This window comes from Miscanthus floridulus, chromosome 4 (genome assembly GCF_019320115.1).
Source record: "Miscanthus floridulus cultivar M001 chromosome 4, ASM1932011v1, whole genome shotgun sequence".
Lineage (NCBI taxonomy): Eukaryota > Viridiplantae > Streptophyta > Magnoliopsida > Poales > Poaceae > Miscanthus > Miscanthus floridulus.
In genome coordinates this window covers 110,558,251-110,628,513 of record NC_089583.1, presented here as the reverse complement: position 1 = coordinate 110,628,513, position 70,263 = coordinate 110,558,251, and the positions used below count along the sequence as shown (strand labels likewise).

Below are 70,263 nucleotides of genomic sequence, written 5' to 3'. Positions count from 1 at the left end.
AGCGAAACGCTTGGGACGCCCTGTGTCGTGTCCGAGACCGGCAGGGAGGTCTCCGAATAGGATCCCACCGTAGGGAGGCACCGAGCCACCGAGGCCCAGCGAACGGCCTCGACACCCACTAGAGAAACCCTCCGGTACTCTTGGAGCGTGTCTCCGGACCGCTAGCCGACCCCCAGCGAACGGGGTACGGGCCTCCACTCGGACTTACCCGATAACAGCTCACCAGAAATGCCATCGCTCGCGCCCACCGAGGGTAGCGCGGCATGTTCCATCCCTCCTTCCAAGCGAAAAGGAAGCGCGAGGGTCGAATAAAAAGTCAGGGGAATCCCCGACGGCCCTCTTGCTCCACGCAGAGGCTAAGGGACTCTACCTGCAAACCATTGCCGAGGCCCAGCGACTTGGGCTCGCACACGAGGGGGCTCGGCAAAACAAACCCTCCTTCCGAGCGAAAGGAAGCGCGAGGGTCATTCAAAAAGCCAGAAGATCTCCTGATGGCCCTCTTGCTCCGTGCAGAGGCTAGGGAGCTCCTTCTGCAAAAGACGCTGAGACCCCGCGACCTAGGCTCGCACCCGAGGGGGGCTCAGCGGACAGACCCTCACGCGCGAGGGGCGAACTGAAAGCCAGGAGGACCTCTGACCGCTCTCTTGCTCCGTGCGAGAGACTCGGGGGCTCCTCCTGCAACTTTGCCGAGACCCAGCGGCTCAGGCTCGCACGCGAGTGGGCTCGGCAAACAGCCCCCCGTCCGAGCAAAAAGGACGTGCGAGAGACGGACAAAAAAGTCGGGAGGACCCCCGACCGCCCTCTCGCTCCGTGCGGAGGCTCGGGGGCTCTTCCTGCACCCAAGATAAAGACAAGCGACCTGAGTCCGTTACAGTCTAGGGGTTCGAAGGCTGGGCCCCTAGGGGTTTCGACAGCCACCCTAGGGCAAAAGAGTCAGGGACGACTACGGGCGAGCCTGTACGAGCGCGCCCTGTGTCGTGTCCGAGACCGGCAGGGAGGTCTCCGAATGGGATCCCACCATAGGGAGGCACCGAGCCACCGAGGCCCAGCGAACGGCCTCGGCACCCACTGGAGAAACCCGCCGGTACTCTTGGAGCGCGTCTCTGGACCACTAGCCGACCCCCAGCGAATGGGGTACGGGCCTCCACTCGGACTTACCCGATAACAGCTCACCGGAAATGCCGTCGCTCGCGCCCACCGAGGGTAGCATGGCATCTTCCACCCCTCCTTCCGAGCGAAAAGGAAGCATGAGGGTCGTACAAAAAGCCAGGGAAACCCCTGACGGCCCTCTCGCTCCAGGCGGAGGCTAAGGGGCTCTTTCCGCAGCATCGTCGAAGCCCCGCGATCCGAACTCGCGCCCATGGGCCCAGCAAACACAAATGAAAACCCCTCACTTGAAAGAAAAAAAAGCCCCTGAAGAAGTGAAATCACTCCTCCAGGGCCTCAGGGGCTACACCCGGCAGGTGCGCTCGCGCGCACCCACCGAAACCTCAAGTACAAAACACCATCCCAACAGGAACTATCAAGAGCCAATTCTCGTCAGAACCTCAGGGGGAGTGCCTCCACTCCCCCCAAGGCTCGGGGGCTACTGTCGGATACAGTGAGAAGGGGTACCCTAAGCACGAATCAAAAAACGGCCGCTTAGACTTCAAAAAAGTCAAAACCAGCTAAACACCGCTGGCCTCGGCCGATCCTCCGACTCGCCCGAGGCCCCCTCACCGCTGGCCTCGAGCGACCCCCCACCAAGGGCCTCGGCCGGGCCGCCGACTCTCTGTCTCGCGCAAGGCAGGCTCAGCAGCACTCCGCTGCCTCTTCCTCCTCCCGCCCCTCTGACAAAACGTCGTGTCACATTAACTCAGCCAACTGCTGCCCCTGACATCGGCCGCATGCTCGGCACAGTATAGCAGAATGGCCGACGGGACAGGAGGCAGGACTGGGCAGAAGTTACCCGCCACTGTGCTAACCACTAAAGCACATAGTTGATGCCCATGCCTCACTATGCTACCAACCCCTGCTCCGAGAACAACGCAGCGTGGGAGCCACATCGGAGATACTGTGGCCTCGGAATCAGCACCTAGGATCAATAATTCCCCCCAAGGCCTCGGCGGTATGCTTCAGGGGCTCGGCAGCCTGAGGATCCATGTCCGCCGAACCCCCCCACGATGGCTCGGCCTTGCCGTCTGTGGAGCCACAGCTCCCTACGATGTCATCACACGATGACCAGCACGACGCCTGCCATGCCCTGCATCAAGCTATACTGGAGCCCCACGACGCACAAGATCAAGTACGACCGACGCGTCACTTCTACATGGCAAGGACGGGGCCACTCCATCAACCATACCACAACAGTGGCCGGCTATAGGGCTCGGACACACCGCCCCTGTTTATAGAGCAGGAGGTCTCGGCATCTCGACGCCAACTCCGCTTCGTGCGAGGCACCCCAGAGGAGGCCTCGGCAAGGGGCCTAGTCTCCGTCTCGCGCGAGGCCTCATTCTCTATGTCGCTCGGGGCCGGCTTGTCCATGGTCCGTCGGCCCCCACCTCGACAGCACGTCACGTCTCATTAATACTTTCAACCACTCCCGCAATCTCCACCGGACCGCGGCTCAACGTCACAGAATGGTCGATGCAACCCAAAGTCGCATCAACGCCATACCAGCTGGGACAAGGCACGACGGGGGTTACCGACAACTGTGTCCCAGCACTGTGTCCACGATCAGCACCTGGGATAGAGCGTGACGAGGGTTACCAGCCACTGTGTCCTAACGCTGCACCCGCGACTCGCCGCCCACTCAAGGCCTCGGCACTGTGCACCGGGGCCTCGACAATCTCGGGGTTCGTGCCCGCCGAGACCCCCACCGCAGCGTGAGCCTCGGCACCAACCAGGCCTCGGCCTCACGCACAATCTGTCCACCTGGGCTTGCACGTTCGCCATCATATCCGCTCCGAGACATTCCTGGGGCTCCCATGACGCACAGGACCTGATGGGACAACCACGCCGCTCCAGTACTCCAAGGACAGATCGCTCCTACGGCCACGCTGCCACCAGAACGGGCCACAGGGTTCGGATGTGCCACTTCTATTGACACTACATCGCATAGTGATACATGTACTACCTTCGTTCTCCCTTCAACTATAAAAGGAGAGGACTTGGGCCTCGTAGGGGGGGACGGACACACCAATAGAACGACACACTTCTACGCTACTTGAGAACAACGCCTCAAGCAGCCTGCACCACCCTCGCCGAGACCTGGGGCTAGCTCCCTCTCTCACCTAGCTTGTAACCCCCTACTACGAGCACTCCGATGCAAAGAACATAAGATCGATCTCTCAGACTGGACGTAGGGCCTCGATTGCCTGAACCAGCATAAACCTTATGTCTCTTCGCATTACCATCCAGGATTAGGGGCACGCAGCACAAATTCACTTGTCGGTAGAGGGACCCCCGGTTCCAAAACACCGACACATTGCCATCGCACGCATGCGGGGTCCCAACTCCGATCCGTCTGCATCATGCTCTAATAACTTGGTCAGTCACCTCAATGCAAACAAGTGTACACTACAACAGAAGCTGATGTTGGCAATGTGTCGGGTTCATAAACCCAGGGTCCCCGATGGGCCCGCTTTCTAGCAAAAGCTCAGCCCAGCAGACGGCATTACAAACAATGCGCGACTCCTGGGTCGGCCCAGATACCTAACGACAGGCCAGAAAAGCAATCTAGTCTCCGACCGGAAAGGCTGGTCAAGGAGGGGTGATGCTCGCTTCCGACTCTGACCCGCTTTTCTAACCGGAAGGCCTGGCCAAGGAGGGGACAACGCTTGCTTCCGACTCCGACCCGCTTTTTCCGACCCAGAATACGTCGAACCTCTGCTACAGCTCTTCTCCGATCGATGCGGTCGGAGCCGACTGGGAACTACCGGCCAGGGGCGCCTGCTCAGTGAGGACCCAAGAATCAGGCAGATCAGATAAGGCAAGGCGCTCAAGTCAACTGCAATACCGAGGACCGTACCCTACACACCTACAGGACAGTGCCACCAGGCCATACTAGAAAGGGTGCTTTGCAACCTTCCAGGCATGTCAGAACTCGAACAGTGTTGTGGGCATCGGCGTCGGCATCGGCATTTGCCTTATAGTGTTGTGGGCGTCGTCATTTGCCATACCATGCGAATACGGTAAAGCCTGCCACACGCGTTTGACATAAACAGTATTATGGGCGTCGACGACCGTCTTGTACCCGACAGCGTGGGCAACAAGACTTAGTAAAATACGAGCACACACACACACACACTCTCTCTCTCTCTCTTGTAAGACCATCCCCTTCATCTATAAAAGGGGATGCGCTCTTTTCCAACAGGGGACGGTCATTCCGACTCTCTTTCTGCTAAGCTTTATACATTCTGAGCACTCGAACAGCTCTACAGCTCTAGAACTCTAAAGCTACACATAGCATATGTTCCAATACTTAGCGCAAGTTGGAGCTCCCGTCACTCTTGGCCCTTTGGTTCAGAGTCTGACCAGACCTTCGACATCCCTTTCTTATTCCTATTCGTTTGTAACCCCACAGCAAACTTCGAGCACTTGGGCGCAAGAATAAAGTCTTCGACCGACTGGAACTGGACGTAGGGCATATTGCCTGAATCAGTATAAACCATGTGTCATTGAGTGCTAGGCCACATCCAATCACAACGTATGACAAAACTACAAATATTTATTTGTTGGTCACTTTTCGCACCGACAGTTGGCGACGTCCGTGGGGAAGACGTCGTACGTTCACGCTTTTGGTCATCGAATGGCCCACCTTTCCACCATCTTCGGCATGACGGGCTCAAGCGATACAATTCACTTCGGGTCACTGGAGTTTCCCACGCTCCCCCTTATTGGGATGTGGGTTCCTCCCATCTTCGAGCCATTCCAGACCTTCCTCTTCGGAAGCCTAGACTTCATCGGTGACCAGCTTGGCGTGCTTCGCCTCTAGGAGGAGGCACTTGTCCTAGCACCCATCGGAGGAGGAGCGCCCTCCGTCGGCTCTGGGCCACCCAACGACTTCAACGACGAGGCACCTGCGCTTCACTCTGAGCCCACGCTGGGCTCAAACCTCACTGTGAGTAACATACATATTGTTCTTTACTCGCTATTTAATATCTTTCGGTGACTCTCCGGAGGGACCCTGTTGCCCCTGTCGTGATCATCGTGCAATCGGTTCCCCTATGGCCTCGCGTGCCCACGGACGCGTACGCACGGGGGCTCTGAAAGATGCTGACGTCGCCCCCTCTCACATCTGACTTCATGGGGATGGCAGACTATGCTCCCGCCTCTTTCCATGACCTCGTGGATGACAAGGTTGAAAGCGACGGCTCCAGCATCAGCGATGTCATGGCACCTAGCCACCCTCTGTCCCAGGAGTGCGCTATGGCGGACACTCCAAGACAGTCGCTGATGGTAGTGGAGTCTCTATAGACTCACACCCCTCTGGACCCTCGTGTGGAAGCCCTCACTCGTGCATAGGAGCACGGTGAAGAGTTATGACAAAGGCGACAAAGCCAATTGCCACCTGCGCTGGCGCGCTTGGCGCAGCACGCTGCGCCACACGCGTGTAACCCAGCGAGTGGCACTCGGGGTCATGCCTGTTAGGTCTAGCGCAACATCATGGATGGAGAAAACGATCCCCCACAGTTTGCTCAGGCAGGCCAAAACATTACCGCTGCGGCGATGCTTCTGCGCGGCCTTCCTGAGCCTGTCGACCCCTAGGAGCAGGCGATCCACCGGAACCTCCGGACGCTGGTAGAAATCATCGTCGTTCAATAGGCTCGTGGCCTCTTTCCCTACTAGGGAAATGGGGGCGCACTAGTCGACTCGCTCCATCCGCTCACCACTACAGTTGCCGGCGCATGGAACAGGAGGCCGCAGCTACACCATGACCTGACCCCGCGCCCACTCCACACCGACCACATGTGCTCGAATGGCTCGGGCTGAACCATGACATTTGCAGCGTCATCAACAATCGGCGTCAAGCCTAGTGTGATGATGACATCCATCAAGGGGCGATGAGAGCAGGCGGCATGGGCCCCCGCCGAACCATCGAGGGGAGCGGGGACACACACCCTAGGCATGGTCACCGAATAGATGACCGGAGTCCCAGCCTAGATGGCTCGAGACCATGGGCCTTTGGCCGTCACATCCAGAAAGCGTCGTTCCCTCAGTGTTTCCGACCACCCACCAACATCACCAAATACACTAGGGGAACGAATCCCGGTATATGACTCGAAGACTTTCGGCTCACCTGTTGAGCTGGAGGAGTGGATGATGACCACTTCATCATTCAATACCTCCCCATCTACGTGGGAGAGCATATTCGAGCATGGCTCAAATTCCTCCTGTCTGACAGCATCCGCGACTAGGCGAATCTCAAAAGGATCTTCATTGGGAATTTCCAGGGGACGTATGTCCATCCTAGGAATTCTAGGACCTCAAGAGCTACCAGCAGGAGCCCAACAAGTCCCTGCGGGATTACATCCATAGGTTCTTAAAATGATACAACTCCCTTCCTAATGTGGTTGACACGGAGCGCGTTCCTCTCTGGGACAACCTATGAGTCTTTGATCCACAAGCTCGGCTGTCTAAAGCCCCATACCACCCACGACCTGCTCGATGTCGCCATGAACCATGCCTCTAGCGAGGAGGCAATTGGAGCGGTCTTTAGTGGAGACCGAGACAAGGGCAAGGCCAAGTGTGGGGATCAAGACGAGGGCCCATCCACGCAAAGGGGCAAAAAGAATAAGGAGGATAGTCGTCGACCAACCAACTCCGCTTTGGTCATCACGGCCGATCATGTGGGCAAGCAGCCCCAGCAGGGCCAGCTCAACCACTTCAACAAGCTCATAGAGATCCCATGCACCATTCATGCCTACCCCATCAAGCACCTCTATAAGGACTGCGAACTCCTCAAGCGCTTTCTGTGACAGGTCGGCGGACCGAAAGAAGGAAAGGGCAAGGAGGCAGCGACCAAGAAAGGAGGCGCGACGAGCAAGGATGGGGACGACTTTCCTAATCCTGAGGAATGCCTCATGATCTTTGGGGGATCCGATGCCATCTACTCCAAGCGCCAGCACAAAGTGCGCTATAGAGAGCATGCGTCGCCAAAATAGCCATCCCCTCTTTCATTAGCTGGTCAGAATCTCTGATCACTTTTGATCAGAGGGACCATCCTTCCCACGTTGCCAGACCAGGTCGCTACCCGCTCATCGTCGACCCAATTGTCCGCAAGAAGTGCCTCACTAAGGTGCTGATGGACGGAGACAGTGGCCTCAACATTCTCTACGTCGACACCTTCGATGCCATGCGCATCCCCCAGTTAGAGCTCTGCTCAGTGAGCTCTCCCTTCCACGACATGATCCCAGGGATGCAGGCATACCTACATAGGCAGATCGACCTGCCCATCATGTTTGGCGACCGAGCCAACTTCCGCTCGGAGGTCCTCACCTTCGAGGTGGACTTCCCAGGGTCCTACCACGCCATCTTAGGGTGGCCATGCTACGCTAAGTTCATGGCGATCCCCAACTACACCTACCTTAAGTTGAAGATGCCAGGGACAAATGACGTCATCACTGTGGGTAGCACCTTTTCGCATGCCTACACGTGCGACCGCGAGCATTTTGAGCTCACCACTACCATCATCAACTCAGCCGAGCTCCCTCAGCTCGGAAATTCATTGACTTCGGTAGTCCCAGACTGCAACAAGCCAACCTTCTTGACTGCCTTCCACCCGATTGAGGAAACTAAGATGGTGGGGATTGACCCCACCGACCCAACCAAGATGGTGCGGATCGAGGCCAAGCTCTCGGCCAAATAGGAATGCGTGCTCACCGACTTTCTATGTGTTAATCATGATGTCTTCGCATGGAAACCTTTTGACATGCCAGGCATACTGTGGGAGGTCACCGAGCACGCATTATGCCTTTCCCCGGGCTCAAAGTCCGCCAAGCAATGTCTGCGTCGCTTTGACGACGAGAGGCGTAGGGCCATAGGCGAGGAGATCGCCAAACTCCTGGCAGCTAGATTCATCAAGGAGGTATACCACTCCAACTAGCTAGCCAATCTTGTTCTTGTTAAAAAGAAGACCAGGAAATGGAGAATGTGTGTTGATTATACTGGCCTCGACAAGGCATGCCTGAAGGACCATTTTCCTTTGCCGCGCATAAACCAGATAGTCGACTCCACCTCAGGATGCGAAATCTTCTCCTTTCTGGATGCCTACTCAGGCTATCATAAGATCACAATGAAAGAATCCGACCAGCTTGCAACTTCATTCATGATCCCGTATGGTTCGTACTGCTACGTAACCATGCCTTTCGGTCTGAGGAACGTTGGCGCCACCTATCAACGGTGCATGCAGCAATGCTTCGCCGACCAAATCAACCCACTCGACTAGCCTAACCAAGTTGAATGGCCAAAACCAACAATCACCATCTATGTAGATGACATAGTGGTCAAAATAGCTCAAGCTTGTGACCTGGTCGCAAACTTGGCCGCAATGTTTACGAACCTCTGAAGGTTTAGCATCAAATTGAATCCTAAAAAATGTGTTTTCAGGGTTTTGAAGGGGAAGCTGCTTGGATACATCGTGTCCGAATGCGACATCGAGGCCAACCCCAAAAAAATCATAGCCATCTCCAACATGGGCCCTATATGCAACATCAAAGGCGTATAGAGGCTCACCAGCTATTTGGCCGCCCTAAGCTGGTTCATCTCCTCGCTAAGCGAGCGGGGGATGCCTCTCTACAAACTTCTCAAAAAAATGGACATGTTCGTCTAGACTGAGGGAGCACAATAGGCTTTGGAAAGCCTCAAAGCATCACTGACGTTGGCCCCAATCCTTGTCGCTCCCAAACGGGGAGAACCCCTCCTCCTCTATGTCACGGCAAGCAACCACGTGGTGAGCGCCGCCCTAGTCATCGAAAGGGAGGAGCCGGGACACCACCTGAAGGTTTAGCAACCCATATACTTCGTTGATGAGGTACTCACCAACGCCAAGGTTTGGTACCCCTAGGTGTAGAAACTTCTATATGCCATGCCGATGGCGACCCGAAAGCTCTTGCACTACTTCACCGACTATGAAGTCATGGTCATCACTTCATTCCCGTTAGGAGACATCGTCCGCAACCACGACACTGCGGGGACAGATCTCCAAGTGGGCACTCAAACTAATGGGCCATGACATCAGGTATATCCCCCGCACCGCTATTAAGTCTCAGGCTCTCATGGACTTTGTCGCCGAATGGACGGAGGTCCAGCTCCTGACCCCAGACGTCACCCATGAGTACTGGACAATGTACTTCAACAAGTCCATAATGGCACCTAGCTCGGGAGCTAGAGTGGTTTTGATCTCCCCAGATGGGAGCAAGCTCTGTTACGCGATCCATCTCCATTTCTTGACCTCAAACAACACCGTGGAATATGAGGCCCTCATCAACGGACTATGCATCACCATCGAGCTCGGCGCTATGTGGCTGTACATCCGCGATGACTCGAAGTTGGTCATCGACCAAGTCATGAAGGAGTCCTCTTGCAAAAGCCCTCTCATGGCAGTATACTGCTAGGAGGTGCACAAGATCGAGGACAAATTCTAGGGGATCGAACTACATCATGTCCCCCAAAAGGTCAACGATGCCACCGATTTTCTCACAAAATTGGCTACCAGGCGGGTTCCATCTCCAGATGGGGTCTTTATCAACGACCTTCATGAGCCGCCTACCCATATCCTGGAAGGTCTGATCCAGACACACTCCGACACCAACCTGGCACTCGGGGGCTCTAACCTTGGTGCCTCCATGACGATGTCGCCCACCGACATCGCCGTGGTGGCACTCGATCAAACCGACTGGAGAGCACCAATACTCACCTACCTCCTCAAGGAGATTCTCCTAGTAGAAAGGACTGAAGTGCAACGAATCACTCGGCGCGCCAAGATTTTCGTTGCATTCGGCAATGAACTTTACAAACAAAGTCCGTCGAGAGTACTCATGAAGTGCATCCCCACCGACCAAGGGAAAACAACTCGTCCTTGAGGTCCATGCCAGAATCTATAGACATCACGCGGCCCCAAGGTCACTGGTCGAAAAAGCCTTTTGTCAAGGTTTTTACTGGCCCACTATGCTGTGAAATGCAGAGGAGGTCGTTCGTAGGTGTGAGGGATGCTAGTTCTACGCTTGGCAAACTCATTTGCCAATGTAGGTTCTTCAAACCATCCCCATCACCTGGCCATTCATGGTCTGGGGCCTCAACATGGTCAGACCCCTCAAAAAGGGCCCGGGTGGCTTCAGTCACCTACTCATAGTGGTGGACAAATTCACCAAGTGGATAGAGGCAAAGCCCATCACCAACATTCGCTCGGAAGAGGCGGTCAAGTTCTTCCTTGACATCATCTATTGTTTTGGTGTTCCTAACTGTATCATCACTGACTAAGGAACTAACTTCACTAGGAAGAAGTTCCTGGACTTCTGTGACGAATGCAGCATCAGGATCGACTAGGCCTTGGTCGGACATCTATGTACTAACGATCAAGTCGAACGAGCCAATGGCATGGTCCTCCAAGGACTTAACCCACGAATCTTTGACCGACTCAATAAGTATACCGGGCGATGGGTTTTAGAGGTCCCCAGCGACCCTCTGGAGCCTGAGAATGACCCTGAACTGATCCATAGGGTTCACACCTTTCTTCCTGGCCTATGGAGCTGAAGCGGTGTTGCCCTCCAACCTCGACTATGGCGCCCCAAGAGTGAAGGCCTTCGATCGAGACCGAGTCACAGAGGCTCAGCAGGACGCGGTTGACCTACTCGAGAAGGCTCGTGAGATGACTATCATCTGCTCCGCTCGCTACCAGTAGACTCTCTGTAGGTACCATGAAAGAAAAATCAAAGGGAGGATCCTCGAGGTCAGTGATCTCATGCTCCAGAGAACCCAACCAACCAAGGAGAAACATAAACTCTCTCCACCATGGGAAGGGCCCTATACGGTGACTGAGGTGATTCGACTGGGCGCCTACCGACTGAAGGACGACAATGGCAACGTCCTCACCAACACATGGAACATCGAATAGTTACGTCATTTCTTCCCCTAAAGCTCGGTCTTACCATTTCCTTTCATTTAACGTTTGCTCCTACGAGCACCCCATCCCGAGCACTCTCGGCCTAGGTCGCTCGGGGGCTCCACAAGGGTGCGGTACCACCCCTCTTTTTTACTATCATATAGTAATACTTTTCACCCGAACAAAAGGGTAGTCCGTTCCTTTAATTACCCTACATAACTTATGTTTTAAACTCCCAACCGATCACACCCCGCCACGACCTACGGTTACGAGCAGCTGAGCCTCGCGGGCCACACCCGGGTACTTAAAGTTGTAGCCTATGGGTCAAACGGGCAGGTGCGAGAAAGAAAGGATAAAAAACAAAGCTATGCTAGGGAAAAAACAAAGACGGATGGGACAAGCTTCCCCTCATAAGTGATTCCATCACAAAACGAAATTGAAGTATTCATGAATACAAAAAACTATTCACACGGGGGCTCCCCCATGAACTTATCCTTTACATATACTGACTGTTCCTACTCTAAATCCTATTGTGGCCACCCGGCGGCATCGGCTGACGACACGACCGACAAGGATAAGGGCTGCTCGCTTTCCAATGGGACGACGTTTGGCTCGGTTGGAGGCGGGACAACACTCACTTCCGACTCGGTCTTCACTACGTCCGTGGGCTAGATGAGATCTTCTTAGCGTACGCCTTTAGCCATGCTCGAACAGTGAGCCTCCATCACCCACTGCGCAGAGACTTGCTCGGCAACCATCTGTGCGTATGTCACCAAGCTCTCCCCAAGCGTATGGATTGCATCCGCGCTCCAGCCATTGGCGTACCCTCTATAGATGGCGGCGAAGTCTAGGTTTGGGTGGTGCGTTGCCACTGAGATCAGCACCCCCAACATCCCGTAGAACATGTCGTCGGAGGTAAGCGCTCGAACTTCATTCAGGACCTCCGCCAGTTGGATGGCGGGCGTGCTGGTGCTCGGCGCCGACCCAAACACCTCAGAAACAACCACCTAGGCGACGTTGCGGATCTAGTCGAGCTCCCCCTCGAGAGCATGTCGCTCTTCAAGGGACTTGGCTAGCACCTCCGTGCTTCGACCGATCACCACCTTGGCTGTCTCCAGCTCTTGCTCTAGAGAACCAATTTTTCCACCCAGTTCTAGAAAAACGACGACAAGTTTAGAAGCAAAGAAAAGGAAAAACCAAGACATCAACCAAAGGCGGAACAGATACATACCAAGGCGGGTGCTTTTGAGGATGGAGAGTCCTTCCTCTTGCTGGGTCACCTTCTCTAGCAGTCGAGCGTTCGACTCCTCTGCCCCAAGCACATGCCCTCGAAGCGTGAGCACTTCTTGACCAGCCTCCGACCAGGCCCTCTGCTCCATCTCTAGAGCCTCTAAGGACTTCTAGAGCGCCGCCTCGGTCTCTGCCAGGTGGACCTTCACTACGCCGAGTCCCCGCTCGACTATAGTCACCCATTCTACCGCGAGCAGTTCCGTCGCCTACGCTCCCGTCGCCTCGGTAGCCCGGTCTTACGACTCACGGCGGGCGGATTCCAGTTAGCGCTGAAGCTCATCAACCCACTATGACATCATGGCTTCCCACCCCATCCGACAGTGCTCCTCCTGAAGGAAACAAGACTTGCGGATCGACATCGCCTCTAAATCCTGTAAAGCGAGAATCAAACATGCTGAAATAACCAGCGAAAGAGCAAGGAGTCAAGGACAAATGCTAAAAACATAGAAAACTTATCTCTACGACACGAGGTAGGTCGGCTGTGACCGCCTGATGGATGAGCTCAATCCGCTCCAAAGCCTCCTTGAGTCTTGCCTTGGTTTGGGCAAGATCGGACTCCATCGATAGTCCTCTCTCCTCTAGCAAGTGCCAGAGCCCCACCTCCTCATCACGAAGGACGAACCAAGCCTTCCTCAGATCACCGGGGTAGGGCCACACTAGCTCAAGTCAACCGCAGTACCGAGGACCGTACCCTACACACCTGCAGAACAGTGCCGCCAGGGCATACCAGAAGGGTGCTTTGCAACCTTCCAGGCATGTCAGAACCCAAACAGTGTTGTGGGCGCCGACATTTGCCTTACAGTGTTGTGGGCGCCGTTATTTTCCATACCAGGCAAACATGGTAAAGCCTGCCACACGCGTTTGACATAAACAGTATTGTGGGCGCTGATGACCGTTTTGTACCCGACAACGTGGGCAACAAGCCTTAGTAAAACACGAGCACACACACTCTCTCTCTCTTGTAAGGCCACCCCTTTCATCTATAAAAGGGGATGCGCTCTCTCCCAACAGGGGACGGTCATTCCGACTCTCTCTACTAAGCTTTAGACATTCTGAGCACTCGAACAACTCCACATCTCTAGAACTCTAAAGTTACACAGAGCATATGTTCCAATACTTAGCGCATGTTGGAGCTCCCGTCACTCTTGGCCCTTCGGTTCAGAGTATGACTGGACCTTCGACACCCCCTTCTTATTCCTATTCGTTTGTAACCCCGCAGCAAACTTCGAGCACCTGGGCTCAGGAATAAAGTCTCTGACCGACTAGAACTAGACGTAGGGCACGTTGCCTGAATCAGTATAAACCCTGTGTCATTGAGTGCTAGGCCACATCCGATCGCAACGTATGACAAATCTAAAAATATTTACTTATTGGTCACTTTTCGCACCGACACAATGATAACACAATCAGCACTTAAAAGTTTTAACCAGATTCTAAGCCTAGAAGGACATGTTGGATTTTTTAAATCCAAAGCAAAGGTTCGACTCCGTTCGCCAAAAAAAGCAAACGTTCGACTGAGCGGGATTTGGCAGCATAGAGCAACAAGGTTGAGATTGAATATAGCTTCCATGATGTGAACTATTCTTTTGAAAGACCGTAAGTGAAAGTATACATGAGTCTCAGATGATAAACAATCACAATCAAACTGGGCACATCATCTTTGCCTGAAGAAATTTTATATTAGCATTAAGACAGGACCGCTTGGTATCCAACCATGGTTACAGAGCTAACTAATGAACTGTCTGACACACCTATTAGCCAGCAAAATTACAACGCCAAGCATTGTCTGTTAGTGTGTCCACTGCTCTGCCACACTTCACTTCATAAAGGCTATGAAACAGGACGGGAATTTTGTACAGGTTACCTCAAAAAAGAACGATCGCTTCGCTGCTACCTGCTTCAGCTGGAGGTCATCATGGTACTTCCTGCACAACAGGCTGCGCAGCCTGCCGCGGTCTACCTTCTCGAGCATCATTTTCACGCCAGCCATGTCCTTCTCTGATAGCTTCTTCAGGTACCCGATGGTGCCGTGGGTGTGGGAGATCACTAGCTTCCTGCTCCGCTTGCTCGCCGAAAGTGCCAGCAGGCAGGAGTTGATGGCGTACTTCCTGGCTGTTTTCTTGGGGCTTGGTTCCAGCAGCTGCACTAGGTTGGGCATGCTCTTCCCATCCTTCTTGATGTCTCTCGCATTCGGAGGTTACCTCATCAGGCTCGCCACCGCCTGCGTCACGCTGCCGCGCCTAGGCCACTTCTCCGTGGTGCCGGGAGGATCGATCCGCAGCTGACGGTGATGGAGGCACGGAGGTGGATGGGACAGGGCAACGACAGTCTCAGCCGCGGTGGGGTCGCGGGTGTGGGCCGCACCGGCGAGGGGTGGATGGGGATCCGGGTTACGGGCAATGAAGGTCTCGACTCTTGAACTCTGGATTGCAGGAGTGCGCGAGCCGTGATGGGGAGGCGTGCACAGATCCGGGGCAGTCTTCCTTCTGTGAGCCCGCGGCATGGAATCGTGTGAGCGAGGAGCGACGCCCTTCCTTTTGTGTGGCCACCGAGCGAGAAAGCGGACGCCCTTCCTCTGTGCGCCCTTCCTTTCCTTCTGTGGGCGCACGAGCGAGAGGCGAAGAGGAAGGCTATGTTTTTTTCCTTCCTTCCTTGTGGGCAGAGGATCGAGGTGGAAAACATTTTTTCGCACAGGGTGAAGTGAGGCGAAGTTTTGTCGCACCAAAACAATGTCTTCTTTTTTAGTCTTTTTAGTTGTGATTGTGATGTGATGATTGTGAGAGATAAGGTAATCTAGATGAATTAGCTCCCTACGCCAATCATGTGTGCCCCTGCCATTGGTATGTACCTTTTGGTTTCCTCGCAAAAAAGGTACCTTTACGTTTAAAATATGGTAGAACTTGTCTCATATACTATAGTTAACTGAGGATTACATACATCCCTTGTTTTACTCCATAATAGTATGTCCTATTTTTTTAGAATATATTTGGAATAATAATACAATGCATGGTATGATTAGATCAATCTATTTTCTATGTATGAGCGTCAAGATACCGCTTTCCTTATATGTAAATGACTTATGAAACTAAAAAATTGAAAGTCAATACTCCCGGGTTTCCAATAGAGACGAATGGATTTTAAACGCTACTTTCCAAATGTTGAATTAGAGTTTGCTCAAATTTGAGGACACATAATTCGTTCAAATCTTAAAGAGCACAAGAGCGATAGACTAAGGTTCATGATGTCCGAGAATGGGACATGTGGTATTTTCCATAACGCTGGCGGTGCTAACCATTTTAATGATAGGGACAGCCAACATTTACCTAAGTTACATGTGGCAAAAGCACATACGTCTGTCGCGATTGTGGCGGCTTGCATAAACGAAACCTAAAGATCGTATACACGCGCATCACGTTTCAATCAGTTTATGTTATAACGGTGAGAACGGAATATACACACGAGAACTCAAACGTCACCGCATATTTTGCTAGATAACTTGTAGTATTGTGACATGATGTCATCTATGCAAATTAATGCATCAAAGTTACATGTGACAAAGCACATACGACGCGCGGTTGTGGCGGCTTGTATAAATGAAACATAAAGATTGTATACACACGCATAACGTTTCATTCAGGTTATGTTATAACCGCGATAACGGAATGTACACGTGAGGACTCAACGTGTCACTGCCTAGTACCGTGAGATGATGTCATATATGCAAATTAATGCATTGTATGTACAAACATGAACATCCTCGCGAAAAAAGCATGCACAGGCATGAACACGAGGTGAGCCTAGTTAAATTGGTTACACGGTAGGTATAGTCATGCACCAAACAATGTAGGTTACAGTTCCTTTTTTCAACATGAATTTTGGTGCATATTTTCTTATGTTATAGGAAAAAACCAACTAGTCTCTCTTAGGTTGGTCTCAGCTTTCGTGTAATGTGTATACACGCACAGACACCATTAGCAGCAGATCGAGATACTTCTCGTGCTGGAAGAGAAACAGTGATTTCCAGCACCCAGGTGGCTTAATAGCGTCCTATTTGTTTGACTTGTAAGCCGTACTTTTTCAGCCACTAAATAATATTTTTCTCTAACAACGAATCAATCAACCATGCTAGTGACGGCAGCCAAGCCGAACAGACGTAGAACCGTGCATCAACGATGACGCGGCGAAGATGGCACCCGGCCGCCTGCCTGTACCCATCAATGCCCAATCATAGCCCTCTCCATGGCCGTCACCACCTTCTCCTGTTCCTGTCCATCCATTCCATCCACGCGCCCAGCTCAGAGCACCAGCTGTAAAACCCAGACCCCCCCGTGCTCACCGAAAAGACGCGGCGCGGCAAGGAGAAAGGAAGCATCGGCGAAACGGATCCCGGGCCATATTCCCCTTGGCCATGGGGGCACGAGCCGAGCCGAGCCGAGCGGTCGGTTTCGGCAGACGCAAAAAATCCGCGAATCGCTGCGAAAATCCACGGGAACGATGGAAAGGTGACGGGGACAACTGGACAAGGGAATCCCGCGAAACCGGCCCGTGCCCGAGCCCAACGTCCCAAAACCCCCCACAACCCCGCCCGGCGCCCGCAACGAAATCGAACCAAACCCACACAGGCAAGGCGCTCTCGTTCTCACGGCGGCGGCGCCCCAGCCCCACCCGACCACCCCACGTCCGCGCCCCACCGCGAGTGCTCGCGCAGTCGCGCTCGAGAGCCGCATCTCCCAAACCCTACCCATATAATATTAAACCCAACCCCGAGTCTCTCTCTCTCAATTTCTATCTCCACCACCCTCACCCTCCCCTTCCCGCCGCCGCCACCACCGGTTCAACCCTCAAACCCTAACCGCCGCCGTCCGCCCGCTCGCTCGCCCCGGATTCGATTCCGATCCGATGGCGTCCGCCGAGGACCAGGCCGCGGCCGCCGCGCTGCTGGGAGGCGACCCGGCGGCGTTCGACGCGCTGCTCTCGACGCTCATGTCTTCCTCCAACGCCGACCGCTCCGCCGCCGAGGCCGCCTTCCACCGCCTCCGGGCCTCGCACCCGGAGCCCCTCGCGCTGCGGCTCGCCACCTCGCTCGCGGCGCCCGCCACCCCCGCCGACCTGCGCGCCATGGCGGGGGTCCTCCTCCGCAAGGTCCTCTCCCCGACCCCGTCCTCCGACGCATCCTCCAACAACGCCACGCCCCCGGCGCCGCTCTGGCCGCAGCTCTCCCCCGCGGGGCAGACCGCGCTCAAGGCACACCTCCTCTCCGCGCTCCAGTCCGATCCTCCCAAGCCCATCGCGAAGAAGGTCTGCGACGCCGTCTCTGAGCTCGCCGCCTCGCTGCTGCCCGAGAACGCCTGGCCCGAGCTTCTGCCGTTCCTGTTCCGCGCTGCGTCGGGGCCCGAGGCGCCCAACCTCCAGGAGTCAGCGCTGCTCATCTTCGCGAGGCTGGCGGATTACATCGCGGAATCGCTCCTCGACCATCTGATGACTATCCACAACCTCCTCGCCTCAGCCCTGGCGCATCCCACATCCCCTGATGTTCGGATTGCGGCCCTGGGAGCCGCAGTCAACCTCGTCCAGTGCCTGCCAACCAACTCCGACCGTGATAAGATGCAGGATTTGCTCCCAGCAATGATGAAGGCGCTCACTGATTGCCTAAATTCTGGCCAGGAGGCCTCTGCACAGGAGGCACTGGAGCTGCTCGTGGAGCTTGCTGGCGCTGAGCCAAGGTTCCTGAGGAGGCAGATTGCTGATGTGGTAGGGGCAATGTTGCAAGTTGCTGAGGCTGCACAGCTGGAAGATGGGACTAGACACTTGGCAGTGGAGTTTGTGATTACCCTTGCCGAGGCTAGAGAGCGTGCGCCAGGAATGATGCGACGGCTCCCACAATTTGTTGGTAGGCTGTTTGCAGTGCTGATGCAGATGCTGCTTGATGTCGAGGATGATCCTGCTTGGCACTCTGCTGAAACTGAAGATGAGGACGCAGGGGAAGGGAACAACTATGGAGTGGCACAGGAGTGCCTTGACCGCCTTGCCATTGCCATTGGTGGGAACGCAATTGTGCCGATTGCATCTGAGCTGCTACCACAGTACCTGTCTGCTCCTGAGTGGCAGAAGCACCATGCTGCGCTCATTACACTTGCACAGATTGCGGAAGGATGTGCAAAGGTTAGCCTGATTAATAACTTTATAAGTATGTCAAATATTTAGCAATCAGTTGATCAACCCAAAGGATATTTGTTTTGCTTTTTTGGGTAGTTATAAAATTGATAGTTTTAGCATGTTGCGTCACAGCATCAGGAAATGGGATGTTATGAACAATATTTTTGTCCATGGATTCCTGTTGTAGAATGGGACGACAAATGCTAAATTGCCAATTCTGCAAGAGCTGTTGGCTAGTATTAGACCACAGGATGCTATCTGTTCTGTTGTGTCATGTGGATGAAAATTTCCGAAATAGGCCATCTTCTCATTGGTTGCTGTTTTTCCTGGCAGGTTATGCTTAAAAATTTGGAACAAGTCGTTTCGATGATATTGAATGGATTTCGACATCCCCACCCGCGTGTGAGATGGGCTGCTATCAATGCCATTGGTCAGCTCTCTACGGATTTGGGTCCAGATCTTCAAGTTCATTACCACCACCAGGTGCTGCCTGCATTGGCGAATGCTATGGATGATTTCCAGAATCCACGAGTTCAGGTTAGTTGTCATGTCAGCAAAACTTTATCTCACATCCTTTTGCTTGCAATACTTATTTTAGAATCGAGGTTGCATCAATAACCAGCTTGATGTGGACCAAGATGACTTTTGTGCATTTTACATGTTATAAATAGATGCGGGCAGAGTTAGCACATCTAAATGTCAAACGAATTCCTTTTGATCTTCGACCTAAGAAGTTTATTCAATAAAAAGTAATTTAATTACCAAGCAACTACTAAGTTCATTGTTTCATCACCATCACAAAAAGTGAGGCATTAATAAAGGTAGCACTTTATGGATGCCAGCCTTCTGAACTGAATGTTGTTTTAAGTGTTCTGCGTGGATTGAGATATTAAGTTTATACAATTCTTTATGCCTACATTCTAAATCAGCCTGTGTACCTATTCATGTCATACATCTTAGGACCTGGCAACCTACTGTATTGCTAATTTGCTATTCTTGTTGACAGGCACATGCAGCTTCAGCGATTTTGAATTTTAGTGAGAATTGTACACCGGAAATTTTGACGCCTTACCTGGATGGAATCGTGAACAAATTACTTGTTCTTCTCCAGGTATGCATTTACTTGTGTTGAATTAGGTTTCAGCTTGCTTCAAATATATTTGTTATCTTGGTTAGTAAACATGCTAACTCCTCATGTTCATATTCTAGAATGGCAAGCAAATGGTGCAGGAGGGAGCGTTGACAGCTCTAGCGTCAGTAGCAGATTCGTCACAGGTGACTGTTCACATGGGAGTTTTATGCTATTATGTGTAATGGATCTCTGTTATCGTGCATCATAGGGTTGTCCTATGGTTGTGCTTTCTAGCTTGCTGATAATAACAACTTCATAATATTATGCAGCGTTTTTTTTGTTCTTCTAGCTGATAATAAGTTTATGGCATTATGACATAACTTTTTGTTTGTTTGTCTTGCAGGATCACTTCAAGAAATACTATGATGCTGTCATGCCATACCTAAAATCTATCTTGATGCATGCAACTGATAAGTCCAATAGGATGCTTCGTGCCAAGTCCATGGAGTGTATTAGTTTGGTAGGAATGGCTGTGGGTAAGGACAAGTTCAGAGACGACGCAAGGCAGGTTGGCCTCTACTTCCAACTGTCATGTTTTCTTGCAGATTGCAAATAATATACTTCTTCGTTGCAAATAACTTGTAATTGATTTTTTTTCATCACTGTTCATGTCGAGTCAGTTTCATTGTTCAACCTGTTCCCACTAACGCGTCAGAATTCAGGAAATGCATAGGTTTTCTGTTTGATAGAGTTGTTATTGAGGATGCCAGTTCCACTCCACTTCTTGCTCTTTATGGGGGTGTGTTTGGTTGGAGAGCGAGGTAGAATGGAATGGCTCCATGCCTAGTTTATTGTTTAGTTGGAAGGATGGAGCGGTTCTGTTTTCGTGTTTGGTTGAAGGGACTGAACCAGATAGCAGATCAGTTAATCCCGTTAACTATGGGACCAACCTTGCATCCGCTCTCACTCGGTACCAGCCCTCGTGCGCCCGTCCACCACTGTTGCTCGGTCCGCGCCCGTCGCGTGCGTGGCTGCTTCCAGCGCGTTGAATTAGGTTTCAGCTTGCTTCAAATATATTTGTTATCTTGGTTAGTAAACATGCTAACTCCTCATGTTCATATTCTAGAATGGCAAGCAAATGGTGCAGGAGGGAGCGTTGACAGCTCTAGCGTCAGTAGCAGATTCGTCACAGGTGACTGTTCACATGGGAGTTTTATGCTATTATGTGTAATGGATCTCTGTTATCGTGCATCATAGGGTTGTCCTATGGTTGTGCTTTCTAGCTTGCTGATAATAACAACTTCATAATATTATGCAGCGTTTTTTTTGTTCTTCTAGCTGATAATAAGTTTATGGCATTATGACATAACTTTTTGTTTGTTTGTCTTGCAGGATCACTTCAAGAAATACTATGATGCTGTCATGCCATACCTAAAATCTATCTTGATGCATGCAACTGATAAGTCCAATAGGATGCTTCGTGCCAAGTCCATGGAGTGTATTAGTTTGGTAGGAATGGCTGTGGGTAAGGACAAGTTCAGAGACGACGCAAGGCAGGTTGGCCTCTACTTCCAACTGTCATGTTTTCTTGCAGATTGCAAATAATATACTTCTTCGTTGCAAATAACTTGTAATTGATTTTTTTTCATCACTGTTCATGTCGAGTCAGTTTCATTGTTCAACCTGTTCCCACTAACGCGTCAGAATTCAGGAAATGCATAGGTTTTCTGTTTGATAGAGTTGTTATTGAGGATGCCAGTTCCACTCCACTTCTTGCTCTTTATGGGGGTGTGTTTGGTTGGAGAGCGAGGTAGAATGGAATGGCTCCATGCCTAGTTTATTGTTTAGTTGGAAGGATGGAGCGGTTCTGTTTTCGTGTTTGGTTGAAGGGACTGAACCAGATAGCAGATCAGTTAATCCCGTTAACTATGGGACCAACCTTGCATCCGCTCTCACTCGGTACCAGCCCTCGTGCGCCCGTCCACCACTGTTGCTCGGTCCGCGCCCGTCGCGTGCGTGGCTGCTTCCAGCGCTGCTGCTTGGGCTGCTGTCGCTTGCCTCGCGGGCGTGTCCGTTGCTGCCCATCGCGTGCTGCTGCCGCATCGGAGAGAGAAACGGTGAGAAACGCCATGAAAAAGGGACAAACACGTTCTGCCTTTTCGCGAGAATGAGCGGAGCCTGAATCTTGTAGGAATATTCTTACTCTGGAGTGCCCTCATCCCTGGGTTCTTGAACCAAACACTGGCAAAAGTAGGATGGAATGGTTCCATCCCATCTCATCCCATGAACCAAACACATCCTATATGTTCTTTCCTCATCAGCTTTGATATTTTTATTGAGGCAATATTATTATTCTAATCATCTGCCCTCTGCTAGGTTATGGAAGTACTTATGGCTTTGCAAGGAGCTCCAATGGAAACTGATGATCCAATTACCAGCTACATGTTGCAGGTATTGCTTCAAAGCAATGGAATCTAGGCTTAACAGCACCTTAAAACATGTCTAACACCTATCTCCACATGTTATAGGCTTGGGCCAGGCTATGCAAATGTCTTGGACAGGATTTCCTTCCTTACATGAGTGTTGTTATGCCTCCACTGCTTCAGTCTGCTCAGCTGAAGCCTGATGTTACAATTACTTCAGCCGAATCAGATGACGATATTGAATCTGATGATGATAGGTCTGTTATCCATTCTCTTGAAATGTTTTTTATCTACTTGATTAGAGCTAAATTCCTAATCCTGAATCATGGCAGACTATTGCCACCTAGAACTATCTATACCTCACTTGCTCTTGTACAGTTGCAACGATACATGGACTTGTATAGATGTAATATGCCTATAGTCGGCAGATGCCTTGTTATTTATGGACTTCTCACATGCTTTTATTTATTTATTATTTATATTTATATATCATGGTAAGGTTTTGTTACACCCCCCCCCTTTCTGGCGGGTCAAGGAGTGCATCATACATTTAAATGTGTATATTTTTTTTGACACTTACCCTAAGTTTCTGTGTTTTATACAGCATTGAAACAATCACACTTGGTGACAAAAGAATAGGAATCCGAACTAGTGTGCTGGAAGAGAAAGCAACAGCTTGCAACATGCTGTGCTGCTATGCTGATGAGCTTAAAGAGGGTTTCTTCCCATGGATTGATCAGGTTCATTATCACATTAAACTTATCTAATGTCTAAGTCCCTCAAGTTCTGGCTGCACCTTTCCATCACGTGATTCATTATAATTTTTCATGTAGGTTGCCCCAACGTTGGTCCCTCTGCTGAAGTTTTACTTCCATGAGGAAGTCAGGAGAGCTGCTGTTGCAGGTATTTTAATGTTGCAGTATGATTTAGTTGTGCACATAGATTTGCTCTTTTTACAATTTCTGGGCATAATGCAGCCATGCCTGAACTTCTACGCTCGGCAAAGTTGGCTGTTGAGAAGGGGCAAGCTCAAGGCCGTGATCAGTCTTATGTTAAACAGTTGTCTGATTACATAATTCCAGCACTTGTTGAAGCACTGCACAAGGTCTATTTGAAGATATCTCAGCAGTTTGGTTATTGTTTTTTTACCCATGCTGACACCTGAACTTTTTTTTTTGGCATCCTTTGTACAGGAGCCAGAAACAGAAATGTGCTCATCCATGCTTGATTCTTTAAACGAGTGTATGCAGGTTTGTAACTTCGCACCATCTGCTTGATAATTTTAAATATCGTCCATGATTGAGGTTTTAATGCTTCACTTGATGTTTTGGTCTTCATTTTTTTCTAGCCTACCCCCTTGTTACCAAATAAGTACTGGTATATGTTTTTATCTGCAATATTTTATTGTGCCAAGTGTGAATGAAACATTAAGAATAATGCTAGGCATTTATTTTTTTAGCCTGAAAGTTCTGTATGTATTTTTTTAGCGTGAAGGTTCAGTATCACGATATGTGCAGAATTTCATGGGCCCATGGTCTTTATCCCTGCACATGTTGTCTTGTCTTCTAGAAGCTGAAAGTTATTACCATTTCTGTAATTATATTGCTCTATTTGTTGAAAATGATCTTTTGTAGAAAGTGTTTAAAAATATCTTATATTGTTTAGTATTTCTGAGATTGTTCATCCATTTTTTATTCAGAATTGCTGATGGTAGTCTCATGTAGTGAATTATGATAAATAAAACAGTTTGAATAGCATTACATTGAGGGGTCAGTTTTTTGCACTCTTGCTCAGCCAGGCAAAGCTTGGTACTCTTGCCAAAGGTTGCCAATTGGGGTCTAAGCAGCTAACTTTAGGATGTTATATGGAGTCCAGATGAGTGATCTTTGTACTTCTACCAGAACATGACTTCGTCTGTATTGAAGAAATAAATTGTCAGAATGAATTTGAAGACCTTTCTGAGCCTAGATGCACCTTATAAATAGAACAGAGGGCACCATCCCTTGTGTTGGCGGAACATGATGTTACTGCTCCACCACCTAGGGATTTAATCGTCATGATTTATGCACATGCTTGTGCTTTCAGCGGTTTTATTTGTCAGTGTGTAATAGGGTGTATGCTACTGGGTTGTGTTTTTGTGCGGATGTGTGATCATCACCTCTTGATTTTCTAAAAATGGGGAGGAAATATTTAGCTATGCTCTGTGGATGGAAGTATCTCTCCTTGCATGAGTTTTATAAGTATTCTCTATTCTGAAATTATTTGTGGCTGTGTCACTGAACATTGATGTTACTCATTGAACAGCTTTCTGGTCTTCTGCTTGATCACACCCAAGTACGAGCTATCTCGGATGAGATTAAAAATGTCATTATAGCCAGCGCCACCCGGAAAAGAGAACGTTCTGAGAGAACAAAAGCGGAAGATTTTGATGCTGATGAAGGAGAGCTACTCAAAGAAGAGAATGAACAGGAGGAGGAAGTATTTGATCAGGTTTATTTGTCTAGAAATCGCTTGTCTGTTTTCTCCTGAGTCGTTTCAATGATACTGTCTTCCGCAAGTTATGTTAAAAAGGCTAACCTATTTTTTCTTTTTAAATTTACGTTCTTTAAACTTCCAGGTCAGCGAGTGCCTAGGAACTTTGATTAAAACCTTCAAAGGTTCTTTCTTGCCGTTTTTTGAAGAGCTCTCAATGTACATTACACCAATGTTGGTAAGTCAATTGAACCCTGCCCTATTTCGTTATTTGTAAGAGCTCTTTTTTGTTGCAAGTAATTTTGCAGTTATTGCATGCCGATATTTGGTCATGCTTGTGTTCTAATGTTTTTTCCTTATCAGTATTACCCTGGTGTGTTTTTCCATTCTTAACTTGCTGTGTGGCGCCTCCACGCCATCTTTTTTGGGTTTTATTCTCTCATTTTGGTACCTTGTGTTTTTTCAGGGAAAAGATAAAACACCCGAAGAGAGAAGGATAGCTATCTGTATTTTTGATGATGTTGCAGAGCAATGCCGTGAATCAGCTTTGAAGTATTATGACACATACCTTCCTTTCCTTTTGGAGGCATCAAACGATGAAAATTCAGATGTTCGGCAGGTCTGTTTTTTGTTCTGTCATGTTCCCTTGATCCATTCACCCTTATTTACTAGGTCAAATTGAACACTGATAATGCTGAATCATTTCTTCATTTAGGCTGCTGTCTATGGTGTGGGTGTATGTGCCGAGTTTGGTGGTCATGTTTTTCGCCCTCTAGTAGGAGGTAGGTTCTTTACATTTTAAGTGTTTGCACTTCTTATATTTTACCTGACATTTCCAACCTATCCAACAATGTGTGCTTCCGATTTTAGAGGCCCTATCGAAATTAAACAATGTTATAAGACATCCTGAGGCACGACTTCCTGACAATATCATGGCGTATGATAATGCCGTTTCGGCACTTGGAAAGATATGCCAATTTCATCGTGATGGTATTGATGCAGCTCAGGTATGCTCTAATCTCAGCATCTTTTCCTGATGATATGGCCAAATACTTCCACAACTTGCTTGAGATGATTGTGTATTGCGATATGATAAAAATTTGTAGGCTATGTCCATTGTCAACCAAATGTGACACATTTTCGCAGAAGTCGTTTGGTGCATCCTAGGTGGTCATAGGAAAGGAGGGGGAGACTGGAGAGTAGTAAGGTGAGGTGGGGCCGGAGGACCTGCTGCAGATTAGATCCTCACAAAAAACACACTCGGGGAGGGAGGGAATGACTAGTGAGATACAGAGATCTTAGGGAGGGTTTTTGGTTTGATGAACCAAACCATCCTAAATGAGGTGGTGCATCGCGTTCGTCCCATGAATTCGGAATTACCCTTTCCCGATGCTTGTACTAATTGTTGTTTGTGAGGTATAAAGTGGTGGAGAACCAAATTGTTCTATGCCACATCCAAACAAAAAATGTGAGGATTGAGAAGATGGACCACAAAAAATCATCATATCACACACCCTAAGCTTTAAGTGTATTGCATGGTGTTGATTTTGCTGTTAGCTTTGCGCATGGAACTATTCCAAACTGAATCAATTCATGCTTCTCAGGTTGTTCCAGCCTGGCTTAGCTGCTTGCCTATAAAAGACGACAAGATTGAAGCTAAAGTTGTACATGAACAACTTTGCTCAATGGTGGAGAGGTAGGCTCATGACTGGAAATCTGCCGACAAGGATAATGCTTTTGCAGTTTATCATAACCATTTCTGCTTGCAGGTCGGATACTGAAATTCTCGGTCCTCACAGTCAGTATCTTCCTAAAATTGTTTCAATTTTTGCAGAGGTAATGCATGAGCAGTTGATTTTGAAATCTGTGATTCTGCTGATCATTATTTTATTTTATTTTCCTACATATCCATGTAATTTTGTTCAACTGTCATGAATGAATTCCTGAATGGTTTATTTTCCAATATGTATATTCTATAGGTTTTGTGCAATGGAACAGAACTCGCCAATGATGAAACTAGAAACAGGATGGTGAATGTCTTGAGGCGTTTCCAGCAGACTTTGCCTCCTGATTTTCTTGCATCAACGTTTTCCAACTTGCAACCGCAGCAACAGCTACTGCTACAGTCCATCTTGTCGACATAGTTGTTTTTTCTGTCGCTGCAAGGTCCGGGCTTGTTATTTTTCTTGATGTTTTGTCAGCCAATTCTTTATGTGGAATCTTTTTTCTGGGTGGGGTAATTTGTTAATGCATTGCTTGCTTCAACGAACTGGAAGCTGCCACCACACATGGTTTTGATATAGTGTATATTGTCTTGTATTCGAAATATGGTTTGAGATGTGCAACAGAGGTGCAAGGGAAATGGTGAGATTTATTGTTGGATGGGTTGGACATGCAGTTTTGGTAATGAGATCATTATACATTTAGTGGAGTGATTACTTTCTGCTTCTCTTCGATGCTATTTAATTCTGTAGTTATTTATTTTTCTAAGTTGCAAATTATTGAAATGTCCTGTCCCGGGATCATGTAATAGAAATTGATAAATGTTCACCAGCTTTGTATAAAATAAAAAGCCGCTTTACCTCTCTGAGCAAACCTTGGATTTGCTCAAATATAAGCCGGATCTTTCAAACGGAGGGGTGTATTTGGCGTCGTTTGTTAACTTATGCTTCACTGCTTATTTGTTCAGTGAACAAACCGCATCAAATAGCTAATATGTTCAGAGATAAAACCGTTGAACATTCCCATCTGGTGGTATGCTGACAGCGGTTGCTTCAGTTGTTTTGACCTTGTCTGCATACGAGTGGCATAAAAAAAATACGAGGTGGAATTGAAGATTCGCGATGGTTGGGGATTCCCAACTGAAATTGTTAACCCGGCTACCTAATGTCAATTAAGCCGTATCATGTGGAGCTTGTATACCGTCCCCCAATTTCCAAATAGCCTGGTAGTCCTTGTTTGAAATTGTATACAAATCAGAAAGCAGGTACAATCGTCACAACAGAAGAATCAATCGTAACAAATTCGAAAGGTGCCTTTCAGATCATCTTCGGCTCTTCGCTGCAAAAAAGTTCTGACATCAGCAATGAGCAAGAATTGGTCGCCACAGGTTTTCCTCCCAAAACACGGCTGGAATATGTCCATATTTTCCAGCTCCATGGCGGCTCCGCACCCGAAGACAAATCTGAAACCAACCCAAAAGTCGATGCCAAGATGCCATCTCCTTGACGTTGCTGCTGCCCAAAAAAGTGGTATTTTGTCGTGTTAGCGCAAGTAGCCCACCAAGCTCGACAAATTAATGCACTTTGACAGCAACAAACAAGGCATCTGAGCTGCTATGAAACAAGAGCTTTACAAGCCATAACCTCTTGGAGTCATCTTGATTAGTAGTATAAAAAACTATGGCCAATGTGGGTGCCCTATCCTATTGCTCAATCAGCAGGTTGAACATAATTTATGTGGTGGAGGACGCGCCACAATTTAACAAAGTTTGCCTTTTTGATAGGTGAGGTAGGCATGCATGCCCTAGCTTGAGGTTGAAGGAGTCCGTGATGCGATGTGGCTATCAGCCATGACGATGACCCTTTCTCAAGTGATAGAAGAAAATAATGCCCGTTGATGACCGAGGAATGTAGGTTTGTTTATCCTTACAGTACTTTGTGGGTGCAAAGACCTATTTCATTAAACTAGCAGTGCCGTCTCTTTAGGTTGGAGATATCAAGAAATCTTTTGCCGTCATGCTTGCTTCAGTTTTAACCGGCTATATAGAATTGTTTCAAGTCTCAAGGGCAACCAAAGATTCTCCAGGCTCTAGATTTGTCTCCTACTGTAAAAAAACACAGCTTTAAGACTCTAGTTATTGTTCCTTGAACTCCTTAAGTGCCCGTTCCCAAAAGAGAAATCATGAACGAGTAGTCAAGTGTTGATTTTAAGTTGGAAAAGGCAGCTCACTATCACCTATTTGCGATATGGATTTTTTGTGTATCCGTAGTGAAGCTTGTATCATTTGGTCAGTAAGACGTGATTCAGAAAAGATCAATCACCTCCTTCTCTACTTCAATAGAAAAGGGGAATCAACCTTTCACACCCGTCCCTTTACAAAAACTCTTATGTCAACAAGAATTCGCCGAATTCGAGTTGGACTTGACACTTGTCACTATACCTAGTAACTTTATCGTATGTCACCGAAGAGACATTAACATAACCTACTTTCAATAAAGTTTTTTCTTATCCAACCGGCACCCCAATTTTTTTTTGCGAACGTGCCACCCCCACGTGCTTCATTAAGAGGAAAGGAGTTTACACACTCGGACAAAACCGACACCCGAATCCGAGTTGGATTCCGACACCCATGTCCGTGTCAAAGTAACACTTTCTTTGAAATGTGTTTGAAGTACTATAAAGCTTACTTGTAAGCATTTAATACTACGAAAAACAATTTGGGGTGGCTGAATATGTTATCAGTACAAAAGATGCTCTGAAAAATTGAAGGGCTCCCAAAATTGAACTAACAAAGGACAAAATTACATCATCCAATGACGGAGGAAGACTTGGTTGATAGCAGTATTTGTCAAGAAACAAGATAAACAAAGCACAAGTGGCGTGGTTGATGAAAAGTTGATGTTCAGCCGTTTCTACTTTGTATCCTAATCATCGTCACCATTCTCTCTAATGCTGCCATATGGCGGGCTATGGAGCATATCAGACCTGGTCTCATGTTAGTGGCTTGACTAGAGAGGTAATGGTAAACTACGGAAGAACAAGTCCAATCAGTGTCCTGAAAGTTTTCGGTTAAGGTAATGCATGTTGGTGTAGACGTCGTAATTTAAGTCACAAGGAGAAGTAGACCCCTTGACTGATGCTTCCAAGCTGGTGGTGATTTGGCATAGTAGTGGGGAGCATGTACTTGCTGACCTCTAGTGTGCTTGTTGCCTGCCGCCTGCAGGCATGGATTCTAAAGTTTAAATTGAAAAATGAATTTCCATTCTATTGACTCAAAACCAAAATGTTTATCTTTAATATAGTAAGTACTGATCTCTCATATTGAACATGGATAATGATATTATAATGAGAATCCAAACGATACACAATTCTTTTGCGTATTCGAGAAAAAAAAGAGAATCCAAATGATAGGAAATGCGAAAAGTCAAAATAGTGGTGAGTGGTGATGCACTATAGCTACAAATTCCTCAATTTTGTTGATTGTATTCAGCAAAAACATAAACTACTGAAATTGATTAATATGAGTGAAAAAAAGACAGGCTTAGCTAGTTTGCTCACTGACAATGCATGAGGGCAAAAACCGAAAAACAAACTGAAAGGACAAAAGGATCCCAACAAGATGCCTTATCCCCCAAACACTCACTTCCATTTCCATGACATGATCATAGGCAGACCAGCATTTGACCAGCCTCTGACAGTAACCCCACAGGCTCCATTGCCAAGTGACTGAATGCCTTGCAATCTGCAAGCCCTGAAATCCACTATAAATCCTCCCCCTTGTGCTCAACTGCTCACCACCAGCAGAAGTATCAATCATCGACACCTGTCTTCCTCCTCCTCCTCTGCAACCACTCCAACCAGCAGCTGAAAGCCAAGAAAGCTAGCTCACATGGAGCTCCTCCACTTCCAGGCGCAGCCACCAGTGTTCCAGCTCGAGGACTACAGCAGCTACTACTACTACTACTACCAGCAGGAGGTGGCGGCGCAGGCCAAGCCGTCCAAGCCACGGGGCCGGAAGAAGGGCAGCAACAACCACAGCAAGTTCGTCGGCGTCCGGCAGCGCCCGTCGGGCCGGTGGGTGGCGGAGATCAAGGACACCACGCAGAAGATCCGCATGTGGCTTGGCACCTTCGAGACCGCCGAGGCCGCGGCCAAGGCCTACGACGAGGCCGCCCGCCTCCTCCGCGGCAGCGACGCCCGCACCAACTTCGCGCCGCGCATCTCTCCCGACTGCCCGCTCGCCGTCCGCATCCGCGGGCTCCTCCACCACAAGAAGATCAAGAAGGCCAAGGCCGCCGCAGCGAGCTCCTCCGTGGCCGCCGCCGCCGCCAAGCAGCAGGCGTCGAACTCCCCTTCTCGCACCACAAGCAATAGCACGAATGGTGCTTGTGGTGGTGGCTCTAGCAGCAGCAGCTCCAGCTCCAGCTCCAGCAGCGACGACACCATGGCCATGCAGCACGGCGGCATCGGCGCACTGGACGCCGGCGAGGTGTACCGGCCGGAGTTCGCCACCGCGGGGGCCGAGGAGTTTGATTCATGGATGTTCGACTCGGCGTTCGGCCAGTTCCCGGCGCTGGACAGCTTCGCGGCCGTCGACGGCGCTGTCCCAGCCGCTGGCACCACGGAGGAGCCGGTCGCCGCCGCGACGCAGGGCGCCGAGATGGCCGAGTTCGAGCGGATCAAGGTGGAGCGGCGCATCTCGGCGTCGCTGTACGCTATGAACGGCCTGCAGGAGTACTTCGACAGGGTGCTTGACGCCTCCGCCTGCGACTCGCTCTGGGATCTCTCGCCGCTCTGCCATCATTAGCTAGCTTCACCTCAACCGCGTGCGTCGTCGTTTCTTGCTCTTCCGCGCCTGCCCCCTCTCCTGGGTGTTGGCCATTGTCGGGGAAAGTAACAAGTGTCAGGTGTATGTGCGTCTGCGGTGTAAAGAGGAACCCAAGAACTTTAGAGGATCCTGCTCGCTGTGTAGTCAGTCGATGCATTTTGGTGCAAAAATGCCTCAAAATTTTGCCTTATGGCAAAGCAAATCGTTGCGCATTTCAATGTTCAGTCTGCAGTTGCTCTTCTTGCTGATGACCGCTGGGTGCTGGGTGCTGACTGCAGAATGGCACTTGTCTCAGAGTAGAGTACCACACTATTGAATCTTGATGTACCTTTCGGATTTGCGAAACTCAAGTTTGTCATTAACTTCGTGTAGGTCGATCACTCGATCACCTAATCTTAGGGGTCTTGGATATATGACTAAAGTTTAAAGAGATGTCACGTCATAGGTGTCATATCGAGTATTTAAAAAGTAATAATAGAATAAATTATAGAAGTCCTCTGTAATCCACAAGACGAATTTATTAAGCATAACTAATCCGTCACTCGCATATGTTTACTGTAGCATTATATTGTTAAATCATAGACTAATTATGTTTAATAGATTCGTCTCACAAATTAGTCTCAATCTGTACATTTAGTTTCGTAATTAGTCTATATTTAATACTCCAAATTATTGTCAAACATCAGAAGTGATAGGGACTGAAAATTCAGAGGGGAACCAAACACCCTCTTAACTTGGGGCTTTTTGGAATTCGACCATTATGGGAAGTGTGCTTCGCCAAAATATCATCCCGCAATGGGGCTTCGCCGGATCGCCATTATAAAACATGGCCACCATGCCAAAATGCAATCGGAGAGCTTTGAGACTATTTTCTTTCTCTTCTGCCCCTGCCCCTTTCCTTTTTGTTTCACAGCATGCTGCTCGGACGGAACGGAGGTGTCGCAAAATGGAACGAGCGCTCTTCTTCTACTAGCGCTCATCTTCTTCGAGCACGGCGAGCTCCCCACACCCACCCGCCTCCCCACGCCCCCATGCCGAGCACCCCCACGCCTAGCGTAACCCGCCTGCCCCGCACGTCATGGCCGGCCCCAGCTCACCTTGGTCGCGTGACTGTAACGCCTCCCCGTCGCCGTCCCCCACGCCGGCCATGGAGTATAGCACGACAGCGACCGGGAACGACCTTTGGCTCCACAGCGTCGGGCAAGCCGTGGTGCTCCTGACCGCCGCTGGCGGTGCTAGGTCGCCGCTCTCCCAACCGGCTTGACCACGGTCAGGGCGCCGCGCTCCCTACCAGGCCGACCACGGAGGCGCGGACAGAGGTACCTGCTCAAGATCGATATGGATTCTGCGATCTGCGTTGAGTGGTGCCTGGATCCACTGAAAGAGGATACTGGGAGAGCTAGAAGATGGAACCGAACCTGAGGAACACCCGATCGACTCCATGGCAGGGCTGCTGTCGCCTGCCACATCCCACCACCGTACACCGGCATCTCCATCCCGTTGTTTGCTGTAGCCCGCTAGTCACTCGACGGGAGCAGGGACGCCGCGGGTCGGAGGAGCGGGTCCACGCCGCTGCATGGGTCCGCCGTGGCTGCGGGTCGGGCCGCACTGCAGCCAGGGCCCGCCTCTGCCGAGGAGCCGAGCGCGCGTGGGGGAAGGGGCCGACGCCGCCGGTCGAGGAAAGGGCGGATTAGCGCCGCCGCGGATCGAGGAAGGAGCGGGGCCGCGCCACCGCGGGTCGGGGAAGGGGCGAGGCCGCACGCCGCCGGTCGGGGAGGAGCTGGGCACTGGCCGCCCGACGCCGGGGCGCCTGGCCGCCCCTTTGTTCCGTCCGTGCGAGCTCCGGTGAAAGGGATGGGGGGCAAAAGAGGAAGAAAATGGTTCCAAACTCATCGGATGGCGAGTGAGTCGTGTTTCATAATGGCAAGCTGACGAAGCCCCGTTTTGCGATGGCAAATCACCGAAGCCTACTTTCCATGATGGTCGAATTCCAAAAAGACCCTTAACTTGTGTGTAGAAAGTACAATTCCATCCTTTTTCCACGAATATTTGATCATAACTCGTCCTGCTGCTAAAAACCTGTGCAATCTGCCAGTTTTGGCAGGCCCTTCTGCAATGGCTCATCCGCTCATGGCTGTACACCAGGGTTCAATCTCTAGCCAAATTAGCCTACGCAGGGACCGGGAATGCAGTAGGAATTTTTAGGGTCTACTAGATCACAAGGATTTGCTTCACAGAACTCCCTTTCCAAACAGGCCAGGTTTTCAGTAATCCGGGACCTTTTTTTCAAATTCAAATTTATCCTATCTCCATTTCAAAAAAAAATTTGAAATAGGTAAACTTGATAGTGGAAGATCTTGTTACTGAGATAGTGGCGGAACAGAGTTGATATTTCAAAGTTCAAAAATTCATACTTGGTTGCGGTCCCCTGGAAAAATGTCACCGTCGTTTACCGGGAGATGAAACCTAAGCAGCGGCGTTTACTGCCTGAGCAAATTTTCCTACTGTTGACAACAACAGACCCTACAGCTACAGGGTTACCTTTTTATCTGTCCCAATCGTGTACATCAAAACCTGGGCCATTTTTCTTTTATGAAACAGGAGGGGTGAAAGCCCCTACTAGATTTTTTTTTAAAATAAAAGGAAGGAGCGAAGAGCAAACCAAGTACAGATTTCAAGAAAAAAAGGTAAAAAAAAATAAGGACATGTTTGGATTGGAGGATTTTCATAGGAATTTCAAATAAATCCAATTTTTATGTTTTGCTTACATTACATGGTGTTTGGAATGGAGGAAATAAAACATTCACTTGGAGCTCTTGAAAAAATTTCTTACATGTGAACGGAGGGACGAGCAAGTCCTTATTCACTGGAATGGGAGAATAAACATGTTCTTATATTCCTGTTCCAAACACCCATTCCTATAAAGTTCCTATGTTTTTTATTCCCATGTTTTCTACCTACACTCATTTACTATTCTCTTTTCTTCTTTTCCTCTGTTTTACATTCCTCCGTTCCAAACAGACCCTAAAGAGGATTACACAAAGGCTTCTAGCCATAAATTTATACTTGAATGAAAACAAGCTTTTGCTCTTAGAATAACTAGAGCAAATTCTTTCTCGAAGACCGCCTTGCATCTTTGCACTGAGTGTGGAACATTGCTGAAAATGTTGTTATTACGCATCGTCCAAATGGCCCAGCACATTGTGATTATAATCTCCATGAAGAAAGGAAGTTGAAGTTGATCTCTGAAACTTTCCAAGATTTCAAAAGGGCCACTGTTAGGGGGTATAAACAGGTTCGGAGAAAACCAGCAAGCCGAAGCAAAAGGCAATCCAGCATCCGGTGAATGAGATCCACTTGAACAGCCAGGGAGCAAAGAACACAGTTGTGGCCATCTAGATGCATATTCTTGCATTTAAGAAGTGCTCTGGTACTTAACCGATCCTTTAGGAGAAGCCAGAAAAAGAATTTTCTTTTGCTTTGACAAGCAGACTCCCATAACCACTTGAAAGCTCTATGAACATGCTGATGGCTTAGTAAGCTGCTTATAAACCTTGCTAGAGGAAATTGAGGAAAAGATTGAATTGTTGTAATTTTGCAGATATAAGTGACATGCTTCCAACATATCTATTCCCAATTGGAAAATAAAGGGAAATATCCCCACAAAAGGATAACATGAAGATCCCCATATATAGATCCAAATATCAGTATCTTGTTGCAGCTGTAGTCCATGGAGGTTAATGGAGAAAAACTGGAATTGTGCATAGGCTTTAGCAGACAGAGGCACATGTTTGAATATTATTCTTATACTTGATTGTAGACAGTGATGTAGTGTCTTGATTCGAGATTAAAAAAAAGTGAAACTGAGTAGTAATTAATTATTCCCTTTACATGGTGAGAAGCTCTAAGTGCTTGAACCTCATTCTTATTTTTTCTATCTCGTTCTTATTTTTTCATACGAGATTCGAACCTAGCCTGTAGAACTTGTGTGAAGCGAAACTAATACATCTCCAGTTGTTACCACGCTGTCGTAGCTACTGACGCCACGCGGTCGTAGCTACTGACGGAGTGACAGTGTTGCTGACTGTTGGAAAACGGTGGTTTTCAACGGGTGGGACAAGGAGATAGGCGCGGGTGGGTCACCCGGACGAGAGCCCCGGGCGAAGGTGTGTAAGATGGAGAGTGGGTCCGGACCAATTTAGGGTTTCAAAAATGCTTTCAACTAACTTCTCCTTATTTTATAGGACACTGCTTACTAAGACTACTCTTTATAATTTTACTCTTTGACGGTTACAGTACGTCCTCGGAATATTCATATACTAATACAAACTGATAAGGGTAATTTGGGCGTCTTCTTCTTCAACCGCTTCTGCTCGATGGGCCGCAACCATGAGTCCGTCTATGGCCCACGGTCCGGCACCGCCGCCCTTCAGGAAGTCCCTCGACTCTCGAAGCCTTCGTCTGGGGTGGCCTTCGCCCGTACCTGCGCGCCGACTCTTCGTAGCCTCCACAGGTGTCGCCCGAGCCTTCGCCATAGGCTGCATCCGGGTGCCTTCGCTCCGGTCGCCGGAGCCTCCGCCTCGGACCGCGTTCGGGTGCCTTCGTCGTAGCCTCTAGACCTCTGCCCTGAACGGCCGATCAGGCAGAAGCTGCCATCTTCTTTTCCTACACGTCATTCATAAAATTCGTTAACCGTTAGCTCTCATTACTGCTTTGGTCCCCGGCCTCCGTGACTCATAACCGTGTCCCAACAGTTCCCCCCCCCCTTGAGGGCTTGGTCTGATGCTGGCGGGCCTTGCCCTCAAAACATAGTCCTCGGGCTCTGAGGCGTTGAGGCTCTTGCGCATGCAGCACATGGAGGCTCTTCCCCCCTGGGATGCCTGGATCAGACCGTTACGCTGGTGACGTGTCGCTATTTGATTTGCCGTGGTGGCTGTGAAACCGACGCGGTTTGAACAGACGTGACCGTTGGCCTCGGAAATCGGAGCGTCGTGGCGAGGGCTATATAAGGGACGGTAGGTGAAGGCCCCCCGTCCCTATCCTAGCCATCGCTTTCGCTGCTGTCGCTTCCTAGTTGGTTTTTGCCTTCGCTCCCCTCTTGTGCTGTTTCTGAGTTTTAGAAGTGGCTACGCCTGTCAATCCTCCTCCGCGCTGGACTTCTTTCTTTGGGCCGTACCATCCCCTTCTTAGTGTTAGGTCTAGTGGGTGGTCCGCGTGGTTTGAGGAGTGCATGATTGTTAGTACGGAGGCGCTGGGGCTTGAAGAGGATCTTTCTAGAGTTGAGGGGTCCATCGTAGACTTGATCACCACTGAAGAGGCATAAGACATGGCCAACACCTCCAAGACAAGGGATTTGGGCCTTCGCTCATGACCAAAGACATGATCGAGGATTTGTAGAAGTTGGGCTGCTTTGGGGATGCTGAGGTGAAGCCTCCGGATGGGGAGACGATTCCTAAGCCAAAGGCTGCTGATGCCATCGTCTTTAGGGATTTCTTCCTCTGCGACCTTCGCTTTCCGGCGGCGCGCTTCCTTCGCCAAGTGTTGGAGGCGTTTGAGGTACAACTTCACCATCTAATGCCCAATGGGATAGTTACGCTGAGCAAGTTTTGCTAGGCATGCTTGTCTTATAGCACGGAGCCTAACATTGGTACTTTCTGTGAGTACTACGAGCTCTAGCGCCAGCCCAAGCGAGTCGACGAAGATTAGCTGGTGGTGCAGTATGGGAGCTGCGCTTTTATGCCATGAAGGGCCTAGAGGGGCGAAAAGTTGGAGATCTCCTTCGCCCAGAAGAACAAGTGGTCAAAGGATTGGATGCAATATTGGTTCTATGTGAGGACCGGAGACATGTCATCTATTGGCTCAGATGGGAAGAAGAACACCCGCTACCCGCTGGCCTCCATAATCACCCCAATGAAACCTTTGACCTAGGGAACCCCAGGTCTGGGGACTAAAGAAGGTCGCGAAGCGTGTGATAGGTCCTTCGCTCTGGCCTACCAGTACTTCAGAGGTCGTGACTTGGTCGAGGAGATGGTGGCGGCTAACTGCTGGCCCCTCAGAAGGAATAGGCCTGCTATGACCATAGAGATGGTTAGCCTGCTTGTGTTTGGTGAAGGTATCGGGGTCCCTTTCCCACACTTCGGCTTTGAGAAGAAGAAGGGCCGCGCTGCGAAGAAGCTTGAAAGTGCAACCAAGCCCTAATTATGGGTTTTGATGATAATGACCACATAATTAGAGAACTAATGAGATTTATCGAGATGACAAGCAGGGAATTTATATTCGAGAATGCTACACGAAATGGATGAGCTCCAATTACAAATATAGATGGCTTCAAACTCAAAAGAGGTTTAAGATTTTTTTATGTCTTGAATTTGAGTATAGAAAAAGCCGTACTATAAAGGGAGACATAATACTTAAGCTAATATGTGCTACTAAGTGCTTAAACAACTACAAGCATCCTCAGATTCATAGCCAAGATGGTCTACACTTTACTATTACCCTTGCTATCTTGCGTGGTGCGAGCTCCGTCTCGCCCGACCCCTTGGGTGCGAGCACTGTCTCGCCCGACCCCTTGGGTGCGGGCTTTGTCTCGCCTGACCTCTAGGCCATGGGCTCTGTCTCACCTGACCTCAAGGCCACGGGCTTCATCTCGCCTGACCCCTTGGGTGCGGTGACCGTTGGGGGCTGGGGGGTATATATATACCTTTCTCCTTCCTTCCCAATGGTAACCTACTCTCTTCTTCCTCACTTCAGTATGCCCAAAATAGAGCAAGAGCTCTCTCTCTATCACTTCATTGTTGACCTCAATCCCCTAAACAAATCCATTGATTTCCCTATCAATCCTTGAGGAAAAAGGGTCCAAAACTCGATTAGAGAGCATCTCCATTGATTCCAAAACTCTAAAGAGCACTTGGTTCACGTTTTAGTCGGCGGTTCTTGGAGCTTGGCTCCTAGCCAGCTAGAGCATCGCCTATGGAGCTTGCCAACTTGTGTGGTAGCCCCGGAAGGTTTGTAACCACTTCTTGCAGCGAGTAAAATCACCCCTTGTCTCAAGAGTTCACTCTCTTGACTTAAGAACGAGGTAGGGTTGCAAATCCCTAAGCCTTAGTGGTATACCTCAACAACATGCACTTAGGCAAGCCTTGGTGGTGAGCTAAACCATGGGATAAATCCTTGTGTCATCTTGTGCTTGTGTTGCTACACTTGTGTTCTTATTGTTGTTGAGGTGATTTCTAGAGTTTGAGGCCGATCTACTTGTGTGTGGTGTTTCCACCACTTTCAGTTATTGATCTATGATCTACTACCCTATATGAAGCTATGAAATTTATCCGATCTAAATTTTGTTGGGTAGATTTTGAACTGTGAACTAATCTCTCCTGCAGTTACGATAGTGCCGCTGTTTGGTGCGGTAGTGCTGCTGTGCGGCAGTGCCATGCTCACAGAGCGACAGTGTCGTGGGTGAATTTGACTTTGGTTTGAGTTGAATTATAGGCCTATTCACTCCCCTCTAGGTGTACTAGAGATCCTACAAAGCTAGTGAAGTCTGCGGAGGTAGGGGCGTGTGAGATACTGGGCGAGATGTCTGATAGAGAGTATCTGGTGCACCGGGCCATTGCTGGTACGATGCCCTGGTTTAATAGAGTCTTTGAAGAATTCAGGATCCACCACAAGGAACATGAAGTTCCTACGAAGGTGTACAAGTCCATAGAGGACAAGGCGAGGAAGGCCGCCACCAAGAATACAATTGATGTGGCGGAGGCGAGTAAGAGGAAAGGGGCTACTACGTCCAAGGTCACTACCAAGAGGCAGAAGACCAGGGCCAATTCTACTGATGCGTCCGCGGCTGCCTCCGCTAATCATGACGAGGAGGTTGCTGAGAACATTGGTGGGGGCTCTAGCTCCGCTATTGCCAGGACAAGAGGCTAGCGCTCTGCCGCCTCCTTGGATCTTGACAGCAATGATTTGGCGGATAACGCGCTCCAAGGTACGCGCGGTGCCCTTGCTGCTAAGCCCTCCACTGTGGTGCCTATGCCCGGTGTTTTGGGTGATGAAACCCCCAACTCTGAGGGCGATGGTGCTGGTGATGGCGATGCTTCTCCGCCTAGAGAGGGGGAGACCGCTGGTACTGGCCTTCGCCAACCTATGACTGGTCTTAACGAGGTGTCTAAGGACGAGGCAGAGGCAAGCTCTCCTGTTGCCTCACCTTAGGGCATAGGGTTTAAGGCCACTAGACACCATGCCGAGGGTGCTGGGTGCTCAGGCAGCGTCCCGAGTCCTTTGCATCTTGGTAGGTCACTTTCTAGCTTTGCTTTTCCTTTAGTAGTTGAGCTTTCTTATTTTATGGGGACTTGTTTTCTATTTTTCCACGAGGCTTGATAGAGGCCCTTGGAAGGACTAATGAGAACCCTGATGATGCTTTGGGTGTGGACCTCGCCCGGATTGGCTTGGGAGCCCCTCTAAAGCCTCCGCTTGGGGTCCAACTCCTCGTCCATCTGGTGCTAGCTTGGATGGTGGCAAAGGTTTCTTTTTGTTTCTTGTTTTTTGTTTTTGCATTATTTTTATATTTGGTCTTTGCTGATTTTGTTCGCTATTCTAGGTGCCTTCGACAACATAATAAGTGGGTGGGCAGATGTCCTTGAAGCTATTTATAAGGATATAGGATGTTGTTCTTCCTATATCCCTTATTGCATTACTTTTTGTCTTACGTTTCTTACACGTAAATTTGCTGCTAGGCCGCCTTTTTGTGGCTTACTTCAAGTTACTGCGGATGACCTTGGAGCAGCAATATGTGGTATGTTTTTTTTATTCTCGGCTTGTTACTCTACTCTTTTTGTGGCTGACGCTTGTTTGGGCAGAGTCATTATCTTTTGGAGGCCATTGAAGAGCATGGCTGAAAGGTCCTAATGGCTAGAGGGGGGTGAATAGCCTAATAAAAATTTCTACAACAACACTTAACAAAAAGGTTAGACAATTATGAGGCGAAGCAAGAGATGCGCTAGCCTACTCAAAATGCAAGCCACCTACCACAATTCTAGTTTAGATAGTCTCTATTCACACAATAGCTATGACACTACCCTATGTTAGTGTGCTCTCAAAGGCTAACTAAAGAGCCACACCAACCAAGCAAGCAAGCTCTCACAACTAGCTACACTAAAGAGCTTGACAACTAGTTTGCGGTAATGTAAAGAGAGTGATCAAGAAAGTTATACCGCTGTGTAGATAAAGGAACCAATCAATCACAAGAGTGAATAATAATGAAGACTAATTACCTCGGAATCAAAGAATGAACACAATGAATTTTTACCGAGGTTCACTTGCTTGTCGGCAAGCTAGTCCTCGTTGTGGTGATTCACTCACTTGGAGGTTCACGCGCTAATTAGCTTCACATGCCAAACCCTCAATAGGGTGCTGCACAACCAACACAAGATGAGGATCACACAAGCCACGAGCAATCCACTAGAGTACCTTTTGGCTCTCCACCGGGGAAAGGTCAAGAACCCCTCACAATCACCACGATCGGAGCCGGAGACAATCACCACTCTCCGCTCGATGATCCTCACTGCTCCAAGCCGTCTAGGTGATGACAACCACCAAGAGTAACAAGCAAAACCCACAGCGAAACACGAACAGCAAGTGCCTCTAGATGCAAACACTCAAGCAATGCACTTGGATTCTCTCCCAATCTCACAAAGATGATGAATCAATGATGGAGATGAGTGGAAGGGCTTTGGCTAAGCTTACAAGGTTGCTATGTCAATGCAAATGGCCAAGAGAGCGAGCTTGAACCGGCCATGGGGCTTAAATAGAAGCCCCCACGAAATAGAGCCATTGTACCCCTACACTGGGTATAGCGCAGGGTGACCGGACGCTCCGATCCGATCGATCGAACACTGGCCTTTAGCGTCCGGTCACGTGATTGACGCCACATGTCCCCTACTTTAAATACTATTCGCCTGATCCCAACGGTCAAGAGATGACCAGACGCGTCAGTTAGAAAGTGACCAGACACTAGACCTCAGCGTCTGGTCGTTTCTAGTAAGGTTCCAAACGCGAATTTTCACGATCGGACGCGTCCGGTCATGCCCGACCAGACTAACCTAGCGTCTGGTCACTTATTATCTCCTCTGTGCGCCTCACATCAGCGTACGTCAGCACTGACCGGATGCACTCTGCCAGTGTTCGGTCGCAGAGTGACCCAGCATTCGGTCATTTGACCAACGCCAGCGTCTTTGCTGTTACACCTAACCGGACATGCCGGTCCAACTGTGGCCAGCGTCCGGTCACGTCCAGTGACCTCCATCTTTTCTGTCTAGGGCATCGGTGGAGTTTCTTACCCTTGCTCCCAAACTTCACCACCCTTGATCAAATGTGCCAACCACCAAGTGTATCACCTTGTGCACATGTGTTAGCATATTTTCACAAACATTTTCAAGGGTGTTAGCACTCCACTAGATCCTAAATGCATATGCAATGAGTTAGAGCATCTAGTGGCACTTTGATAACCACATTCTGATATGAGTTTCACCCCTCTTAATAGTACGGCTATCAAACCTAAATGTAATCATATTCTCTAAGTGTCTTGATCACTAAAACAAAATGGCTCCTACAATTTATACCTTTGCCTTGAGCCTTTTGTTTTTCTCTTTCTTCTTTTCAAGTCCAAGCACTTGATCACCACCATGGCATCACCGTCGTCATGTCATGATCTTCATTTGCTTCTCCATTTGGAATGTGCTACCTATCTCATGATCACTTGATAAACTAGGTTAGTACTTAGGGTTTCATCAATTCACCAAAACCAAACTAGAGCTTTTAGTGGCATGCGGGAGGTGGTCGACCGCAATTTGTCCATCGAGGCCATGAAGAATGAAGTGGAGACTCTAGTGGCCGAGAAGACTCAGCTTGAGGGGGAGATTGGTGGCCTTCGCACAGCCCATGCTGAACTAGAGGAGCTCCAAAAGAAGGTTGACTCGCTGAGTAAGAAGGTTGAGGGGGCAAAGGCTGCGGAGTAACTGGCTGCTGAACATGCCTTGAAGGCCATTGAGGCAAGCGACAACCTTCGGAGGGTGGTGGATGCTGAGAGGGAGAGTGGTGTTGCTCTAAAGGTGCAAGTAGATGTGCTATCTAAGCGCCTTGAGGATGCCAAGTCCATCGGTCTGACGATGGTTGAGCTTTATGTGGGGGCACTCGAGCAGTTCGGAGGCTCCATGCCGCTGTTGCCTTCTAAGCCTTCAGCCTTCAACATCTTCTCGTGGTTGAAAGCCAACTTCATGAAGCTGCCTAACTTCATTGGGGGTGCTGTGGATTTTGGAGCTTTGCCCTCCGCTACAAATCTTTCAAAGATATTGGCGCAAGATGGATGCCTGCACACGAGGGGCGTGAAGGAGAGAGACCTTGAGGGCCCGGCCGACCTTGGGGCGACTTCGCGCGATATCCATAGATCGGTCCACCATTTCATGAAGTCATTCTGGGTGAGATTTGGCTGAGCAGAGGATCGCTCTATGGCGGAGGCACGCCAGGCCGAGGTTAGTTTTTTCATTTATAAATTGTTTGTTTATGTTAGGTACTTTACTGCTTGCTTGCTGTTTTTATACCTTGGTATTATTTTCTACAGGAGTTGCAGAAGAAAGAGGCTGCACATGGAGTTGCTGGTGCACGATCTTTGTCGGCTGTGGAGGCACCAGCTCCGAAGGCTCCATCTCTGGCTGCTAAGGCCCTGAATCCCCTAGAGCCCATGACTGCTCCTGCTGATCTAGAGGTGTAGTGTAGGTTTTAGTTTTCTTTTAGGCTTAGTCGAAGGCGATGTGCCATAGTTGTATATATTTAGGTCTAAATTGTGAACTTGTCCTGCGTAGGTCTCCTTCATTGGGATAGTGCAGGACTGCCTCCTATTACTATGTATCAAGATGACATTTATGTTAATGGTGAATTATGGCAATATTGGCGGGAAACTTTTCCCCATCGTTCTGTTGATGATATGCTTGCTTTTGTAAAGTATGATATTGACAATGAGCGTGCAAAGTTTACTAGGTCGCTGGCTTGGCGAGGGCGTCATGCTTAGTTTTTTTTATTGACTTGTTTGGCTGGCCTTCACACCTTTGTAATTGTTTTTTGGGAGGCCTTGGTGCCTTTTCTTTTTGTTTTGCTACCTTCGGGCTTTTGTACTATTGCGCTTCTGATGCACTGCTGTTTGTAACTGTATCTATTTTGTAATAAACTTTTCCTTGATTGTTTAACTATGTTTTTCTTATTACAAGGAGTTCCTATTAAGATTTTTGAGTAGGCCAAAGGGTTACATTTTCTTGTGCCTTGATTTCTCTTCTCGCCTCAACCTCTTTCTTTTCTGACCGACATTGAATACGAGCCTGTGCTTTAGCGCGAAGGATCTGGTGGATTGTTTTTTTATGTCGGGCGCCTTGTGGAGGCTTTGGTGCTTGTTCTGCCGCTCTGGCCTCCATCACTACTGCTGCTTGGAGTTGACAAGGGAGCTCTTGCATGTCGCAATGGAGGAACTCAGGTGCTCGTGTTTGATCTTGTTGATGCTACAAAGGCTTTGGTGCAATTCATGCATTCATCAGAGATGTTGGCTTTAATTCTTGCTGCTTCTCAAGAGGCCATAGAGCAATTTAGGCAAGCAATGGAGGTTGAAGAAGCATTTCTTGGACGCTGGTCTGGCTTGTGCTTGGATTTTCTTGCTTTTGCCTTCGGCTATGCTGGAGCAGCTACGGTCCTGTCGAACATGGTTGATGTCGGGTTGCGCCAGATGGTGTCTTTGGTTGCGGGGGGATGTTATGAGTCTTCATGCGATACCCTCCAGCAACCTTTGACACTAACTAGCTGCTGCTGAACTCATGTTACACCAGGCCATGCGGAGGCTTTACGACATCGGTTGGACGATGCGTACAACCCGAACGTGGCCTTCACCGGGCAACGCGAGCTACTGGATTTATGAGTCTTCGCATGATACCTCCTGGTCCCTCATTTCTAAGGAAACTTTGGCCTCCATCTTTTCTCTATGCTAGCTCTGTAGTGTGCTATCTTTTGGCTGGTTGGTTTCCCCTCTGACGCTCTTCTAGGGGAAGTGGTATGGAGATGCACTGACTGGGTCTGTTGTGACAGCGAGGTGGCGGGTTTTATAGCCTGCCCATTGTATGTTTTTGATAACTCTTGGTGGTTGCCGGTGTTTATTGCTTGGATATGTTTTAAAGTTGAGATTTCCCTGTACCTGGCGTATGCTCTGGCCTTTACTATTTGTCGGTGTAGAAAGTGACCAACACATAAATATTTGTAGTTTTGTTGTATGTTGTGATCGAAGGTGGCCAACACTCAATGACATAGGGTTTATACTGGTTCAGGCAACGTGCCCTATGTCCATTTTGAGTCGGTCGGTGACTTTATTCCTGAGCCCAGGTGCTCAAAGTTTGCTGTGGGGTTACAAACGAAAGGGAGAAAGATAGGGGATACAAGAGGTCTGGTCGGACTCTGGTCTAAAGGGCCGAGAGTGACGGGAGCCCCGCTATGTGCTAAGTGTTTGAGCATGTGCTTGGTATAACTTTAGAGTATCTAAAGTTAGAGAGGGTGAATCAATGTAAGTGAACTGATCGATCTCCCTGTTGGAAGAGAGCGCATCCCTATTTATAGATGAAGGGGATTGCCTTACAAGTGAGAGGGAGAGAGTACGTATGCTGCTAAGTCTTGCTACCTACGCTGGCGGGTACAAGATGATGGTAGGCGCCCATAATACTATTTAATGTTAGATGCACGTGGGAGGTTGCGTCGTCTTCTTCTGGTATGGCAGATGTCGGTGCTTGCCACACTATTGATACCCAGAGGTATGCAAGGGGTTTTACCATGTTCACCTAGTATGGTAAATGCCGGTGCCCAAAACACTGTTGATGCCTCAGAGGCATGTGGGGGAGCCTTACTGTGTTTGTCTGGTATGAGAGTTGATGGTGCCCACAACACTGTAGGGAAAATGTCGGCGCCTACAACACTGCTTAGGTTCTGTCATGTCATATGGTACTATCCGACAGGTGTACAGGGTACGGTCCTTGGTATTGTGTTTGACTTGAGTGCCCTGCCTTACTTTCTCCATCTGTTTCCTAGTCCTTACTGAGCGGGCGTCCCCGGTCAGTTGGTTCTAGTCGGCTCTGATTGCATCAGTCAAAGAAGAGCTATAAGTAGGGGTGCGATGTGTTCCCAGTCGAAGAAGTGGGTCAGAGTCAGAAGTGGTGTTTGGCCAGGCCTTTTGGTCGGAGAGGCCATCCAGAGGTGGGCCGATGTCAGAAGCGAGCGTTGTTACTCTTTTGTGAGGCCTTCCAGGTGGAGAGGCAGGCCGGAGTCGAAAGCGGGCGTCGTTCCTCCTCAGCCAGGCCTTCTGGTCAGAGATTGGATTGTCCTTCTGGCTTGTCATTTAAGTATTTTGGGCCAGCCCAAGAGTTGCGCATCATTCACAATGTTGTCTGCTAGGTCGAGCCTTTGCTGGGAAGCCGGTCTATGAGGGACCCTGGGTTTATGAACCCAACAGGAGCCTCCGAGCCCTCGAGCGATTCAGGTAGAATCATCTAGGGGATTTTTGTCTTGATGATGGGTGCGTGTGAGCGCACCCGCAGGTGTAGCCCCCGAGCCCCTGGGCGATTTGGGTAGAATCGTCTGTGGGGTTTTTCGTGTTGCCAGCGAGGGAAGTTTTGTTTTGTCAATGGGTGTGCACGAGCGCACCCGTAGGTGTAGCCTCGAGCCCTCGGGTGATTCGGGTAGGATTGCTTGGGGTTTTTTTTGTCAGCGGGTGTGTGTGCGTGCATTTTAGTCAAGACAGAGTCATCAACCAAGGTGTCATGCACAGTCGAGGCAGTTTTTTAGGGATCGAGTAAGATGGAGCTCATGGATCCTGGCGTCAGATGTAGCCGAGGGATCAGTCAAGACAGACTCATGGACCCATCTTGTGCAGCCATGGCAGTTGTCTCTAGCGATTGGGCGAGACGAAGCTGGCGGATCTTGGCATTGGATGTAGCCGAGGGATCAAAATAGACTCGTGGATCTAGGCATCGGGCGCGCTAAGACGGACTCGTAGATCCAGGCGTTGGGCGCGTCGAGGGATTTGGGCAAGTCGGAGTCACAGACCCAGGCGCAGCCAAGGCATTTTTGGGTGTCTTGAGCCCCTGAGCCCCATTTGGGCTTGGTAGGGGTCGATTTGAGTTTTGTGCGTTATCCCGTCCTCGGTTTCTCACAACCGGAGGGACTAAGCTAACGTCGCTTGCCTCGATGGCTCAGGCTCGAGTGACCCGCTTAGTGAGCTCGCTAACGAGTATGATCGAGTGAAATCTGGGTCCATCATTCATGACGGGGTCGACATAGCCCTCATGTGACATTCCACTGCTCCTTAACCTGCAACTCAGCAGATGCCTGGGTCATTTCGGAGACCAACCCGGGTGGCCCGCTAGCCTCCCCTCGATGGAGATTCTGTGGGTTTGGCAGAGGTTTAGGATCGAATGAGAAGGTTGAGATGACCCTATCTGCTTTGGGGCAGACTGGGCAAGAGCCGCTTGGGGCTCATCTGTGTTTTCTCCCCTGGCTCTATTTGACACGAGGTGGCCTCGAGCCCTTCATGGGCCAGCCTTCGAACCTCGGTCGATCGTTGCACTTGTTGAATGAGGCAACTGTCGCTTCGTGACACAACACAGAGCGTTGTGATGCATTTGACTGCATATGCAATGCTTTAGCCCCTGAGCCCCCGGGCGATTCGGGTAGAATCGTCTAGGGGGCACGGGTGTATGGAATGAATGAATACCTATATGGATGTATGAATGATTATAAAGAAAGAGTGGGGGTTGGTAATGTTACCTTGATGACTCAAGTGATGGGGTTTGAGGAGCTCCAATCAGAAATGTCCGACCAAGATCCACGCTCGTCGTTCGTGATGGAGTCAGCATGGCCCACATGGGGCATCCCTTTGCTCCTTACCTGTCTCTCAGCGTTTGCCTAAGCCATTCAATTAGACTCAGGAAGCCCATTGGTCTCTCTTGGCGGAGATCCCATTGTTTGGGTGTTTTCAAGTCCCGCCTGGGAAGGCAGAGGGCCGCCTACGCATAGTGGTGCCTTGTTTCTTGCACCCACCATGTGGTAGTGGTGGGCCATACCTAGGCCACATCCTGTCTGATCAGGCACCATTCCATTGGGTAGGGTGCATCCCATCGGTCAGGGTGCGTCCCATCGTATCCCATCCGCATTGAATGGGGGAAGGGAGAGGGTTTTTTGCCCCAGTTGTTTTGCCTTTTCCCGATCATCGCGCCTTTCCCAACTACCGTGCCCCTTTCTTTAAGTAGGAGAAGGGAGAGGTGAAAGCTCTAGTTTGGTTTTGGTGAATTGATGAAACCCTAAGTGCTAACCTAGTTTATCAAGTGATCATGATATAGGTAGCACACTCCAAGTGGTGAAGCAAATGAAAATCATAACATGATGATGGTGATGCCATGGTGATGATCAAGTGCTTGGACTTGAAAAGAAGAAAGAGAAACAAAAGGCTCAAGGCAAAGGTATAGATTGTAGGAGCCATTTTGTTTTAGTGATCAAGACACTTAGAGAGTGTGATCACATTTAGGTTTGATAGTCATACTATTAAGAGGGGTGAAACTCATATCGGAATGTGGTTATCAAAGTGCCACTAGATGCTCTAACTCATTGCATATGCATTTAGGATCTAGTGGAGTGCTAACACCCTTGAAAATGTTTGTGAAAATATGCTAACACATGTGCACAAGGTGATACACTTGGTGGTTGGCATATTTGATCAAGGGTGGTGAAGTTTGGAAGCAAGGGTAAGAAACTCCACCGACGCCCTAGACAAAAAAGACGGAGGTCACTGGAAGTGATTGGACGCTGGCCTTGGTTGGACCGGTGCGTCCGGTCAGGTGTAATAGCGAGGATGCTAGCATCGGTCAAATGATCAGACGCTGGGTCGCTCTGCAACTGGACGCTGGCAGGGTGCGTCTGGTCAGTGTTGACGTATGCTAACGTGAGGCGCATAGAGGAGATGTTGAGGGACCGGACACTGGGTGAGTCTGGTCGGGCATGACCGGACGCGTTCGGTCGTGAAAATTCACATTTGGAACCATACTGGAAACGACCGGACGCTGAGGTCCAGCGTTCGGTCACTTTCTAACTGACGCGTCCGGTCATCTCTTGACCGTTGGAATCTGACAAACAGTATTTGAAGCAGGGGACACGTGGCATGAATCACGTGACTGGACGCTGAAGGCCAGCGTCCGATCGATCGTACCGGAGCGTCCGGTCGCCCCGCGCTGTACCCAGTGAAGGGGTACAACATCTCTATTTTGTGGGGGTTTCTATTTAAGCCCCATGGCCAGTTCAAGCTCACTCTCTTGGCCATCTACATTGACATAGCAACCTTGTGAGCTTAGCCAAAGCCCTCCCACTCATCTCCATCATTGATTCATCATCTTTGTGAGATCGGGAGAGAATCCAAGTGCATTGCTTGAGTGTTTGCATCTAGAGGCACTTGGTTTTCGTGTTTCGCTGCAGGATTCGCTTGTTACTCTTGGTGGTTGCCACCACCTAGACGGCTTGGAGCAGCGAGGATCATTGAGCGAAGGGTGGTGATTGTCTCCGGCTCTGATCATGGTGATTGTGAGGGGTTCTTGACCTTTCCCCAGTGGAGCGCCAAAAGGTACTCTAGTGGATTGCTTATGGCTTGTGTGATCATCATCTTATGTTGGTTGTGCGACACCCTATTGAGGGTTTGGCGTGTGATGCCAATTAGCGCGTGAACCTCCAAGTGAGTGAAATGCCACAACGAGGAGTAGCTTGCCGGCAAGCAAGTGGACCTCGACAAAAAATTATTGTGTTCATCCTTTGATTCCGAGGTGTTTGGTCTTCATTGTTATTCACGCTTATGATTGATTGGTTCCTTCATCTATACGATGGTATAACTTTCTTGATCACTCTCTTTTTGTTACCGCAAACTAGTTGTCAAGCTCTTTAGTATAGTTAGTTGTGAGAGCTTGGTTGGTTGGTTGGTGTGTCTCTTTAGTTAGCCTTTGAGAGCACACTAACATAGAGTAGTGTCATAGCTATTATGTGAATAGATTCTACCTAAACTAGAATTGCAATAGGTGGCTTGCATTTTGAGTAGGCTAGCGCAACACTTGCTTCGCCTCATAATTGTCTAACCCTTTTGTTAAGTGTTGTTGTAGTAATTTTTATTAGGCTATTCACCCCCCTCTAGCCATTAGGACCTTTCAAGTGGTATCAGAGATGAGGTCACCATGATTTGAGGCTTAACAACCTTCGGTGTAAAAATGGCTCAAATCAACAACACAAAGAAGCCAGCCCAATTTGATGGCTCCAACTATCCCTATTGGAAGGCTAAGATGACAACTTATATCAAGTCAATCAATAGGAAGGTTTGGAAGGTGGTAGAGACAAAGATTGAGATTGAAAATGAAGAGACTCCCACCGTCACCGAAGAAATACTACTCCAAAATAATGGCATTGCTCTTAGTGCCATCCATGATGCTTTGGATGAAAGAACATTTGAGCAAATCAAGAATATTGAGATGGCTTATGAGGCTTGGAAGAAGTTGGAAGAATTATTTGAGGGCACTCAAGTCATGAAGGGTGCAAAGGCATACATTCTCAAAGAGAAGTTTGCAAGCTTCAAGATGAAGGAGGATGAGAGTGTGCCGGAGATGTCTCATAGGCTTCAAGTGCTTGTCAATGATCTCAAAGCACTTGGAGAAGAGGTGAAGGACAAGGACTTCTCCCACAAGTTCTTGAGATGCTTACCTTCAAGATTTGGCACATTGGTCACTATTCTTGTAAGGAGTGGTTTGGACACCATGACACCAAACCAAGTGTTGGGAGACATCATGACCGATGATACATATAGAGATGAAGATGAGAAGGAAGAAAAGAAGAAGAAAGATAAGAAGAAGAGTGTGGCATTCAAGGCCACATCATCCAAGGGCAAAGCTAAGCAAGAAATATCTAGTGAAGAAGATGATTCATGGGATGATGATGATGATGAGAAGATGGCTCTTTTTGTCAAGAGATTTGGCAAGTTCATGGCGAAGAAGGGCTACCGTGCTAGAAGAAAGAAGTATTCATCTAAGAACAAAGAAGAGTTAAGAAGGTGCTTCAAGTGTGGAAGCAAAGATCATCTTGTTATTCAATGTCCATACAATAGCGACAATGATGATGACAAGAAGAAGAACAAGAAAAAGGACAAGAAGGAAAAGAAAGAGAAGGACAAGATGACATTCAAGAAGAAGGGTGGTTCATATGTGGTCACTTGGGATAGTTATGCTTCCTCAAGTGATGATGATGATGATAGTGATGATCACAAGACCATCAAGAAGAAGGTTCTAGCAAGCATTGCTATCAATGAGAAGCCTTCTCTCTTTGACTCTTCATCATGCTTCATGGCTATGGCCACTAAGGTACAAACTTGTGATGATGAAAGTGATGAAGAACATGATGATGATGATGATAAAAATAAAAATGAAAATGATAGTGATAGTGATGATGATGAACCTACTAAGGATGAATTATTTGACATGCTAGAAGATGTTAGAGAACACTTTGATATCAAAAGAAGGGAATGCAAAAGCTTGCGTAAGGAACTAAAGGCCCTTAAGCAAGCCTTTAATGAGCTCAATGCATCTCATGAGAGGCTAGAGGAAGCCAATGAGAAGCTTGGTAAAGCTCACAAAAAGCTTGAAAAGGCTTATTCCTCTTTACTTGATGAGCAAAATAAAAAGAAGCATGTTGAAACTTGCAATATAGGTTTAACTTGTGATATAATTGATGAATCATTATCTATGCCTATCATTGTTCCTCCCACTAACCCTTCTTGTAGTACTTCTACTTCTATCTCATCTAGTAGTGATGGCTTCACTTGTGATACCTCACTAATGGTTGAGAATAAGAATTTCAAGAAGGAGGTCAACAAGCTCACTCACACTTTGGCTAAGGCCTATGGTGGTGAGGACCGCTTGCTTATGTGCTTGGGTAGCCAAAGAGCTTCTCTCTTCAAAGAGGAATTAGGCTATACCCCCAAGAAAGGCAAAGCAGCCTTTGCTCCTCACAAGACTAGTTTTGTGAAGAACAATGGTCAGTTTTGCACTAGTTACAAGCAAGTTGGTCATAAAGAGCAAGAGTACAAAAACAAGAGCAAAAATGCTATTGTATCCTCCCTTAAGCTTGATTCATGCTATATGCTTAATAAGGGTACAAATGGTGTGAAGGCTAAGTTTATTGGTAAACCATGGATGAGCTCAAAGAAAAAAGCCATTTGGGTACCAAAGAGCTTAGTGACTAACCTTTAAGGACCCAAGCAAGTTTGGGTACCTAAAAAGAATTGATCTTCTTTTGTAGGTCAATTACAAAGCTAGAGGAAGGCATTGAGTTCTTGATAGTGGGTGCACTCAACACATGACCAGTGATGCAAGAATGTTCAATTCAATCAACACCAATGACAATAATGGTTATGATAGTATCACATTTGGTGACAATGGCAAAGGCAAGGTCAAAGGGCTTGGTAAGATTGCAATATCAAATGACATGAGCATATCTAGTGTGTTGCTAGTAGAGAGCTTGAACTTCAATTTGCTATCCGTAGCTCAATTATGTGATCTTGGATTTAAGTGCATATTTGGAGTTGATGATGTAGAGATCATAAGTGTAGATGGATCTAACTTGATCTTCAAAGGCTTTAGATATGAAAATCTATACTTGGTTGATTTCAATGCTAGTGAAGCTAGATTATCTACATGCTTGTTCACTAAGTCTAGCATGGGTTGGTTATGGCATAAAAGGCTTGGTCATGTTGGAATGAAACAATTGAATAGATTGGTTAAGCATGACTTAGTTAAAGGCTTAAAAGATATTGTATTTGAAAAGGATAAGCTTTGTAGCTCTTATCAAGCCGACAAACAAGTTGGAAACACCCATCCTAAGAAAAGTATGATGAGCACTAGTAAAGCATTTGAGTTATTGCACATGGATTTGTTTGGGCCAACACGATACACTAGTATTGGTGGAAATAAATATGGCTTAGTGATAATGGATGACTACACTAGATACACATGGGTATTCTTTCTAGTAGACCAAAGTGATGTATTTGCAACATTTAAATCATTTGTCAAAGGCATTCACAATGAGTTTGAAACAACCATCAAGAGAGTTAGAAGTGATAATGGTAGTGAGTTCAAGAACACTAGAATTGATGAGTTATGTGATGAATTTGGAATTAGATATCAATTCTCGGCCAAGTACACTCCACAATCAAATGGCCTTGTTGAGAGGGAAAATAGAACACTCATTGATATGACAAGGTCTATGCTTAGTGAGTATAATGTGAGTCAATCTTTTTGGGCCGAAGCTATCAACACAGCATGCTATTGTAGCAACCGCCTCTATTGTCACCTATTGAAAGAGAAGACATCATATGAGCTCTTAAATGGTAGAAAGCCCAACATTGCATATTTTTGGGTCTTTGGTTGCAAATGCTATATCTTGAAGAAAGGCACTAGATTGGGTAAGTTTGACAAGAAATATGATGAAGGATTCCTACTTGGTTACTCCACTATAAGCAAAGCATATAGAGTTTGGAATTTGGATAGTGGTACTCTTGAGGAAGTTCATGATATTGAATTTGATGAAACCAATGGTTCACAAGTAGAGAATGAAAACTTGAAAGATGTTAGAGGCATCCAACTCTCAAATGCCATGAAGAACATGGATATTGGTGAATTGAGGCCTAGGCAAGTGAATGATGATGAAGATGATCAAGTGCAAGTGCTCTCTAATTCAAATATGCAAGATGATACAAATCAAGCTAGTGCAAGTGGCTCTCATGATAATGAACAAGATCAAGTGGCTAGTACATCATCTCAACCAAATGATCAAGCAAGTGCAAGCAATCAAGTTCCAATCCTCCAACCAACAAATATTGCAAGGGATCATCCATTGGATACTATAATTGGTGATATTTCAAGAGGTGTGCGAACTAGATCAAGATTGGCTTCATTTTATGAGCATTTCTCATTTGTGTCATCCATTGAACCAAAGAAGATAGATAAAGTATTGAAGGATGTTGATTGGGTGAATGCTATGCATGAAGAATTGAATAACTTCACAAGAAATCAAGTATGGGAATTAGTAGAGAGACCAAAGAGACACAATGTGATTGGAACCAAATGGGTCTTTAGAAACAAGCAAGATCAAGATGGGATAGTAGTAAGGAACAAAGCAAGATTGATAGCACAAGGCTATACACAAGTGGAAGGTCTTGACTTTGGAGAAACATATGCCTCGGTTGCTAGATTGGAAGCAATTAGAATCTTGCTAGCCTATGCTTATGCCCACAACATCAAGCTCTATCAAATGGATGTTAAGAGTGCATTTCTCAATGGTTACATCAATGAAGAAGTATATGTTGAGCAACCTCCCAGTTTTGAAGATGATAAGCCCAACCATGTATATAAGTTGAAGAAGGCATTGTATGGCTTGAAGCAAGCACCTAGAACATGGTATGAGAGATTGAGGGACTTTCTCCTCTCTAAAGGGTTCATGATGGGCAAGGTTGACACCACTCTTTTCATCAAGAAGATTGGAAAAGATCTATTTGTATTACAAATATATGTTGATGACATCATATTTGGATCAACTAATCAAGACTTTTGTGATGAGTTTGGAAAGATGATGTCTAAAGAGTTTGAGATATCCATGATTGGAGAGTTAAGTTACTTCCTTGGTATTCAAATCAAGCAATTGAAAAATGGTACATTTATGAGTCAAGGCAAGTACATCAAGGATATGATCAAGAAGTTTGGCATGAGTGATAGCAAAGTCATTAGCACACCAATAAGAACCAATGGCAACTTGGATAGTGATGCAAGTGGAAATATGGTGGATCAAAAGTTGTATCGGTCTATGATTGGAAGCCTACTCTATGTGACCGCATCAAGGCCCAATGTCATGTTTAGTGTATGCATGTGTGCAAGATTTCAAACCTCACCAAGAGAAAGTCATTTGAAGGCTATAAAGAGAATATTTAGGTACTTGAAGCATACACCAAATGTTAGTTTGTGGTATCCCAAAGGAGCAAAGTTTGAGCTAGTTGGTTACTCCAACTCGGATTATGCGGGGTACAAGGTTGAAAGGAAGAGCACCTTGGGCACATGTCAATTGTTCAAAAGATCACTTGTTTCATGGTCATCAAAGAAGCAAAATAGTGTTGCATTATCAATAGCCGAAGCCGAATACATATCCGCCGGTAGTTGTTGTGCATAAGTACTTTGGATGAAGGCCACTTTGAGTGATTTTGGAATCAAGTTCAAGAAAGTGCCATTGCTATGTGACAATGAGAGTGCAATCAAGTTGACCAACAATCCGGTTCAACATGCAAGAACAAAGCACATTGATGTCCGCCACCACTTCATAAGAGATCACCAACAAAAAGGGGACATTTGCATTGAAAGTGTAGGCACTGAAGATCAACTTGCCGATATATTCACTAAGCCATTGGATGAGAAAAGGTTTTGCAAGCTAAGGAATGAGTTAAACATATTGGATTTCTCAAATATGTGTTGATGCACCCCCACTTATATGATATGCCTCTCCTTCGAGCAATCCAAGGTAAAAGTTGATTGGCATGGCATACATCTTTGATAAGGACATGTTTAGTGCATCTAGTCATCTCTCCATTTTATTAGGCTCATTCATGAAAATTAAATAAATTTGATGATTGTATGGTACCACTATTGCTTCTATGCTTATTTTGATCTAGTGGTAGCATATGACATGTTTGTGGGCTGGTAAACCTAGTGTTTAATCTAGAAAATGAGCTCTAAGTGTTTAACTCAACATGGTACAAGATAACCCTTATTTGGAGGTGTGAAAAAGCTTGCCATTGGATCAAACCGAGTTAAATATCTTTGGCAAATGATCTAGATTGGACCAAATTTGGGAAAATGATCTTCACCCCATTGATTAACATTGATAATCTTGACCCTACAAATGGTATTACCTACTTTTTGAACCTTTGTGGTCATTGATGACAAAGGGGGAGAATTAGTGTACAAAGATAGTGAAAAGAAAACAAAGGGGGAGAACTTGACATAGGGGGAGAGATATGACAAAGAAAAGGAATCAATTAAAATTTTGAGCACACAAGTAGGGGGAGCAAGCTCATGAATATGGTGCATTTGAATGTGCATTTCATATGTTTGCTTGCATGGCATAAGTTTTAAATTTTGATATCCATGCTTGTGTGGTGTATGCTAGTTGTAGGATTGAATGATGAAATAAAAAACTAGCATGCATAGGTTATATAGTGATTTTATTTTCAAAGTGTTGTTTCCAAGTGGTATCAAGCTAACCATTATGCTAAGGATGGCATAATGGTGCACTTCGATTGGTATCACGCTTCAAAGGTCCATCTTTTATACCTTAGCATCATTTGGTAGACATTGTCTCTTATATTTCCTATCTAAGCATATGTGCAAGCTACAATCCAAACTCTTAGCACATATGTAGGGGGAGCAATTGCTATCATTTAGGGTTCATGAAACTATCCATATCCTTTTACAAATGGTAAATATGCTTAGGCAAGCAACATTGATTCAATTAAATTTCAATTCATATCTTTATGAAAGGGTTATCATCAATTACCAAAAGAGGGGAGATTGAAAGCTCTAGTTTGGTTTTGGTGAATTGATGAAACCCTAAGTGCTAACCTAGTTTATCAAGTGATCATGATATAGGTAGCACACTCCAAGTGGTGAAGCAAATGAAAATCATAACATGATGATGGTGATGCCATGGTGATGATCAAGTGCTTGGACTTGAAAAGAAGAAAGAGAAAAACAAAAGGCTCAAGGCAAAGGTATAGATTGTAGGAGCCATTTTGTTTTAGTGATCAAGTGATGAGGACATCGCCACGCTGGACACACCGACGCCATGGTCTTCCCCAAGTTCCAATTCATTCCCAACTCAGCTGCCACGTCGCCCTCGGATTCAGCAGACATGTTGTCACTATTTCGGTCATAACTTCCTCATACGACATCGAAACGGGCCGTTCTTGGATGCGTTGGAAAGGGGACGACGACACCGTCGTTTTGGATCTAGTCCCAGCTCCAGAAGGTCTGTGGATCATTCTGTGTGACCATGGCAAGGTGCTACGTCACCTATTTGGGCCAACTTGGCCATGTATCGTGTCGGGCCTTAAGCCCAAGTTGTGGGCGCCCAACCCCTAGCCGTCCCCAACCCTAGGTCGAGTCTTAGACTATAAACACAACCGCCGCCGCTGCTACACAATTGGGTTTTGTTTAGAGTTTAGTTTTCCATCGAGAAACTAAATCGTTCATTATAACTGTGGTGACAAATCCTTTTACAGTGATCCAGGGCCCCCGTTCTTGATCTCCTCCACTGTGTCGATTAGTCCTTTGGAACCGAGTTCTTGAATCCTCTATTGATATTCGCGTCATTCATATTTGCAATTTCAGATTGCGTGTTTTACCTTCTTGCTTGTGCTCTTCGATTTGCTTGCAGGAAAAGCCTTCTTGGCAAGGTCAATCAAGTTGTGCTTGGTTGATAACCAACGGAGCAGTGGTGTAACGGTTGCAGGGTTTGAATCATGTCTGATTTAAAGCCGGATCGCCAACGTTGAGATCTCCACAAATTGAACTTACCAGCTACCTCTCAGAAGATTGGGCCTGTACTCATCAATTGGTATCAGATATTTCAGGTTTACCGTGAGGTATAATCTCGTTTGCCTTAGATTCATATTTGTTCATTACCTAGAGTCCACAAAAAGCCCAAAAATATTTCAATTTCCGCTGTCCTATCGCCCTTTGTGCCTTTGCAATTTCGTTTTAGATTCGTGTTGTTGAGTTTGTGTCCGTGGTCGAGTCTTGTTGCTGGTTTAGGATTGTGTTCGTGGTCATAGTTCAATCGCCCATTGCTGTGATTTTGTTTTCCGCCGCTATCCCATCCACCATTCCCAAACAACAAGTCGAAGCCACCACATTACTCGACTTGCCCCGCTAGCCGCCTTGTGTAACTTCTCGCCGTCGCGCAAACCCTAGATAGGTTGCCTGCCGCTCTTATTTTGCCTACATCGCAGCCCTCCTTACATCATCAGGCGAATACCTACTGCTGTGATCGGTGTTAGAGTTTAGGGACGCTTTACCCTAACTGCCGCCGCCGTGTTGTGCCTCCCAGAAAACATACCTTGAGATACCTTCGGTAAAACAGGCATAACTTTTCGCTCGTTTATCAGAAAAATCTGAAATTTTTTGTGCAGCTTCTTGACACCATTTGGACCCGACCCAAACTCGGCTTTGCCCTATTTGGTTTCATCAGAATTGCCAAAAAAATTCAGGAAAATATAAAAAAAAAATTATCAAAGTTTTTGCACGCTTTTCAGAGAACGTGCTGAATTTCTGTAGACCACATCCCACCTCAGTTGTAGGTGCCAATTTTTGTAGTTGCATCTTTTGTGATCCTTGTTCAGAGAAAAGTATAAAAAAAATAGTAAAAAAAAAGTTTGTTTCCTACTAGTGCCTTTTGGAAAAATCCGGGAAAAATTCAGGAAAAAGGAGAAATCCGGGCTATTTGCTTGTTCTGTGAGTTCTTTCGATCGTCCTTTGTTTTCACCTTGTTGCGCTATGTCTCGACACGTCTTAGCCAGCACCTGTGATTTGTACTTTGGATCCAGATTGAACAATCGCTACTCTGCACTCGTTAATTACTAATCCTTGCTGTCATATTGTGTGCCTACCCATAGCTCCACATATTCTTCTGTCAGCACAGGTTCATCTTGCAACTGTTACCCATGCTCAACAACAGATTGCTTCGCTACTTTAGTTTTGCTCCTGTTTGGCGTTGGTAAGAATACAGGCAAGACGGTGGTAAGCCGCTTGTGATTTTGCATTCCACTTTCACCACCATCACCACCACTTGTTTCCTTTTAGTTGATAGGGATAATACTTTGGTGTTGTCTTTTTCTATCTTCTAACCATGGCAGGAACTCCGACAGACTTCAATGAGTGCGTGTCCAAGGGCGAGCTTGCAACGTTCATAACTAAACAACACAATCTTATGACCGAGCTGACGCGCAATGTGAATAATCTGGTCACCCGCATTGAACAGCTTGAGCAACGCCCTCCACCTTATCGTGCTGATGATGAAGATGCGGATGCTTTTGGTGATGAAGATGCATATGCTGACGGTGGTGCCCATCGCCGCCTCAACTTCAATCGTCGCGGTATGGCAGGTAATAATCATGGTAATAATGATCCTTTTGCTAAAATTAAATTTAGTCTACCACCTTTTGCTGGTAATGTTGATCCAGAGGCATATTTAGATTGGGAGCTTGCTGTTCAACAAAAATTTGATTCTCATAATGTTCCTGCTGAGCATAGAGTTAGACTTGCTACTAGTGAGTTTACTAATTTTGCTTTGTTCTGGTGGAGTGATCTTTGCAATGCCAATAATGCTGCTGCTGTGCCTCAAACTTGGAATGTTTTAAAGCAACATATGAAATCTCGTTTTGTTCCTCCTTATTACCAATGTGATTTACGTTTGAAACTACAAACTTTAAAACAAGGTGATAAAGGAGTAGAAGCATACTATCAAGAATTGCTTATTGGTTTAGCACGTTGTGGTATAAATGAAGATGATGATGATGCTAGTGCTAGATTTTTTGGTGGTTTAAACCATGATATACAGAACATACTTGATTACAAAGAATGGCACAATTTTTCCCAATTGTATCATCTTGCTATTAAGGCCGAACGAGAAGTACAGGGACGCAAACAACACCAGCCTTTTAGGTCTAACAATGGGAGGAATTTTCAGCAGCGTTCTGAGCCGGAGACGCCCAAGCTTCCTATTGCACCACAGCCATCTACACCTCCATTTTCTTCCAGGGTAAGTAAATTGTCTAATGTGTAGTTTCCACAGCTGAAGAAAGGTGGCACTCTGGGTGCTTCTACTAGCTCCTCCTCGTCCAGCTCTAAAATCATTTGCCACCGATGCAAAGGCATGGGACATGTCATGAAGGAATGCCCCAGTCGTCGCGCTTTCATTGCTACCGAGGATGGATATGTAAGTGCTAGTGATGTTGAAGATGATTTAGCCCTTACTGCTAACATTGATGCAGATCCCACCGAGGGCGATCAAGACAAGGAGGCCATCACCATTGACTCCGTGGCTGCTGCCGCGGACTACCCTAGCCTTCTTGTGCAGCGTGTGTTGAGTACACATGTGGGTCACGAAGAAGAGATGAAGATCCAACGCCACAATTTGTTCCACATGTATCTCATTGTGCAGGGTTGTCGTGTTCTCACTATCATTGATAGCGGGAGTTGCAACAACTTGGTGAGTTCAGATTTGGTTGACAAGCTTGGCTTGACCACACGACAACATTCGTATCCATATAAACTTCAATGGTTCAATAATAGTGGTAAGACTAAGGTAACTAAATCAGCACGCATTAGCTTTTTCATAGGCTCTTATCATGATACTGCTGATTTTGATGTTGTCCCTATGCAAGCTTGTTCCATTTTGTTAGGTCGCCCATGGGAATTTGATAATGATGCTTTACACCATGGTAGAACTAATACATACACTATCATACATAAGGACAAGAAAATTACATTGTTGCCTTTGTCTCCTACGGATATTATTAAACATGCTAATGAGATAAAAAATAAACCTCCAACAGACATTGCTAAAAATAATGGGATTAAGTTAAAAGGAGGTGCTTTTCTTGCTACAACTCCTGCTACTGCTGAGTTATGTGATAATCCTGATGCACCATGTTATACTATGTTTTGTCAACCTTTTATGTCTGGTGCATTGCCTGCTGTCACTAACCTTTTGCAGGAGTTCGCTGATGATGGGATGGAGTCGAGGACGACTCCAATTCTACAAGGAGGGGATGATGAGGACATCGCCAAGATGGAGTCAAGGACGACTCTAATTCGAGAAGGGGAGAATGATGAGGACATCGCCACGCTGGACACACCGACGCCATGGTCTTCCCCAAGTTCCAATTCGTTCCCAACTTAGCTGCCACGTCGCCCTCGGATTCAGCAGACACGTCGTCACTGTTTTGGTCATAACTTCCTCATACGACATCGAAACGGGCCATTCTTGGATGCATTGGAAAGGGGACGACGACGCCGTCATTTTGGATCTGGTCCCAGCTCTAGAAGGTCCGTGGATCATTCTGTATGACCACAGCAAGGTGCTGCGTCACCTATTTGGGCCAACTTGGCCATGTATCGTGTCGGGCCTTAAGCCTAAGTTGTGGGCGCCCAACCCCTGGCCGTCCCCAACCCTAGGTCGAGTCTTAGACCATAAACACAGCCGCTGCCACTGCTACACAATTGGGTTTTGTTTAGAGTTTAGTTTTCCATCGAGAAACTGAATCGTTCATTGTAACTGTGGTGACAAATCCTTTCACAGTGATCTAGGGCCCCCATTCTTGATCTCCTCCACTATGTCGATTAGTCCTTTGGAACCGAGTTCTTGAATCCTCTATTGATATTCACATCATTCATATTTGCAATTTCAGATTGCATGTTTTACCTTCTTGCTTGTGCTCTTCGATTCGCTTGCAGGAAAAGCCTTCTTGGCGAGGTCAATCAAGTTGTGCTTGGTTGATAATCAACGAAGCAGTGGTGTAATGGTTGCAGGGTTCGAATCGTGTATGATTTGAAGCCGGATCGCCAATGTCGAGATCTCCACAAATCGAACTTACCGGCTACCTCTCGGAAGATCGGGCCTGTACTCATCATCAAGACACTTAGAGAGTGTGATCACATTTAGGTTTGATAGCCGTACTATTAAGAGGGGTGAAACTTGTATCGGAATGCGGTTATCAAAGTGCCACTAGATGCTCTAACTCATTGCATATGCATTTAGGATCTAGTGGAGTGCTAACACCCTTGAAAATGTTTGTGAAAATATGCTAACACATGTGCACAAGATGATACACTTGGTGGTTGGCACATTTGATCAAGGGTAATGAAGTTTGGAAGCAAGGGTAAGAAACTCCACCGGTCAAGGTGTGTTCGGTCAGTGCTGACGTATGCTGGCAGGGTGCATCTGGTCAGTGCTAACGTATGCTAACGTGAGGCGCACACAGGAGATGTTGAGGGACCGGACGCTGGGTGAGTCCGGTCGCGCATGACCGGACGCGTCTGGTCATGAAAATTCGCGTTTAGAACCTTACTGGAAATGACCGGACGCTGAGGTCCAGCGTCCGGTCACTTTCTAACTGACGCGTCCGATCATCTCTTGACCGTTGGAATCTAACAAACAATATTTGAAGCAGGGGACACGTGGCGTGAATCACGTGACCAGACGCTGAAGGCCAGCGTCCGGTCGATCGGACCGAAGCGTCCGGTCGATCGGACCGAAGCGTCCGATCACCCCGCGCTGTACCCAGTGAAGAGGTACAACGGCTCTATTTTGTGGGGGTTTTTATTTAAGCCCCATGGCCGGTTAAAGCTCACTCTCTTGGCCATTTACATTGACATAGCAACCTTATGAGCTTAGCCAAAGCCCTCCCACTCATCTCCATCATTGATTCATCATCTTTGTGAGATTATGAGAGAATCCAAGTGCATTGCTTGAGTGTTTGCATCTAAAGGCACTTGGTTTTTGTGTTTCGCTATGGGATTCGCTTGTTACTCTTGGTGGTTGCCGCCACCTAGATAGCTTGGAGCAGTGAGGATCATCGAGCGGAGGGTGGTGATTGTCTCCGGCTCCGATCGTGGTAATTGTGAGGGGTTCTTGACCTTTCCCCGGTGGAGCGCCAAAAGGTACTCTAGTGGATTGCTCATGGCTTGTGTGATCCTCATCTTGTGTTGGTTGTGCGGCACGCTATTGAGGGTTTGGCATGTGATGCCAATTAGCGCGTGAACCTCCAAGTGAGTGAATCGCCACAACGAGGAGTAGCTTGTTGGTAAGCAAGTGAACCTCGGTAAAAAATGATTGTGTTCATCCTTTGATTCTGAGGTGTTTGGTCTTCATTGTTATTCACTCTTGTGATTGATTGGTTCCTTTATCTACACTGCGGTATAACTTTCTTGATTACTCTCTTTATATTACCGCAAACTAGTTGTCAAGCTCTTTAGTGTAGTTAGTTGTGAGAGCTTGCTTGCTTGATTGGTGTGGCTCTTTAGTTAGCCTTTGAGAGCACACTAACATAGAGTAGTGTCATAGCTATTGTGTGAATAGATTCTACCTAAACTAGAATTGTGATAGGTGGCTTGCATTTTGAGTAGGTTAGCGCAACACTTGCTTCGCCTCATAATTGTCTAACCCTTTTGTTAAGTGTTGTTGTAGTAGTTTTTATTAGGCTATTCACCCCCCCTCTAGCCATTAGAACCTTTCAAGAGGGCTTTCACCCTGTTCCTTCGCCGATTCCTCATCTGTCATCTCTTCTCTTTCTTCCTTCTTGCCAAGAGCATCTGAGTGTCGTGGCAGTTCCTAGGAGAGAAAAAGGGGAGAGCGAGGGAGAGGAGAAAACTCACAAATCCATTCATGAACCCAGAGCAAAATGTTAGGCTAGAGGTCATCTATTGTGAGGGAGTCGATGCTAGAGGCCTTCACCGAGAAGGGGTTTCTACCGCTGAAGGAAGTGGCGCACTAGAGGGCTCCTGGGAGGGAGGATTTCCAGCAACACCAGGCCAGCGAGGTTGTTTCCTTCCTCACCTTCCATGAGCGTGGGTTAGGATACCCTACGCACTGGTTCTTGTGTGGGCTCCTTAATGAGTAGGGCTTAGAGCTACAGCACCTCAATCCGACTAGGGTGCTGCATATCGCCGGCTTCGTCACCATGTGCGAAGCCTTCCTCGGGATGGAGCCGCATGTGGACTTCTTTTGGTGGATGTTCTCTGGGCGAGCTATGTCGGAGGGAAGCTGTTCATGATCGCGCCAGTGGGAGGCTTCACACTGCAGAAGAAACTGAGCGCGGGGGGCTCATAGGGTATATCCCCTGTGATTCCAATCGGGGGTGGCACGGGGAATGGTTCTACATTAGGAACCTGGTAGAGGCGCCGTTCCCCCTTTTCATTGGTAGGAGGCCAGAGAAGCTAGACAACTGGTCGTGGGGCCCTACCAGCTGGTAGAAGAAGAAGGTGGAGATTATCGAGGTGGAGCTCCAGAAGCTCGTGCGTCACGACCTTGATGGGGTGCGGGTGTTCCACACCCTCTTCTGTCGTTGGGTTACTCTACTGGCGGAGAGGACATGGCCGATGTGGAAGTATAGTGACCCGACGAACCCCGACCGTGCGTTGCTAGAGGAGCTGCCGAACAACAAGGTCTAGAGTCACCTCGACCGGGTGCTGCAGCTATGGCCTAAAGAGAACCTCGATAGAAAGCCCAGACCTCTTAACTCCTCAGTGGTGTCCAAACAGGAATGCGCCCTCTTTACTCTATGTCCTTTTCCCCTTTGTTTTCCTATTTTTTGATTGAGTCGCCTATTTCATAGGGACTTGGAGTTTACAAGTCCCGGCCGCACCTTCCGAAGGGGCCAAAGGGCGTGTCTCGGTAGGCCGCCCAAAAGGAGGCGGCGGATGCCAAGAAGAAGAAGAAAGCCGAGGAGGCTCGGTGGAAGCATGAGAAGGAGAAGGAGATCACCCAGCCCATGAGGGCCGAGGAAAATAGGAGCGACATTGAGTCAGAGCTTGAGTCGGAGGATCCCATAGAGGTGGGTGATGATATAATCTTCTTTGAGGAGGAGGAAAGCCGGGAGGTTGTTGCGACCTCGGTGGAGCGTCACGATCCTATGGCCGTGTCTGCTGGTGGTGGGTAGGACGCTGAGAGGCGTGGTGATGTTCCCGCACCGAGGAAGCATGCTGCGAGCGTGGACGCCGTCGACGAATGGGAGGTGAAGCGGACGCGGTCACCACGTCCTTCGACAGCATCACCGGCCTCATCCCCACCTGCTGTGGATGCGGCTGGACAAGCCCGGTGGTCAGAGGAGCGGGCTCGCACTTGCGTGTCGTTGGGGCCAGCGCCAATGTGTGACCCGTAATAGGAGGATGCCCCGCCAGCTACTCCAGTCAGCGTGCCCCGAGCCGAAGGTCGTGGTGATTCGCAGGCTGAGCAGGAGTCGGTTGGGTTGACTCCCTTGGTTGAAGCGAGGGGCGCGGGTCACAGCCTGGTAGCGGTCCTCACCTTGTGGGCCCATTGATGTCAGGTCGAGGCTTCAGAGTCGTACCGCTTACATCCCAGTATGTCTTTTTTTGTTTCTTTTAGATCTTGCTGTTGAGTTTTTTGGAGTGTGACTGACCTATACTTTTTCGATAGTGGCTGGATGTTGATGGGGCTGAGCATCACCCCAACTCCCATGCAGGAGGATTGGAGGCCCGCCTTGCAGCGCGCCATGGCGAGCGGCGGGGAGAGCAGGGTGGTGGCGGCGAGTCCTTCCCTTCCAAGGGCAGTGCCCCCTAGGTCGGTCGCTAGTATGGTGGTGGTGGTAGCGACGGTGTTGGTGGCGATCCTGGTGGTGATGGCGGAGGCCGCGTTAGAGGTGTCCCTTGCGGCCCCTCCTCCACCATCTACAATGGAAGAGGAGAGGGAGGCCGAGCTCCCTGCCTCACCGGGTGGAGGGCTGCGTGGCTCACCTTCCTGGTTGGCGCTAGAGGTGCTAGGGGGAGATGCAGCTAGGATAGAGCCAGAACGCCTGTCGGTGGCCCATGAAACCGAGGTGGTGGAGATCCCCTCCGACAACGAAGCAGGTGGCGAGATGGAGCTGCCAGCATCGTTGTAGGCGCTGGCGGTGGTTCGGTCAGAGGCTGGGCCTTCTAATGGGCTGGAGGAGACCAACCTAGTGTGGCCCTGCCCCAAGGATCTGACAAAGGTTTAGTTCATCCTTCAGGATGTGCAGGAGTGTCAACTCTAGGACATCCTTAGGGAACGAGGATTCACCATGGAGTTCGATCTCGCCAAACTATCGTTGAAGCTTGAGGAGGCCTAGGAGTGGGTTAAGTCTGTCCAGCGGGTGGTCAAGGTCGACCTGCGCCATGCCATGGTGGTGAGTTTCCCACGTTCATCCTTGATTCCTTGGTCTTTCGTCGGTTGCATCAGCATACTTGCTTCTCATTTTTTGTAGGGTCTAGAGGAGATGTCGAGCCACAAGTCCAGTTTCCTTCAGATGAAGCATGCTCGGATGGCCAAGCTTGAGCACCAGCTAGAGTTCTCCCACCACGAGTCCCAGGATCAGGCGGCGGAGGTGACTGAGGCACGAGCGGTGGAAGTGCTTGTAGCAGAACAGACGACTGCCGCCGAGCGAGGGCTTGACGCAGCGAAGGCCCACTAGGTAGAGATTGAGGCGGCACTATGGAAGTCCCTGGTGAACTCCGAGGCAGCGCTCCAAAGATCCTTGGAGACCCTAGAGATAGAGCGGAATGCCCTAGAGTCAGAGCAAAAGGCCCGGTCGGAGGCAGACCAGGAAGTGCTCGTGCTTTGGGCCAGGTGATGGGAACGGAGGAGGTGAATGCCTAGCTATGTGAGCAGGTGACTCGGCAGGGGGAGGGACTCTCCATCCTTGAGAACACCGGCCTCAGTATGTACCTTTTCTGCTTTTGACATGTTGGTTTCTTCCTTTAGCATGATTCTGAGCTTGTCGTCATTTTTCTAGAGCTGGGTGGAAAGGTGGAGTCATTGGAGCAGGATCTAGAGATGGCCAAAGCGACGATTGTCCAGAATGTGGAGGCGCTGGCCAAGTCCCTTGAAGAACGACGTGCTCTCGAGGGGAACTTGACTAGATACGCAATGTTGCCTAGCTTGTCATCTCGGAGGTCTTTGGGTCGGCGCCAAGTACCAGCGTGCTTGCCATTCGGCTAGCGGAGGTGCCGGATGAGGTTCGGGCCCTCATTACCGACGGGCTATTCTATGGGTCGTCGGGGGTGTTGACCTCAGTGGTGATGTACCACCCGGACCTAGACTTTGCCACCATCTACAGCAGGTATGCCGATGGCTAGAGCACGGAGGACATCCAATCGTTCAGGGAGAGCTTGCTGCCACACGCAAAGTTGGTGGCCGAGCAAGTCTCTGCGCAGTGGGGGATGGATGCTCGCTGTGCGGACATGGCCGGAAGCGTTCGTCAAGAGGATGTTGCCCCGTCGGCGAATGGCGTGGAGCCTCGGTCAGAATTGGACGTCGCCCCACCTTTAGTCGAGCCGAATGTTGCCTAGTCGGAGGACGAGCAGCCCCTTCCCTCGCCGGTCGAGCCGATAGTCGATGCCGTCGAGGAGCCATAGTAGAAGTTTTTAGAGTAGAAATACTTTAGCAAAAGTAGAAGATAATGTTGCGGGGGAGCCCCCTATGTAAAGTGTTTTTGTGTATTTATGAATACAGTAACTTTGTTTTTGTGATGGAACTACTTCGTTCGGGAAAGCTTGTCCCGTCCATTCCTTACTTTTACCTTAGCATAACTTTGTTTTTTATTCTTTTCTTTTTCACACCTGCCCGTTCGCACCATAGGCTGCAACCTTAAGAGCCCAGGCATGGCCCATGAGGCTCAGCTGCTCATAACCGTAGGTAGATGTGGGGTGCGATCGGTCGGAATATTTAAAGCAAGGTTACTTAAGGTAATTAAAGGAATGGACTACCCTTTTGTTCGGGGAAAAATGTATTTTATCATATGATAGTAAAAAGACAGGTGGCATCGCACCCCCATGGAGCCCCCGAGCGACCCGGGCCAAAAGTGTTCGGGTCGAGGCACTCTATAGAAGAAAATGTTAAGTAAAAATGATAAGACTGAATTTTAGGGAAAGAAACGATGTAGTTGTTCGCCGTTCCATGTGTTGGTGAGAACATTGCCGTTGTCATCCTTCAGTCAGTAGGCATCTAGTTGGATCACCTTAGTCGTCGTATAGGGACCTTCAGTCGTCCGGATCCTTGTCCGCTAGGCCCCCTTTCTTGGCCGCTACTTCTTTGCCTTTTCCTTCCTTCGGCCTGCCGGCCTATCGCAGAAGGCGCTTGAGGAGCTCGTAGTCCTTGTATAGGTGTTTGATGGGGTAGGCGTGGTTGGTGCACTGGCTCTCCATGAGCTCATTGAAGTGGTTTAGAAGTCCCTGCTAGGGCTGCTTGCCCGTGTGATCAGCCGCAGCGACCAACGCGGAGTTTGCTGATTGGCGATGATCTTTTTTATTCTTTTTGCCCCTTTGTGTGGAGGGGCCCTCGTCCTAATCCTTGCTGTTAGCCTTGCCTTTGCCCTGGCCTCCATTGAAGTGCTACGGGAACGGCGCTCTCAGGATGCATCGACCAAAGGCCCGTGGTCCCGGGCCATCCGGGCTAGGACTCCGGTCGTCCGGCCGACGACCACGCCTAGGGTCTGTTTCACCACTCCTTGCGATGGTCCAATCAGGGTCTATGTCGCCTGCCATCACTGTCGCTCAATGGACGCCATCATCATGCCGGGACCGACGCCGGTTGCTGATGACGCTGTGAGCGTCTTGGTTTGGCCTGAGCCGCTCGTGTACAGGCGGTCGATGCAAAGTAGGCGCCAGGTCAAGCCAAGGCATAGATGCGGCCTCCTATGCCGCGCTTGGTGGCTGTAGCGGTGAGCGGGTGGAGCAATTCGTCTGGTGTGTCCCCACTCCCCTAGTGGGGAGAGAGGCCGCGAGTCAGTGTCGTGATGCGGAGCTCTCCGCCTATTAAACGGCGGTGGTTTCCACTAGTGCCCGGAGGTTCCAGTGGATCACCTGTTCCTGGGGGTTGTTCGGCTCAGGAAGGCCGCGCAGAAGCATTACCGCAGCGGCGATGTTCTGGTCAGCCTGAGCGAACTATGGGGGATCATTCCCCCATCCACGATGTTGTGCTAAACCTAGCGGGCACGACCCCAGGCGCGGCTCGCTGGGTTATGCGCATGGGGCACAGTGTGGTGCGCCGAGTGCATCGACGTAGGTGGTGGCTGGTTCTGCCATTATTGTCGTAGCTCCTCGCCGTGCTCTTGTGTGAGCGCGAGGGTCCTCGCATAAGGGTCTGGAGGGGTGTTAGTCTACAAGGACTCCGTAACCACCAGCGGCTGTCCTAGAGCATCTGCCATAGTGCACTCCTAGGATGGACGGTGGCTAGGTGCCACGTCGTCGATGCTTGACCCGTCACTCTCAACATCGTCATCCATGAGGTCAAGGAAATAGGTGGGATCATAGCTCACCATCCCCACAAATTCGAACGTGAGAGGGGGTGGCACCAGCATCCTTTGGAGCCCTATGGCATATGCATCCATGGGGGATGCGAGGCCATAGGGGAACCGGTCGCTTGGTGGTTGTGGCAAGGACAACGGGGTTCCTCTAGATAATCAGCGAAAGATAGTGAATAGTGAGTAAATAACAGCATATATATTACTCACAGCGGGGTTTGAGCAGAGTGTTTGCTCGAAATGAAGCGTAGGCGCCTTGTCGTTGAAGTCGCTAGGTGTCCCAGAGCCGACAGGGGGTGCCCCTCCGATGGGCACTGGGATGGTTGCCTCCTCACAGAGGTGTAGTGCACTGAGCCGGTCAATAATAAAGTCTAGGCTTCCAAAGAGAAAGGCCTAGGATGGCTCGAAGATGGGTGGAATCCACATCCCAATAGGTGAGAGTGCGGGAAACTCCAGTGAGCCAAAGCAAGTTGTATCGCTTGAGCCCGCCATGGCGAAGGTGGCAGAAATATGGGCCATCCGATGACCAAAAAGTGTTGAACGTATAGTGTCTTTCCCATGGACGGTGCCAACTATCGGTGTAGAAAGTGACCAGCACGTAAACATTTGTAGTTTTGATGTACATTGTGATCGGAGGTGGCCTACCACTCAATGATACAGGGTTTATACTGGTTCAGGCAACGTGTCCTACGTCCGGTTTGAGTTGGTCGGTGACTTTATTCCTGAGCCTAGGCGCTTGAAGTTTGTTGTGGGGTTACAAACAAAAGGGAGAAAGATGGGGGGTACAAGAGGTCCGATCGAACTCTGGTCTGAAGGGCCGAGAGTGATGGGAGCCCCACTATGTGCTAAGTGTTTGAGCGTGTGCTTGGTATAACTTTAGAGTGTCTAAAGTTACAGAGGGTGAATCAATGTAAGTGAATTGATCGATCTCCCTGTTGGAAGAGAGTGTATCCCCTTTTATAGATGAAGGGGATAGCCTTACAAGTGAGAGGGAAAGAGTACGTATGTTGCTAAGTCTTGCTACCCACGCCAGCGGGTACAAGATGATGGTAGGTGCCCACAATATTGTTTAATGTCATATGCACGTGGGAGGTTGCATAGTCTTCTTCTGGTATAGCAGATGTCGGTGCCTGCCACACTGTTGATACCTAGAGGTATGCAAGGGGTTTTACCATGTTTGCCTGGTATGGTAAATGTCGGCGTCCATAACACTATTGATACCTCAGAGGCATGTGGGGGGAGCCTTACTGTGTTTGTTGGGTATGGGAGTTGATGGCGCCCACAACATTGTAGGGAATATGTTGGTGCCTACAACGCTGCTTGGGTTCTGTCATGTCACAGGGTACTGTCCGGCAGGTGTATAGGGTACGGTCCTTAGTATTGTGTTTGACTTGAGTGCCCTACCTTACTTTCTCCATCCGTTTCCTGGTCCTTACCGAGCAGGCATCCCCGGTCGGTTGGTTCCAGTTGGCTCTGATTGCGTCAGTCGAAGAAGAGTTGTAAGCAGGGGTTCAGCGTGTTCCCGGACAGAGAAGCGGGTCATAGTCGGAAGTGGTGATTGGCCAGGCCTTTTGGTCAGAGAGGTCGTCTGAAGGAGGGCCGGTGTCAGAAGTGAGCGTTGTTCCTCTTTTGTGAGGCCTTCCAAGTGGAGAGGCTAGCCAGAGTCAGAAGCAGGCGCCGTTCCTCCTCGGTCAGGCCTTTCGGTCGGAGATTGGATCGTCCTTCTGGCCTATTGTTTAAGTATTTTAGGCCGGCCCAAGAGTTGGGCGTCGTTTGCAACATTGTCTGCTGGGCCAAGCCTATGCTGGGAAGCTAGTCCATGAGGGACCCTAGGTTTATGAACCCGACACTATTACTATACTTTAGCTATTAATTTTGGCAGTTAGCTGAAGCTTGTTTAGCGATAAGCCTCTCCCCGATGCCTACGCCGAAGGTAGGTCCTTCCTGGATTAGTTTTGGACTTTTTGGTCGGTCTGATAAATCCTTGAAGCCTAAGTATGGATAGGACTTTGTCAAGGTTGCAGGCTAGTT

The 70,263-nt window shown here is 48.4% G+C and overlaps 2 protein-coding genes across 2 annotated transcripts; both read left to right on the top strand.

The window, feature by feature from the left end:
• The first annotated feature begins 17,009 nt into the window (after nucleotides 1–17,009).
• On the top strand, nucleotides 17,010–26,934 carry LOC136550318 (uncharacterized). The gene is made up of 19 exons (XM_066541856.1): nucleotides 17,010–18,535; nucleotides 18,863–19,066; nucleotides 19,536–19,640; nucleotides 19,739–19,804; nucleotides 20,005–20,169; nucleotides 21,978–22,052; nucleotides 22,130–22,281; nucleotides 22,629–22,764; nucleotides 22,858–22,927; nucleotides 23,002–23,129; nucleotides 23,218–23,274; nucleotides 24,329–24,514; nucleotides 24,642–24,734; nucleotides 24,963–25,115; nucleotides 25,212–25,278; nucleotides 25,367–25,503; nucleotides 26,101–26,192; nucleotides 26,266–26,332; nucleotides 26,476–26,934. The coding sequence occupies exons 1-19, from the start codon at nucleotides 17,273–17,275 to the stop codon at nucleotides 26,638–26,640; spliced, it is 3,381 nt and encodes a 1,126-aa protein (XP_066397953.1). The 5' UTR covers nucleotides 17,010–17,272; the 3' UTR covers nucleotides 26,641–26,934.
• Nucleotides 26,935–27,297: 363 nt separating this feature from the next.
• LOC136550317 (ethylene-responsive transcription factor ERN1-like) lies at nucleotides 27,298–31,320 on the top strand. Its single transcript, XM_066541855.1, has one exon. The coding sequence runs from the start codon at nucleotides 30,108–30,110 to the stop codon at nucleotides 31,023–31,025; it is 918 nt and encodes a 305-aa protein (XP_066397952.1). The 5' UTR covers nucleotides 27,298–30,107; the 3' UTR covers nucleotides 31,026–31,320.
• Nucleotides 31,321–70,263: the final 38,943 nt, after the last annotated feature.

Bases quoted from the DNA above. Each gene is read 5' to 3' on its own strand.
- LOC136550317 (XM_066541855.1), top strand. From the start codon at position 30,108: ATGGAGCTCCTCCACTTCCAGGCGCAGCCACCAGTGTTCCAGCTCGAG.
- LOC136550318 (XM_066541856.1), top strand. From the start codon at position 17,273: ATGGCGTCCGCCGAGGACCAGGCCGCGGCCGCCGCGCTGCTGGGAGGC. The intron at 19,641-19,738 runs GTATGCATTTAC...TTCATATTCTAG, and splicing joins AATTACTTGTTCTTCTCCAG to AATGGCAAGCAAATGGTGCA. The intron at 22,765-22,857 runs GTTCATTATCAC...TTTTTCATGTAG, and splicing joins TCTTCCCATGGATTGATCAG to GTTGCCCCAACGTTGGTCCC.